The sequence below is a fragment of the Phodopus roborovskii genome, unplaced genomic scaffold, assembly GCF_943737965.1.
Source record: "Phodopus roborovskii unplaced genomic scaffold, PHOROB, whole genome shotgun sequence".
Taxonomy (NCBI): Eukaryota; Metazoa; Chordata; class Mammalia; order Rodentia; family Cricetidae; genus Phodopus; species Phodopus roborovskii.
In genome coordinates this window covers 21,369,041-21,441,129 of record NW_026126433.1, presented here as the reverse complement: position 1 = coordinate 21,441,129, position 72,089 = coordinate 21,369,041, and positions in this window count along the sequence as shown.

Genomic DNA, 72,089 nt, shown 5'->3' with positions numbered 1-72,089 from the left:
AAGACCACAGAAAGGTAATATATGAACTCTAGAAATGAGAGCAACACCTCACTACATTGTCAGTCACTCAAAGTTCTTCTGTAATGTTTCATCTTCAGCCTACAGGTCATGGTGTGTCTGGAATACTCCTCAGCAAAGCAGGAAACTTTAAAGTGTCCACCTGTATTGGCAGTTTGTCGGTCACTTCTTTCTGTTTCCTGCAGAATGTCTGTCAATCTCTTCCTTGAAGCAAGAACCCTACAGCAATGTCCATCTTGTTTCAGTAGTCACTTTTCTTTGGGTCTTGGATGTCTAGTTTAGACAGTATAAAGTCAGACAGTCCAGACAAGAGGAGTAACTTTCCCAAATGGCTATTCTTGCCATATTGGAAGTAAACACCATAGTTTTTTTGATGTCCATCTTCCTTTCTGATACAATTGGTGTTGCCAGGAGCAATTGTGTCTCACTGTCAAGAAAACACTTTAACCATTTTAAATGCCATATTCTGTAGGTCTTTGAAAGGTTTGAAGAATGCCTATCCATTTGAAATATAGCTCTGTGTATCTAGGAAACCTAACTAACTTAACTATAAGTTTTGTCTCCCTGCTCTCTCCAGACTCTCCATCTTGACTCCTCCTCACTACTTCTTCTAATCCTCTTTGTCTCCTCTCTCCTAGTTCCTCCTATATTCCTGTCCTATTGGCCAACAGTGCTTTATTCATTAACCAGTATGAGAAACATATATACAAAATGACATTTCCCATCAATAGGTAATTATCTATAAGCTGTACTAAATAATACATTACATTTTAAAATGAGCTATACAAACACAATACCTAAATAAGAGGATAACTCTATACTTACCACAAAATTGACTTTAAATTTGTATCAAATGAAAATCCATTTCAAAACAAACTATTCATTTCTATGCCACAGTCCATTTTACCTCCAAAAAAAGATTGCTTTGATTATTAACCATTTATAGCCAACCCCATTTAAATGAAGACAAACATTTATAAACAATACTTGGGATTTGGATGTCATTCTTTCCAAACTGATTCCTGCTTGTAGGGGGTGATATCATGGGGATCCTAAGAAGAAGCAGAAATCCTGGCAGTAGTGGTCTGCAAGGCTGCCTTGTCCCAGGTGTTTTGAATGTTGGATTACCTGGGACACTGCTTCAGGGTGTCTTGCTTGATCAAACAGTGTTAGTCTATAATGAATCCACAGCTTTTCATTTTCTGTGGAAACAAAAATAGAAATTCTTATATCCAGTAATCTGTCCTTAGACTTAAATTTTTGAGTCAAAGCAATTTAAAATATATAAATTAGATTAATTCAGAAACAGTTCATTTAACAGTTGTTGCTGTTTTCTTAGCAGTCAAACAATACAAAGACAACACAAAAACAGACAGTATCAAGACTCTCTGTGTGATTTCCATCTTCACTTAGCTTTTTTATTATTTTATTCCTTTTTTATTACTTTATTACTGGTGAGTACAAGCAGTTCCAATACTACAATGGCTCTCCTTTTCCAATGGGCATAGTTGGGATCAGGACACTGGCAGACTCCAGATGCACCAGTCAGTCAGTGTGGGCTCCTGGCAGGCAGTCCACAGTCCTTGCGAGGCTCCTCCAAGCAGTTGGAACTAGGATGTTGGCAGATTCCAGATGGGCCAGTCCTCTAGGACAGGTTCACTGGTATTCAGTCCCAAGTCCTCAGAAGGCTCCCCAAACAATAGTTTCTTAATGGGACTTGGTTAAATACCCAGATGATTGAATATCCAATGATGGTCTGCTTTTTTATTTATAGATGATTATTTCAGGAAATTTCATTTTAAGAACACTAAACTGAACCACAAATGAAGAATCCTTAGGATATTAACACAATAACACCACATTGAAATTTAGTATTTTGTAATAGGGATTTTAGAATGACCTGACAGTCCTTAGTATATTTCTAAATACATAGTGAGAGTGGACAAGGGATTCTTGTTTCGGTGGCTTTTGATATCTCTAACCCTGTTTGTTTTGTTTGCTTTATGTGTTTCTTTTGTTATTAGTTTTGCTTAATTTTAAACAGTATTTCCCAATAGACAGATGCTCACAGTAGTCTAAAACAGTAAACTCTTGATCAGAGCCTCCTTAATTCAAAGCACTGAGGAGAAGATGCTGTCCAGCTCTGTAAGATGCATGGATAAATAGTATCAGGGGTATTTTACTTTTAACTATGCCTGTCACCTTACCTCCACCTAGTCTCATAATCTCATAAGGTGCCTCTCTAAGGCCTGCATACACTAAAGACCTCATAGCTGCCTGGCCAGTCAATGATCTGCTGATGGTCACTGTCAAGGTAAGGCATAGCCAGAATGATCCTGTGGTTCGTGAAGTGGATTTCTGCTGTTTCTTATGCTAGGCTGAAGGTTGCAATGCCAGCCAGGTATCATCTTCATTGACATCTCCAAATAGCCCTCTAACTCCTAGCCATAGGAAGGGCCAGGAAGTTTAAAGCAGGACATTCCAGAAGCTTCTGCTTGCCAAGTCCAGGCACATGGTTTAGCAGCCCATAGGCAGGTCTTCTACTCCCAGCATCTAACTGATTGTTCTTTTCTGCCATGAGCCACCAATTACAAGCTATTTGTATTTTATTTTGCTACCAAGCTAAACATTAAAAAAACTATTCACCACTACATTATATTTTTATAGTTACATATTTATTAATACTTTTAAAAATCACTTTATGTGGAATCAGATACTCTCAAATGCACAAGAAACTAAAATTTCTATCATCCTTTTATAGCCAAAGTTACATGGGAAATGCATGGAAGACCTGAAAAATGGTTTTAAAAAGCATGTGTTTCCTATGATAATTTTGGTTCCTACAGTTGACCTGGCACTTTATTCTCAATAATCTGTCTAATGTTTGAGTGCATTAGTGTTAAGCCATTAAACTGAGAGAAAAATCACTAAGAATGATAACTCCCAAATCAGACTTGACCTACTACACCTCAATGAATTTGGTAACCTGCTCTTTCCTCATTCTGGTATAACCTCAGAATCCCTGCTTCATTTAATTTGTTAAAGCTTAATTAAAAGCAGTAGGAAAAGCCAATAATAATGAAGATTAAAATTCCTTTTATAGTCTATAATATAGTGAATACCCGCTTGAGAGAGCCTGGAAAATGTTGGCTCCAATGTGAATATGCCTCATGAAAATTTACTTACTCTCAGCTATCACTTTGCACAGGGAAAGCATGCTAATCTGTTGTTTAACTGTGCTGGAAATACCAGGATCAAATATTAGAAATATTGTGTACCAGACCCACAATATTCTTTTACCCACCTCACTCCCCTCCACAGCAGTGTTTAAGCTTGAGTAATTGATTATATTGGGCTGTCAGTTACATACTTATGCAATATGGCTTTCATAGAATAATGCAGGAATTTCAGTCATGTAGACAAGACAAGAGAACTTGACTGTCAGTGAATTGAAGGTAAGATTAACCTTGAAGAAAGTTATGATACAGATAAGGATATGGAACTCAGACTTGGCATGTATGAGGTCCTGGATTCCATCTCCATTACAGCCAAAACAAAACAACCAGCAGAATGGTTTATTTGTAAATTAACTGTAACGTGAGTTGAGAGGCAGAGATTTTCAAAAGCTGATACATAGCATGTAATATAGTATTCTATATATAGCATGCATTCAACAAACGTTTTTTTCTTAATCAGTAGCACAATGTTTGAGTAAATATGTGGGAAAAGCATTGTTGTGGGCAGAAAAATAAATTGAAACATTCTGAATAAGAATCCATAATTTCTATCATTTACATTGATAAATGTACTATGGCTTCATAATTTCTTTAGCTATTAATGTGTATATTGGAATATACCTATAACATATGTAATGATACATATTTGAGTAAATTAACTGATTTTTCTGAAAAGAAATACAGTTGTAAACTATCACTATTTGACTCACAGAACTAATTTAGGAGATTTGTTTTTGAGATAAGGTCTGATTAAGTATCCCTGACTAGACTAGTTGTACTTAGAACTCTGAGAGATTCATCTGATCTGAGTGTTAGAAATAATGGAACTTAACCATACACAGCCCACATAGGGGAAATGATTTAAGAATCAATGTGGTTCTGGAAGAAACCATTCTGAGTGAGGTAACCCGGTCACAGCAAGACAAGCATGTTATGTGCTCACTCTATATGGGTATTAGACATCGAGCAAACTAGTACCAGAATACAAAGCACACCACCAGAGAAAATAGGAAACAAAGAGGGCCCTAAGAGAGTAACACATGGTACCCCAAAAGAAGGGAAAGGGACAAGGACTTCTGAGCAAATTGGGAGCATAGGGGGTAGAGGGGAGGAATGTAGGAAAAAGAAAAGGGGAGAAGAGGAGGGGGTGAGGAGAACAAGAAGAATTAGGAAAACTTGAGTCAGGGGAGGAACAGAGGTGAGAAGGAAAAGAGATACCATAATTAGGTTTAAAGAGAAATCTGGCACTGTGAAACTGTTCAGAGATCCACATAAATAACCCCAACCAAGAATCTTGGCAGTAGTGTAGAGGCCAGGCCACCTTTGATGCTCTTCCCCTATAATGAGATTGATGACTACTTTAATTGCCATCACAGAGCCTTCATCCAGTAACTGATGGAAGCAGAATCAGGCACCTGCAGCTAAGCACTGAGCCATACTCCAGGAATCTAGTTGCAGGAGAGATGAGCAAAAGGGTAAAGACCATGCTGGAGAAACTTAAAGAAACAGCTGATCTGACCTAGTGACAGCACAGGGAACCCAGTCATAAAGCTGGGGAACCAGTATTGGGGCAAACCAAGCCCTCTGTATATGGGTGCCAGTTAGGAGTCCTGGGCAGTATATGGGACTTTTAGCAGTGGAACCAATATTTATTCCAAGTTCACAAATGGAATTTAGGAGTCCATTACCTATGGAGGGATATTACCTCAGCCCAGATACAGTCTAGGCCCTCCGGCAAATGATGTGACAGACTTTGAAGATACTCCAAGGAAGACCTCACTATTTTGGGGAGCAGGTAGGGGGTGGGATGGGGAGCTGATAGGGGGAAAGGGAGGATGGAGGAAGAGGGAACGGGGTTATTGATATGTAAAATGATTGTTCCAAAAAAGAAAAGAATCATGTGGATCTTGAAAGTTTTTAAATTGAAGACTTGGAGAATTAGAGACTTCTTATCATAGTACTCATCTCCCTCAAATTCAGATCAACCCCAGGAGCCTTGTCAGCCTGGAGACCACATACCTCTGTCTTCCCTGCAGATCACATATCCTCACACTGACACACAGGCCTCTCTATAGTCTATCAATTCCCATATGTAGATCCCAACTCTCTTAAATCCTACCCTTCTTTATGTCATATATCTCTTTTCATTTCTTCTTGTGTAGCGCTAGCACTATGATCTGCTTCACTAATCGGGCAAAGGCCTAGAGATTGAAATAAGAAACTAGATAGCAGGTCATTGGTTCAACAGCAATGTCAGAATGCTGAATCCCGTTTATTGAGGGGATGGAGTGGGCTTATATACTGAATCACAGTACAACAAAAGTGTTTTCAGGCTTAGCTCCTCCCAGCGGATGTGTATTAGCAAAACAGGATGAGTACCAATAATAATTACAGGGCTTGCTCAAGGTGCCTCAGGGCCCTATGCTATTGCATTTCTTCTTTCTCATGGTCTACTTTCTATTTTCTTGCCCTACAAGCACATGTACACACACACGCACACACACACACATTCATACAGACATACAAATGTTTAAATTGAGTTTATGATGTGTAAGTGACTAAACAATTCATCCTCATGAATAGGCTCTACAACAAGACTCATTAAGTGTCCCAATAGTTTCCACTTTTACCTCTATTTGGGCAATGAAGAGTGAGACACTGATGGATTAAGAGCTCTTATAAAATCCCAATGTATGTGATTTATGGAATTATGAATCTAAGCCCCTAGTTAAGTTCTAACACTCTTGAATATCTTATATTTTACAGACTTATTTTCCTGTATGCCAGGCTGGGTGCTATAATGATTCCTGTAGAATTAGCTATTAACAAATATTTTGGCTATTAGCAAGTTATCCCTCTCATGGGTTTATAAAGATTCCTTTAGAATTGGCTATTAACAAATATTTTCTGATGTTGACAATGAGATGCCAGAATATTCCACAGAGAGTTGTGGGTGAAAGAGAAAAAATAGTATCTTGAAGCAGCAGAAAAATAAATTAGTAGACAAATAAATAAATAAATATTTTGAAGGTCATCATCTTGCTAAGCATCTGATAAAAGTAAGCACAGTATTTACTGTCAACAAGCATGGTTTCTACTGTTAAAATAGTACTCACTTTTGTTTGGGAAACATCTAAAAGCAATATTACACAGGCACACAGACAGTCAGGGTGCCATGGGACAACTTAGTGAAGCCTGATGCATGGTCTATGGCAGAGGAAAAAAAAGACCTTCCTTAAGAACAGAGTAGTTAGATTCAGTTGAGGGAAATATCAAGCTTCCACATTAAAGTGGCTTAATGCAGAGTGAGCTTCCCAGGCAGAAATAAATAAATACTCTTTGTTTAGGAAGCCAGCACTTGTGAAATGTTGCTTCTGTGAAAAGTGTGAGTGGCAAAGAATCAAAAAGAAGTAATGGTTCCCACCCTCTGTTAAAAATTCCTTACTACCACAGGATTACAATTAGATTCAACCAAAAATCTTACATCCAATGGAAGGCCTGACTTCTGTTCAGTCACAGAATATCACAAGCAAGGTGAGCAAATATTAAGATTCAGAACCAGACATCGAGACTGAAGGGGATTGCATGAAGTACAATGAAAGATGTTGCAAAACATGATTAGTTGCCAGAAAATTTGGGTAGAAAACAACTAATAATATTTGCTGTGATTGTGAGCTATAAATCAGGTGTATGTTGATTTCCTGCAATGGAGGTCTCTTTCATGACAATAGCTTTCCGTTTGTAAGCTTTCTTGTCCATGGAACATTGTTTAGAGGTGATGAACCTAAACCAATACATAATTTTCACCTAAAGTCAACATCATTGTGTTGTCTTTCATGTAATAGTATGTTCTAAAAGTGCCAGTGCATATTTTCCTTTATTTTCAGAGCTTTCATTTGCATTAAGTAATAGTTCATGTCTAGATGTGCCACACATTATTTAACCACTCACATGTACATACCTTTTTTGATTCCAAGTTCTGACAATGATGAATAAATTACTATAAACAACTCTATGCAGATGTTTTAAAAAACAAGTTTTAAAATCCATGTGTTGGTTGAATCTAGAATGTTAAAAAAGTGCTAAAATATTTCTAAAGCGGCTGTACCATTGTGCAGACACCATTAACAAATTGAAATCTTATATCTATGTATTCATGGCCTGATTTTTCTTCACAACATTCTGAATTATGTAACCCACATGGATGTGTAATGGTATCTTAATATTTCAATACACCTTTCCTGATGGTATATGATGTAGAAGAGGTTTCCACATTTTCATTCATTTACAAAGTAGTGAGGAGTAAAATAACACCCCCCATAAATACACAGTTATACACACACACACACACACACACACACACACACACACACACACTTACTTCTGAATAAAATGAAAAGAAAATACAACAATATGGCTAAAATTATTCTTTCTAGCATATTATGCTGGACAGCTAAACACCCACTAAAGTGCATGCAAAACCCTGAATTTAGACACAAACATGGTTCTTTAAGAAAATGAACTCACACCAGATTACAGACTTAGATGTACTCAAAAGCACAAAACTCCTCTAAGATAACACAAGAATAATCTAAGCAACCTAGAGTTCAATCATAATATTTTAAACACATCATCACTGGCAAGAACAGTGAAAAATAATTGAAAAATAATTGAAATAATGATTTTCATCAAAATTATTTTTTTTCTGTGAAAAAGTCAATTTTAAAGACAAGTAACATAAGCAACAAAACCGAAGAAATATTTGCTAAATATAATGTCATGAAAGACATATAAAACATATGCAAAAAGCTGTTGAAATCCAAGAAATAACAGTACTTGTTTTGTTTTCTTTCCTGCTTTTCTTCATTTATTTATTTATTCATTGTGGTTGTTGAGATGAGATTACAGTATGCAGATTTACCTTTAGTAGGCAGAGTCTTACCAGATTGTTTAAACTCTACTCCTTGAGTATTGGCTTTGTGTGTGTGTGTGTGAGTGTGTGTGTGTGTGTGTGTGTGTGTGTGTGTGTGTATGTATGTATGTATATAACTATGACTAGCTAAAAATACAATTTCAAAAGAGTCAAAAGATATTTTACAAAATAAGCTTAGGTATAGACTCAGGCACACACAAGAGGACACATGTCACCTTCTTGTACTTCTATGGCCATTCCCATGCACAGCAGCTTTACAGCATGTCATTTCAAATAGGATGACATGGGCCTGTGCCTTATATATTATGATCACTAAGGCCCAGAGTTATCTGTGGGGCAAGTTTGTCCTCCATCCACAAAGACCACACTGTATAGGCTTCATTTCAAGTAGTTCTCTGTTCCTTCTGGCAAAATTGCTGGAGCTGGCCTTTTGTTTCTTGGGAGAAGGATTAGAGAGATGATCCTGTAACCCTGATTGTACATCCTGTTTTTGAAAGTGTAAAGATAACCATACTTACTCAAACAAGCTATTTGAGATGCTTCTTATTTCTGAATCTTCTACTTGAGTCAGGAAGCTGACTCAAGTTAGTCCACTAAAATTTACCAGTGCATCAGAGGTGAGGAAAAGCTGTTATGAGTAAGGATTTTCCTGCTGGCCTGTCTGGTCCCACTGCCACATCAGCCCCAAATAACACACTAAGACTCTGTATTTGATATAATTCTATTGGGAAGTTTCTAGTTTCTTATTGGCTAGGTCTGTCTTAAATATTAACCCATTTCTATTAATCTAAGTACTTCCACATGGTCTTACCTTACTGGAGAGAAGGACTGGCATTCTTCTCTCTGTCCTCCATCTTGGATCCCCTCCTATTCCTTCCTCTCTCTACCTAGTCTCCTAGTCCTGCCTATCTTGCTTTCCTATTGGCCAATAGTGCTTTATTCATTAACCAAAATGAGAAACATATTTACAGAATGATACCTCCCATCAAAAGGCTCATAACTGCCTGTGACACAGACCACAAAACATAAGAAAGATACTTCAGCTTCAGCAGGTGATAATCTTCCAATCACAGCCCTTGTGCTTCATCAAAAGGATGCTACAAAAAAAAAAAAAAAACTAATTGCCCTGATATTGATAAAGGAAAACCTCCATTTGTAACCTCAGCTGTAGTCAAACACTAGAAGTTTGTGTGAGCCAGATGGTGTCCATCATTCGGCAGGCTACTGCAGCCAAGATTGCTGTGGGTCAGACCATCAGTGCATACTCCAACATACAGACAACAGCCATGGACAATCACCACCAAACAGGTGAGAAGTTGTCATAGTGGCATAGGACAGAGTGTGCATTGAAGGAAAAAAGAAAGGCAGTGAATGGGTTGTGATGATGATGCCATTCTCAAACTAAGAGACAGAGAAGTTGAGGAGTGTAATTGCCCCAGACAGTATACTTCACAACATCAAATTTATTGTGGATAATGTTGTCAGAAAGATCCAGGCTGCCCTGTAGGAGGTTAAGGTACTCTCTCAGCATCATGAATTTGTGGTCAAGTAAGAGACAGCTTTAGAAAAAAAGCTGAACAACTTCACTTCAGGTGTCATAGAAGTTGTTAGAAGGAAATGCATGAGTATTCATGACCTTGTCAATAAGCTCTTAGATGACCTGACTGGTCTTGCCTAAGGTAGCATTAAACAGCTTTACGGGCAGCAGAAAGCCACAGAGAAACAGTACATTGAAATAGTTTTGGAAAGGCAAAAGCTAGAATTAAAATGGACCTTTGTTTCTTTAGAAGCAAAGACATTGGAGCAGCACAGAGATGAAACACAGGCTGAGCAGGACAGAAAGTAGAAGTCAGAGATGCCATGGAGAATAAAATATGGACATGCAGATGCCCGCACTGATCATTTCTGATATGTCCTCAAGGTGAAATAATAAAAGCTGAAGTGTGAATTTGAGCAGGATGTGTCTGAGAAACTCTCTGAACAGGAATAAAAGTTTCATTGTCACAGACAAGAATGAGTTGGCAACTTCAATCTGGACTGTTTATGCTGGGTTGAGGAGAGTCTGTTCAGATTCATGCAGTTGCTGATGAAACAGCCACTGTTTCTTCAATCAATCAACACTGATTGAAGGCATTAAAGTACAGTATGAAAATCTCATCTTCAGAAATACCTACTATCCCAAGGGCGATAGTTGAGGCAACTGTTCTGAAAATGAATTTGCCAGGCTTTAACTGCAACAGAGATCCTGACACTGGGTGTAGATATTAAGAAGACCCTAAAAGCCAATCTCTATGCTGCTCAAAAACTAGCCTGAAAAGTTACAATGGATAAAACCAGAAATAGCCTGTACCAATGCTTACTCTCCTACTGCACTCCCGACTTCAGTTCTCATCTAAGCAATTGAAACCACTGCAGAGCTCCACACTGAAGATTTCAGTTTCTCTCATATGTCTCTATGGCATTGAATATGCTGACCTGAAGTTGGCAGCTAAGTTTATCAGTCAGCTAAAGGAGGGGTCCAGAAGACAGAGACAGGGCTGAAAGAGGCCCAAAAGACCCTAGAAACAAAAGAGCTAGTTAATATCCGGGCTGCATATGCCAGTGCTGTGAGAATAGGAACCATTAAAGTGCAGCAAGAGTTAGGCCTGGGAAGAGTTCTGTGCTGTCACATGTCATATCAAAAGAAACAAGCATGAATATCTTCAGATTTGCAACAAGGGTCCCAGATTTGTTTTGAACTGAGCAGGCTTAAAGTACCATGTGAGATGTTAACACCTGTCACATTTACTTTGTTTACATCACTATAATGCCAGTGAACTCCAGGAGGCTTTATTTGCAATCTGGGTAACACTTCCTACTTTTCAGGTTTTACTGATTAGGATTCTGAGCCTCTCAGAATAATGTTTTGATCCCTACTATTGATTCTGCCCTTGGAACAAACTGAATAAAGCAACACAATGAAAATAAATTCCAAGTTTTGCACACACATATATATTTTAGGTTGAGCATATTGTTCTACCTCCTCCTGCTATTCTCCCTCCCTCACCATTCTCCTCTTTAGTCTTCCACATCCCTTAGTAGCTTTCCTTCTACTCCCATGGCTTCTACTTTTGATGTGACTTCATGTATCTGTAAATCTTGTGAACACAAATACAAGAAAACACAATGCTTGTCCTTCTGAGAGTAGCCTTATTTTCTTAATGGGAATTGAAAAGACCGACTTTAGTGTCCTTATTAAGGCAAGGCAGTGATGAGCTGATATGCACACAGAAAAGGTAATTAGAACCTGAGAGACTGAAAGGTACTGGATAAAAAAGAGTGGATTATTATAACCACAGTAAAGATGTTAGAGAGACCAGGAAAGATTCTCCTAGAGACCCCCTGTAGTAATCCTAGTATTGCTGACACATTCATTTTTTTTTTTTTTTTATTTTTTTTTACAATGATACTATCCTTCTGCTTTCGGCTTTCTGCAGTTCTCTTGTGAAATGTATTTATGTGTACAATTATTTATTTGTTTATTTAATGTGTGTATGGAGGTTATACCTGTGCTATAGGTATATATCAGAAGGTGAATTTTATAACTTGATTTTTCTCCTACTTTGTTTTGAGGCAGAATCACTTCTCTTTTATTACATAATTTTTAATTGATTCTTTGGGAATTTCACATCATGCACCCCCAACCCCCACTCATTTCCAAGTCCTTCAATATTTTTCCTCCATCCAAAAGGAGAAAAAAAGAAACCCACTTTGCTCCTCTGGTTTACTTGCCTCTCTATCATATATTCATACCCTTTTGACCAAATCGCTTTAGTTGTAAATGTTCATTACAATGAGTTGCTGCTCTGGTTCAAGGCCTATGGCTTCTGCTATACCATTAATACTGGACCTTCACCAGATCTCCTCTCAGATATCCTGCTGTTGTTCATAGAGATCCCGAGACATTGGATTCACAGCACCTGTCTCTTCACACACTGCAGCAGGACGTAGAGGACATTGTGGTGATCAAACTGAAAGCCCTGGATGTGGGTCAGGGTTGCAACTGAGTTAGACAGCTGGACCTCTGCACCGGTACGGGTCCTTCTCCTGGATATTGGACAACTTAGCAGAGTCCGTATACCTGATGAAAATTTACTCTTCCTCTTCTAGAAGTTATTATCTAGCAAACCGCCTCTTCCATGGTAGAACCAACTGTTCCTTGGTCTATGTTGAAATGTATAATAAGTTGATGTAATGCAAGCAACTAGTCACTGTGAGTTCATGTGTGTAGCACCCTTGCTTTGTCCCCGCAAAACTTGTTTTCAGCTGTCTTCCTAACTTCTAGTTCTTTTTTTTTTTTTTTTTTTTTTGTCTCATTCTTTGCAACCTCTGAGCCTTTGAGGTAGTGAATACGATACAGGTTTCCCCTTTAGTGCAGAATGTTTTAGTCACTTCTCTCCAATTTGATCGGTTGTATATCTTTGTATTAACCACTACCACCTCCTCCAAAACTAAATTTTTCTGACGAGAGGTCAAGGCACCACTAATTCATTGTTATGGAGACAAATAATTAGACAAAACTTTGATGCTATGTCCATTTAACAAAATAATGGAATTTGTTTAAGTTCTAAGACCTATTACCTCTCCCACCACTGGTTCTTGGCAGTCCACATATTTTAATCTATGGAGTATGTAAAACTCAGTCATAAAATGATTGATTACTTGGTAGCATCTATTCCATTGCACATATCTTCACAGGTCAGCCTTGTAGCATATAGGGTTTACAGGTGGTCAATACATTTCTCCAACAACAACTTTCATACCAGCTTGATATCTCCATGGCATGTTACTCAAGTAGGTGGTATTACTATCAAGTACATAGTCAAGATCAGTGACAGCTTTCTGCATTGTTTTGCAGACCAAGAACTGTAAGGGAGGTCTTGTGCGCCTGTCACTAGGCTTTATATTTGGTAACATCTATATAAGGCACTTTCTCCATTTCTCTCTCTGTGTGTCTCTCTATCGCTGTGTTTGTGTGTGTCTTTGTCTCCCTCCACCGTGTGTGTGTGTGTGTGTATATGTGTGTGTGTGTGTGTGTGTGTGTGTGTGTGTGTGTATGTGTGTCTGTGTATCTGGGTTTGTGTATGTTTGGGTATGTGTGTCCTCACTCCAACTCTCTTATTAATGCAAAAGTGCTGGGATTATACATACTTGCTATCATTTCTAGCTTTTAATGTGAGTTCCAGGGATCAAACTCAAGTCAATATCACTTTTATTCCTTGAGACATCTTCCCTTACTAGAGACTTTATTTATTGAATTTCTTTCAAGCCATCCAGTTTGTGGTCATTTTCTACAACACTCAGTGTAGAAAATAAATATACATAAGGGTTAAACACACTTTTCATGTTCTTCTTTTTCATTCATTCATCATGTAAATCTATTTTGACCTCCTCTACATATACAACAATACACAGTTGTTTAGGCAAATTTGTTGCAAGAGGCTGTAATAAAACAATTCATCTCTGTACACTATTCAATCTACAGTATCCCAAGAGAAAAGAAGAAAGAATAAAGCTAATGGAGAGCATGCTTTACTTGGGAAAAACACCCCATATAAAAACCAGTATGTATTTTTAGCAAATAAAACAGTTTTATTTTATTTTAAAGTTTGATTTTTCATGGGATGGAAATGATTTGTTACCATGATTTTATTCATCATGTCATAAATGTGTAACTTTCCCCAGAGGTGCTTGTATTTTTGGTCATATATTGTGACAGCTTGGAAGGCAGTTATGACAGGTCTGTGTGATAGGGTCCTGATATTTAACACATAGTTTTATTTCCCCAATGCACAGTGACTGGAATTCTTTTGGTTAAGTATATTCATGTAACCATTTCTGTTCAAAAAAGGGAACAGATGTAGAAAATGTCAAATCTTGCCTGAGTCAGGAATATTTCCAAGGGCCCTTCTCCTGACACTCACCCTTGCAATAACATCTTAGAGGCTAGAGGAGCAGATAGCACCCCTGCAGCATGGTACAGTGACAATGGGAGGCCTGTAATGTGAGACTGTCAAAACTATCAAGACTTCTGTGGAATGTATTGTCATGTATTTTAGCTTCTTATGGCAAGTGCATGGAATCACCTCTTATTCTTCTGTTTCTTCTGCATTCAAATAAAGTGCTTATTCTATTAAACTTAACTATGATATCTCAGTAATTTTCCACCAAAGAATTCAAACTTTACAATAGTCTACCCCATTAATCCTCTTTGGAATTGCTAGAAATAAAGAGAAATAATCGACCATTTAGATAAATGTACATAAGCTAGTAGAGTAACACATGACTGTAATCATGGCACTTGGGAAGCAGGGGCAGAAGGACTAAATGTTCAGGATTTTTCTCAGCTACCTAGTATATTCAAAGCCAACATTCATTATAGATCCTGCCTCCTAAAAACAACAATAAGGAAAGCTTTAAAATAGTAGTAGTGCATAGTAATATGCCATTTATGTCCTGCTTTCTTCTTCTCTGTAAATGTAGTTTTTTTCCTTTAAAATATATCTTTTTAATCCTAGAATTCCATACTATATATCCTTGATCATTTTCATTCATGCTATACCCCAAGTCCTGGCCTCTTTTTAATTTGTATATAAAGAGGTTAGTTGGGCAAAGCCAGGAATTTATTTTTTGTTTAATTATTTTCATTGAATTTTTTTTTCTAATGGCAATGGGATTACTTTATTTTCCCCCATCTTCCAAGCTTTCCTATGATGCAACTTCTCCCACTCCAATTCATGGCCTCTTTTGCTTTGCTTCCCCTTTTCATTTTGTTTCTCCTTTCCACATTAGCATGCTTATTGATGTTGACCTTACTGAGTTCTTACTTAGGCAGCTATATTGTTTGGGGATCATGGGTAGAAAATCACTGACATTTTTGGCACACATAATCACAGAAGTTTCACACTCCTCTTATTGTTCCCATCTTTCTGCTTCTCTTCTGTGGTGTTCTCTTGGTCTCAGTTACAGGAGTTGTGTTATTGATGTACTCATTAAAACTTGGCACCCTAAAGTCAGCTGTTCTCTTCATTTTGAAGAGTTACGATTTTTGTTACATTTATTAATCTGTTGCAGAGAGGAGCTTCTATAGCTCCATTCGGGAGCTATATTTAACTGTAGGTATAAAATTAAGTATTTAGAATCCAATTCTGAGTTATGCTTGTTTAGTAATGTGGTAGTAGGATCTTCTCTAAAATCCAATTCATTAGCCTGGTCAGTAGCCATGTTTCTAGTAGCAGGCAGGATTTCCCTCCTGTTGAGCAAATCTAAGTCCAAATAGACAGCTTTTCATTATCACCAAGATATGAGAGCCTTTATTACAACATTAAGTACATCTTGCCCTGCAGGTAATTGTTGTGGTTCATAGGTGTAACATCTGGGTAGAACTGCTGTTTACTTCTCTCTTTTGATAGTTTGCGCAGCATGTTGTTGGATGATATAAACTAGTCCTCAGAGAGAAGGATTTTGGATCAGATCCTACTTGGATCTTCCAATTCTTGTATCCTAAGTGTACAGGGTTTTCAGCAATTGGTGCTTACTTTTAACTTCTAGAAGACAACCAATGGCAATAACAATAAACTATATTGTTTTGAGAATCTCTCAGACTGTAGGGAGATGGCTCATATACTTATATATGTTATGTATACTTTTATCTGAATAAAAATGTAAGATGGTTTCTTAAGGCTTTTTTGAACTTCTCTGGTGTTGTGTTTTCAACCTTCCCAACCTTATGTATTGATCTCTGTCATAAGCATTGTTCTATTACTGTGAAGAGGCACCATAACCAAGACTACTCTGATAAAAAAAAAAAAAAGCATTTAATTAGAGTTTTGCTTACATTTTCAGAGACTTAGTCCATTGTCATCATTGTGGGAACATGGCATTGGAGCAGTAGCTGATGGCTTTGTTCTGATCTGCTGGCCAATAAACAGAGATTTCGTCTGCTGTGGGCTTTTAAAAGCTCAAAGCCCATCTCCAGTGACACAATTCTTCCAAAAATCCACTCCTTCTAATCCTTACACTAATTTGGATCAGTTCCACTCCCTGGTAACGAAGCATTCACATATATGAATCCATGAGGGTCATTCTTATTCAAAACAACACAAATGATTCCCCCAGTTAAAACCCCATCCACCCAGTTTTTCACATTTCTCCTTTCATGATTTTGTATCCTACTTCTCTTTTTCCCTACACTTTCTCAGCTGTCTTGGTTAATCTTTCTGTCCCCACTTCATCAATGATTCTGGAGCCTTAGGTATAGGGGTTGTGTTATGAATGTATTAACTGATGGCAGATTCCTTATGGGTGGCCAATCTCTTCATTTTGAGCAGTAGTGACTTTTTGCAATGATCTCAGGCAGCCACGAAAATCAAAGCTTCTTTGGTAAAGTGTGAGAGGTACAGTTGTCTTTGAATTTAAGGATAGACATTTATAATGTTTTTACAAGTTACCCTTGTCAAAGGAATGGACAATTAGAGGTTCTCAATTAGGTTCTGAGGATTCATCAGCCACATATAGTTGCCTACTGAGTAGACTTTTTAAATCCACAGTGATTTTTGGGAGGTCCTGTACTACAAGTGCACAGTTATATCACATATATTGTTATGCTGGCTTGTCATTGTCCCAGTAGCTCTCATAACTTGATTTAAACTGCTTCTGTTATTCTACATTTTACCTTGGATGTTTTTAGATTTATTTCATTATGTCCTACTATGTGTGTAGCTGGTTGACTGGCACTAAGTGTCTCCCTTTCTTTCTCCATCATTTTCTCTTCTCTCTTGAGCCTAGGTTCCTTCTACTTATTCCCTCTGTCTGCAAGGTCCACAAATACCTCCCCTTACTCGCCAGTGGCTACTTAGCTTTTCACTAGGCCAATCAGGAGTCTTAGGCAGTAGACAGACAAAGCAACACATCTTTACATCATCAAACTAATGCAATAAAATTGTACCACATCTTTGCATAGTTAAAGCACTATCCCTCAATGCCTCCATCTCAAGGTAACTCTTCCTCATAGATTTTTCACATTTCCTACATTAGAGCAACAGTCCTCCTTTTCTATAGCCCTGTTCCACCATGGTCTCTTTTTATTTTCCTGATATCTACAGTTACACAAGCTTATATACATGAATTTAAAGATTTGGAGCTTGAACACACTAATGGGATAAATTATGTTATATTTGTCCACTGGGTTCTTTGTTACTTCACTCGGTATAATATTTTCTTATTCTACGTATTTACCTGTGAATTTCATGACTGATAAATCTGTGGAAACTTTTAGAAATGCTTTCATGAAAAAAGTTTTTCTCAGTGTCATCATGACAAAATAGGATGATTTTAGTAAAGACACATGTATGGTTAATGTAATATATATTATGAAATATCTTTGCACAATATATTAAAATATATAATATTACTAAACTATTTGTTAAGATACCTTAGTTAAATCAATTGGTAATGTACTATTACTTAGCCGTATGTTGAAATTGACTTTTGTATAAAGATTGCTGTTCACTAACATGGCATGTCCTCTGAGAAATACATAATTTGTAATTTCTTGTTTCAAGAATTCCTTATAAGAGATGTTCTCATAGGAATTCTAAACCAGATGTGAAAAGTAATAGAATTCTCCAGAGATGCTTATCACAGTCACAGTACTGGGAAATTGTCATTATTCAAGTCTTTAATGATAAAAACAGAATGCACTTCATTGAAACAGAAAATAATAAGCTGTAATCCCTTAGAAACATGGACTATAGGGATCTTACAGAAAAGAAATTAATGATCCATGGATATGCAACAATAATTAAAATTACATGTACAGGAAGGTATTCATATAATTGTAATAGAGCTACTAAGAAGATACATCTATGGGGAAAGGTCAACTGTGCAAATAAGAAAGTTAAAATGTTATTTAGAAATCAAGAAGAACTTTTAGACTCTCTTATTTGAAAACCATATCTAAAAGTTATCCCTTTACAGCTTGACAGTAAAATTGAAAATGAGCTTTTTGGTGATATGTTTGCACCAATTTCCTATCTAGTTCCTTATGAAAAGTATATATAACAATAAATATTTCAAACATGATATTTATTTATTTCAAGGGCAAAACTGAAATATTGCAATGGATGTTAAAAAATATAATAGCTTATGCAAATGAAACAAATTGAGGTGAGAACAAGATAGCCCCTTGATTCCCTTCATATTTATTTAAAAGTAACAAATCTAAAGTCATTTAGTAAAACACATTTCTAGCTCAATAAAATTCATACATAATTTTTCACTTCCACATGACACTTCTTACATCCAGTCAGTTAAATTATCTACAACCCTTGAGTGACATTTTAAATTCTGTGCCCCACTGAAAAACTCTGTAAAATAAAGCTAAGTGTTACATTCATTAAAATGTCAGAAATATTTTTCAAGTCCAAACAGTAAGACATATTTTGATGCATAATAATAATAAAACAAGTATTAAGAGGGAATAATTAGCAATCATTTAAAGGAACAATTGTCTTAAATTATTCAAACTCTTTGTGCATAACATCTTAAGTAAAATATTTTATGTTCATTTATAGGGAATAAAAATATAACTAGATAGTAATGCAAGGAGCTTATTTCATGTTTTGCACATAACATAGCTGCAATTGTTTTGACAGGACACTTCAAATGTCATTAACATTGACAGAATATTATTACATAGAATTTCCAAATGCATGGCAGGCTGGTGTTGATTGTTCTACTTGGATCTTCACAATAGTTACAGGGAATACATAAGTGGAGAGCTTTATCTGGTAGCCCTACAAGATTTATCTATCTTAACATTTAGCCCAGTCCTCAAACTACATTTCTTCATCACCAGACTCTTCTCCAGTGTCCACATAGGAGTTTTAAGGATTATTCTCAGTAAGCATCAATGTTTGAGCCAAGTAGATGTCTAGTTCTCCTTGTCTGTAAGTTTGTGAGAAAAAGGAAACCACCAGTCTAAACACTGGTTCTAACAATGTGAACTTCATAGGGGATATTTGGGAGAGAACCTCACAGCAGTCTGAAATTCCAATGAATGGCCAAGTTTATTTGCCCATAAGCAGAATTTCTTTTATTTACACAAGGAAAATCAATCCAATTTTTAACATCTTCCTATTGAACAAATTATCCTGACACGTATTTAAGTTACCCTGTAAAATTAAAACCTTCTGGTTAAAGATTTTAATGACGTTTTCAAAGTTTCTTTACCACAGGATCTAAACTAATTATCCACTGAGTAACTGAGGACTAGACACAAGCCAAAAATGTAGATAAACACATTACAACTTTGAAGTTCCATGTCTTAAAGCAACCTGCCAACTGGCATGTTTGTTTGTTGTTCTTATTTATTCTGTTCATAACAAGGTAGCTAGAATGAGCCAAAGCAGTTTAACACTGCCCTGCTCAACCCCAGCAATGGCTCCCATTCCACTCTGAGGAAAAGTGAAAATTTTCACTATTGCACTTACAATCTGACTTAAAAAGGAAGTAAGGAGTAAAATAACAAACAGAGGATAAAGCAACAAGAAAGGAAGCTGAGCAGCTGAAGCAGCATTTTCATCTGAAACCAAGAAAGCCTCATAGTAGTGAAAGCCTATTTCTTAATAATCTTTGTCACTGACTGTTAAGATAGCAAAGTATACATTAAAGGAAAACTAAGATAAATCTCCAAAATAAATTATTTTTTATTATTAATTACATCCATTCATTTATTTTACATCCTAACCAAGTTTTCCTTTTCTCCTCTCCTCCTATTCCCTCATTAAACCCCTCCCTCCCTCTCTGCAACCTCTATTCTACTTCTCCTTTCAGAAAGAGGCAGGCCTGCCATGTCATCAATAAAGCATGGCATATCAATTTAAGAAAGGACCAAGCTCCTCGCCCTGTTCTAAGGCCGGGCAAGGAAAACCAGTATGAGCAAAAGGTTCTTGGAAACTAGCCAAAGCATTAAGAGCAGGTCCAGCTTCTACGACAAGGAGTTCCACACATCAATCAAGCAACACAACTGTCACACATATGAAGAGGGTCTACTGTCAGTTCAATGCAGGCTACCTCACTGTCAGGCCAAAGTCTGTGAGCTCCTATGAGCCCAGGTTAGTTGTTTCTGTGGGTTCGCATGAGATAATTTTGAGCCGCTGGCTCTTCCAATCCTTCCTTCCTCTGGTCATCAGGATTCCCTCAACTTCACCCAGTGCTTGGCTCTGGATCTGTACATCTGTTTCCATCAGTCATTGAATGAAGGTACTCTGATGAAAGTTCAGGCTGCTTATCCACTAACGCTAACAGTCTTAACTAAGTCCATCCTTGTATTTATGGGAGTGCCCCTTACATCAGGTTTCTACCTGACACCTAAATGTGCACCCCCATCAAAATGTCTCTTCCATTACTTTCCCCCTCCATTCTTCCCACAACCCAATCACTCATGTACCCAGTAGATCTCTTCTATTTCCTCTTCCCATGGAAATCCATGCATCCTTGTCTTACTTTCAGCCCTTCTTATTACCTAGCCTCTCTGGGGCTGTGGATTTTAGCATAGTTTTCTTTTCTTTACAGCTAATATCCCTTATGAGTGAGTATATTTTGTGTTTATCTTTCTGGGTCTGTGTTAACTCCCTCAGAATGATTTTTCTTTTCTAGTTCTACCCATTTGCCTTCAAATTTCATGATGTATTGTTTCTAAAAGATGAGTAATACTGCATTGTGCAAAAGTAACATTTTTTTTAATTTAGTCTTCTGTTGATACAAATTTAAGTTTATTTTTGTTATATTGTATAAATGTTTCTATTCTTGTTTTCAGTATTGTACCTATGCAGCTCATTTAAAAACTGTGTAAGGTTTAGTCTTTGAAAGTGATTTAGAATAATAAAGAAATACAGGCTAGTAGTTTCTCATCTATAACAATCAAACTTATAGACATGTTATGTATGTTTTCAAGGTCATACAAAGATATATTTTAGATAAATAGATGATTTTAAAACACTTCTGTAAGGAGTAGGTTTTTTGCCTGCTGCTGGTCTTGTCCCGCCACTGTGCCAGCCCCAATTAATACACTGAGACTCTGTATTAGATATAATGCTGTTGGCCAGTTACTTGTTTCTTATTGGCTAGCTCTGTCTTAAGTATCAACCTTTGTTAATCTAATACTTCCACGTAGTCTCACCTTACCAGGGAATGGGGCAAGCATCTCATCTCCCCATTGTCTCCATTTTGACTCCTTCTTCCTCCTTCCTCTTCCCTCCTTGTTTCCTAGTCCCTCCTATCCTCCTTTCCTATTGGCCAACAGAGCTTTATTCATTAACCAGTATGAGAAACATGTACAGAATGACATCTCCCATCACACTTCAAGGACATACAGAATATGGCATTTAAAACATCTTAATAACATAAGGCTTTTCATGACAGTGAGACAAGTCTGCTCCTGGCAGCACCTATCTACTTCAAAAAGGAATGGTTGGCGCCATAGAATCTCCATATGGAATTTCCTTTCTTTGTGGCAATAGCTAGCCATTTGGACAAGAAAATGCACTTGGCTTGGCTGCTGTCAGTATGCTGTCCAAATGAACAGGACAAGCAAGATACACACACACACACACACACACACACACACACACACACACACACACAGAGAGAGAGAGAGAGAGAGAGAGAGAGAGAGAGAGAGAGCAGTTGCCTAATTTACCAAAACAAGGCAGAATAATCCTTCAAAATTCATGTTTAACAGAAAATACTGATAGATATTATAGACCTCTAGGCCAAATATGGATGCCAAAACATTGCAGCAGTACCTTGGGTGTCTGTACCAGCAGCAGCCAGGTGTTTCAGTCATTTCTATCGTTTTGAGGTTTGTTTTTTTTCTGTGCTTCCTATTTACTCAGGTAATACTATATCCTTCTTGGGGCTCTGATGGAGTTGAAGACTAGATAGCTATAATTACTATTTTCTTTGTTACCAAATTCAGAAAACAAACTGATAAAAGAGGTGTAAAATGTATATGTTTGAGAGACATAAATGTTTAAAATTGTTTATCTAAGAAAATGTTTTAAGGTACAAAGAGAGAGTTTTGGTTTGGTAATAGAGGTTAGAGTACAAGTGAGTTAGTTAGAGTACAAGTGAGTTAGGTTGAAAACTTTGCACTCACCAAGATAGGATAGAAAATGGAATATTTTCTCTGAATTTGCCAAATGTAAATGGACTGAACCTCGTGAATATAATTTTTACCTGATAATTGTTCTTTCTTCCTTCCTTCCTACCTACCTTCCTTCCTTCCTTCCATTCTTTCTTTCTTTCTTTTTTTGTTTGGTTTTTCAAGACAGGGTTTCTCTGTATTGATTGCTTTGGAGCCTGTCCTGGAACTAGCTCTGTAGACCAGGTGAACTCACAGAGATCTGCCTGCTTTTGCATCCAGAGTGCTAGGATTAAAGGCACTTGACACCAACACCTGGCTTAATTGTTCTTATTGTATATAGTTTTACTGTATTAGAGTTAAACCCTTTATTTTTATTTAGACAAAATGAGAAATGTTGCAAGATATTTGCTTAGTCTATGTAAAAATATGCCACTGTGACTGATTTATTGAAGAGCTGAATGGCCAAAAGCTACATAGTATATATAACAGGGGCTTATGAGCAGAGAGAGCTTTCAGAAAGAGAAAGTAAAGAGTAGCTGGCCAGATGCAGAGGAAGCATGATAGACAGTACAGATTAAAGGTAACTGAGCCTCATAAAAGAACATGGAAGATATGGGTTAATGTAAGTTATAAGAACTAGTTAAGAACAAGCCTAAGCTAAGGAAATCTTTCATATTTAATAAGTCTCTGTTTTCTGTTTATTGTGAGATACTAACCTAAATAATCAATCTCAAAAAAGATAAGAAGGAAAGCAAGGAATTGAGGGAGAGAGGGTAAGTGAGAGAGAGAGAGAGAGAGAGAGAGAGAGAAGAGAGAGAGGAAGGAAGAAAGGGGACAAAGAGAACATAACACTAAAAGTAAGAATGATTGTCACAACAGATTACTGCACATTCTGCAGTCATGAAATCCTCAGTAAGAAAACAATAACAAGTTTTAGCCTCATAGACTTGATAATTTAAATAACATCAACGAATTTTTTGAGTGTCTCTATGAAAGCCTATAAAACATGACATTGACACTTGAAACATTCATGCTTATTTTCATGAAAACAGAATTTGAAAACAATGCTTTTCCAACAATGAAAACCCTAGCATTAATTAAGCATGTCTACTATACATGCAACAATAAACACAAAATTTACATAGATTCTTGCTGAAACTAGAACAGTTATTTTTTCATTTTATAAAAATTTGAAATCAGGAAAGTATACTGAAAAAAAAAAAAAACTACTAGCCAATATCCAGCATAAGCATGAAAATAGGAATTCTTAACAAATATTTACATGAAAAGTTATCAGTGATGACAACATATATGATTAAAAAACTAAAGTTTAAACATGATACAAATTTATTTAACAGTTAATATGTCATGAGATGATATTAATTATCAGAACAAGCTGAGAAGAAAAAGTACCTCAAACTCATTCTCTTAGTTACTTTTTAATTGCTGTGACAAATCACCAAGGAAAAGACAACTTATACAAGAAAGCATTTATTTGGGACTAACTATTTCAGAGGGTTACTGTCTATGATCTGCTTGGCAAAATATAAGCAGCTAAGTACTAAAGCAGTAGTTTACAGCCCAGTTCTTGAAACACAATTAAGAGGCAGTGGTATTTTGGATTTCCATGGGCTTTTGGAAACCTCAAAATCAGGTTCCAGGGACATGACTCCTTCAACAAGAATACACCTGCTGACCCTTCTCAAACCAAGTGGGGACCAGTTCTTCAAATACTTGATCCTGTGTTTGTCATTTTCTATAAATCAACACAATATACTAGCATGAAGATATTTGCACTAAACTACAATGAAAGAAAGAAGAAATAAAACTCAAACTAAATCAGACTTTCACAAAAAAGTAAAGATTAATACATTATTTGTCACATGCTGTTTAAAAGTGGTCATGTATACAAGTTGACAGTATACAAGTTGATGAGACACTTTAAAAAAACAAAAAAGTTCTATGCATGCCCAAATGCAACATTGAATGTTCATCCAGAATAGTTACAATGTATTAATATGCTTCCTGTGAGCTTACCATATAAGATAAATGGGCACTTAAAATAACACCAGGATCCACGAAATGCTGGGTACATTATTATTTAACAAAATAATATCTATGGGATAGGGGATAAAATAAAACAGTGACAAAATAAAATGAAACTAAATTAAACATATTTGTATTCATGGATTAGAAGAGCCAATATTATAATGATACCCTTTTCCCTGTAGAGATTCATTGTTTTCAGTTGCTGACATAAAGGAGAGTCGTGAAGGATACTTGCAACCAGTGTTAATACCTGGTTCTCAAATAAAAAACCCAAAACACTGATGGAGACTCAACTTCCACAAGATGTTCTCTGGCCACCACACATATACTGTGGCATTCTTACATGTGAGGTAACACACATACACATACACAAGCACATACAGGCACACACACACACACAGACACACACATACCTTGCTGAGTCTGATCAGTGTTGTATATTCATGATTTCAGGGCTGACCTCTTGATATTGGATTATCAGGCAAGGCCCTCCTCTACATGGGAAGACTACATCTCCCATTTTCAGAATGTTAAAGAGAAATGTATTGAAATAGAAGTCATAGATATCAGTTAATATTAAATTTATATTTTGTTAATACAATAATGAGTGACTCTTTTATAGGATTGCTATGTACATTAAAACTACTGTTTTTTTTCCAGTCTAATTATTTGGAGTCTATAATATAGTAAAATAAAACCTTCTTTTAAAAATCCTAACAGTTTTTACAGTTATTTGAAGTGAGTAATGCTACAATAAAATAAAATTTTTATTCAACTAATACCTTATTTCTTTCAGTAAAACTTAACATTAAAATCAAATGTTCATATGATTTACTTAAGGTTGGAATTCATACCAGTGTCTGCCAATGTGAGGATAAATTTAGTTGATATTACTTATTAAGATTTTGGTGAGGTCCCTTAGAGTGCTCAGGCCTTCTAGCAGAGACCCATGTTCAGGGGGTCTAAGTCAGTCCCATGTTGGATTCCTAGCTATCAGTCTGGGGGCCCATCAGCTCCTTTTTGTTCACGTCAGCTGTCTCTATGTGTTTCTTCAGCGTGGTCTCGTCCTCCCTCTGCATCTGGATTGTAGTCTGGCTCAGTGTATAGTTGTGGGTGTTTGCTTCTGTTTCCAACAGGTACTAGATGAGGGCTCAATGATTGTGGATAAGTTAGTCGTTGATCTCATTATCAGGAAAGGGCACTTATTGTAGCCTTTCCACTGTTGCTCAAATTGTTAGTTGGAGTCATTCTTGTAGGTATCTGGACATTTCTTTAGGTTCAGTTTTCTCTTCAATCCTATAATGTTTCCCCTTTCATGTGGAACCAGTATGTATTCCTGGTGCACAAAAGGACCTTGCAGGCACATACCCCATGGAGGGAAACTCCCTTAACATAGAGAAGTCCTAGTCCCTACTTCAAATTTAGATGACCCCTCCTGGATGGCATGACCCTACATGTGGAGTGGGATGGGATGGGAGATGAGGGTGGTTGGGATACATATGAGGGGGGGAGAGAGTGAAAGAGGGAGGAAGAGGGATCAATATGTAAAAAAATAAAAATAAATAAACTTTGTTAAAGTAAAAAAATAAATAAGATTCCAAAAAAAGAAAAAAAAAAAGATTTTTGTGAATTACTTGATAATTGAAAAGCATTTTTAGATAGAACAATTTCAATTATAGAATAGTATAGATCTAAAATAAAAAGTTGTGTAAAAGAAAAAGTTAAGGGATTCACAAATCTGTTAAGAAACCATATTGATAAATAATAAAGACATTATCATAGTGATAAAATTATGGACACATGAGCTGATAAGCAGATTAAGTCAAGATAGATCAGTAAACATAATATCAAATGATATTATCCAGTGTACTGATGAGAACATGAGCTTTCAACAAACAGAAGTGGAAGCATTGGACTTCAACATCCAAACAACTTGAATTTGACATGACAACCTGAAGAAAGAAGCATGAGAGGAATCATATAGATAAAACAACCATGCTAAAATATAAAAATAACTGGGAAACACTAGGGCAAAAGACTGTGTCCGAAGAAATATAGCACATCTTACAAAGATGTGAACCATAATCTAAAACAAAAATAATAAATTGGATTTCATGAAAATTATGTTTGTTTTTAAAAGTCATTCTTTCAAAAACAAAGTAAGGTCATAGAATAGAGAAATGGTAACATGTACCAGCATTTCAGATTTCAAGGTAATATTTTAAAAATTTTCATGTCCAGAAAAAATAATCTTTTATGCATTGCAGATAAGTAAAAAAAAAATCATAACCTCATTTAGAACCTATTTTTCCACACTCCTTTTTTACATAGCTGTCTTTTTATACTAATATCTAAAGATAAGGTTGAGTAGTTCAGTTAGCCAAAAGTGAGATTAAAATGTCAATATACCAATATTTTAAAATGAAAATATAAATATATCTAGCATTTTATATAATATATAATACATAATTTTATATAATAAAATTAAATTGAAGAGATTGAAGAGTAGGTTTAAGATTTTTCTTTCAAAAAGAGAACTGTCATCTAGAAAGACAAAAATTGAAGTAATTAAATTACAAAAGATACCAAACTCAATGTGTATGCCTGTGTGTCTCTGTTGAATACTTCCTAAATTCATCTATTATGAGTAATCTATTATTTCAACTTGATGGGCACAAGGGGTCTGAACATTTAGTCAAAAGTTCTTTTCATAAAATTTTGGTGGTTGTTCTGTTTAGATAAGATAGTGATTTAAATTAGTGAACTGATGAATTGTCCACATAAATTGTGTTATCCTCATCCAAACATCTGAAGATCTCTATAGACCTTTCTAAGGGTCTTCTAAGATTCCTTCATCAGCGTTTTCAAGTGAATTGTCAGGTCTCCTGAACATTATATTGTGACCTTTAACAGGGAGCTAAGCAGATTTTGTATTTGTCACACTACATGGCCATGTGGTGCTTACTCAATTCCTGATTGTAAATACATGTGCATGTACTTGTGTGTGGTGTGTGTGTGTGCGTGGTGTGTGTGTGTGTGTGTGTGTGTGTGTGTGTGTGTATACACACACATACTATTCTCTTGCTTTAAAAAATGAGAATGATTGACCATTTACATTCTTTTCTTTTTTTTAAAGATGGTAGTTTCTACATTTCCAAGTAGACATTCAATTCTCAGAAGAAAGTTTATTATATAAGAGAAATTCAAGATTGATTAAGGCTTTATTAAAGCACCAGCTTTAGAATGATGATTACATCAGCTCCTGGAGATGTCAACTTTTAGTTAAGAAATGGAATGAATAATTTAAGTAAAATGCATGTCATGCTCGGTAATACTGTCGTCAATCAACTTCTGTTCTTGCAGCCTCTGTTTCTATTTTCATTATTTTAATCTTGCAAATTGTTTTTTTTCCTTTTGTCTTTTTAATGAATGCTGATATAAAGATTTCCATTTTAATGCAATTTTAATAAGAAATCCATTTTATTTTCTGGTCAGCATGATAGTTAAAATGTTGACACTTTAAAGTATGATGATTCTGAGTTATGTAAATCAGCTACCAAACTATGTACATGAAATCCCTTCTTACTTATGTCCTGTGGATGAATACATGGGCCAATTAACTTACTTCAGTATGCTTAGACTCATTCTGCTCAAGTTAGTTTTTTACAATACTAGAAGAGGGGATTTTACAAAAGTCTATGGTGATATAAAACTCTCATCAGCAATTACCTATATACATAGGCTGAACTTGAACTCATAATTCTTTCACTTCATTCTCTCCAAGTGCTAGTATTATTGGCTTCACATTCTGTTTTCTGTACACGAGCTGGAAATGTGTTTATAGTTCTAATTGTTTTCTTTAAATATTTTATTTTTTCCAGATCTTTATTCTGACCTACAGTCAGACTCAGTTGCTAGAGCTTGCTTTGGATTTCTGATCACCCTACCTTATCCTCTTAAATATCTGGGTTACATGTGTTAAACACTGAGATAGCCAAAAAATTTCTATATTTTTTCAATTACTTATTTTTTAAAACAGTATTTTAGTGAAATTGTGACTGAAAAGACCCTATTACCACCATTTTATTTGACCAGCATCACTCCTACCTACATTGTAAAATCCAGCATTATATCCTCAGATATGTGCAACTCATATAAATGAAGCTTCTTCTCACTGTAAATGGATACCATTATTGAAATTCATCTAGACATAACATGGACTTCATGGGACCATATGGATGTATGGACTGTGCCCCAATACCTTCCTCTACAACACAACTCCTGCACCTAAGGCTCAGGGATGGAAATGCTATAAGATTTCAGGAAGTAGAGGGGAGGGAGTAAGGTTTCAAGAGGCAAAGGACCAGGAAGTCAGCTGACAGACCTTGTCTTCTAAGAATGGCTGCCTAAACAAGACCTAAACAATGTCAATGCGAGTAGTAGATTTTCTAATACTGAATGCAAGATTCGCAGATTCTCTCCCCTAGAAAAAAAATTACTTTTCACTAATGACTATTGAGACAGTGAAAAATTTAGCATTTTCCAGCGATGAGCTCCCTGACTGGTTACCCAATACAAAGTGTTCAGCTCTGAAATCATATATATATATATATATATGAGCAACCAAAAGACCTCAGCAGAATATAATTTACATATTTGTACATATGTGTGTATAATAATAATAATAATCAAAGAAAAAGAGGCTCTCAAACTGGGTGGTGGTGGCACATGCTTTTAACCCCAGCAATCAGGAGACAGACGCAGGCAGAACTCTGTGAGTTTGAGGCCAGCCTGTTCCTCAGAGGGAGTTCCATGACAGGCTCCAAAACAATGCAGAGAAAACCTGTCTCAGAAAAAAAAAGCCCTCAATATGAGAGGGAATAAGGATGGAATTTAGAAAGGGTTAAACATGCAGGCTAGAAGGAGGAAAGAAAAAGAGGGGAGGTATAATTTTATTTTAATTAAAATATATTAAAATACATCTAAATATTTTCCAAATATGTAGCTTCTTTCACATATCTTTCTTCTTTAAGAAGCAGGCATTACTTTTTATCAAGTAATTAGCACCAGGAAAAATATACATACATATGCACACATATATACACATATAATTTTATATATTTTTGACAATGTTCATATTTCTCATTCAGCTATCAACTTTTCTGAAATAATCTCGTCATATTATACATGATGCCTATATTTTGTGTGTCTCATAACATGTTGAGGGATTTTCTATCACTCAATAGTAATTTGTGCACTACTTCATTCTTTAAGGTACCATACCATGTCTATGCATTTCTAGCAATATCTAGCTTCTTGTCTTACAAAATAAAAATTCTATTCTAATTACAGTCCACATATCCTGATGGGAAAATGCTCAATTTCTTCTGCCCCATATTTAGGAACCCAGTTGCGAGGCAGAGAGTACTTAATTTTAGTGACATATGAATTTTGTCCTGCAGGGTATCATTTTCAATATGTAGACACAATATGCAGTTGATACAACTATGTAGTGGATTGCAAAAAATATTAATGGCCTTTAGTTGGTGGATTGCAGAGATGATGCAAAGCATTCCCCTGTAATGTCAGCTTTCCACAATAATGTTTTATGCATCCCAAATTTTCAGTGATGGTATATTTAGAATAAAAGTATAAAGAATATTCAAATTCAGACTTACTATTCTAGGGATTTATGAGAAGCTCAAATTTATAAGACATTATTTTAACCTACTGCCTGCCAGTATATTAGTAGATTTTTAATTTTGGCAATCCTCTTCATTTTTTAAATCTTCACAAATCTGCTTGTTACTCTTGACCTGATAACCTTTAGTCTAGGCATTGTATAGGCTTTGTAATTTTATACGCATACATGGTCCACATTTACAAGGGTGGTCCTCCATTGATCATAATCATCTGATGGAACCTCTATGACATAGAATTTAGGGAAGTTTTCAATAATTGAGGGATATCACCCTATTTTGTAACCTTTGGCAGGTATGTAGAAAGGGATGATAAGAAATGGTGAACCTTGATGCACCCAGTGTTTCTTTTAATTTCTATCTGTCTATATGATGCTCACATTATATGAGCTCCTGTCATTAGAAATCAGATTGGTAGCATGGTTCAAATGGCATGGGGCCTTATTACAGGCCATTTCATGTCTATTGTATTTTAAATAGCAAAAGCATAAGCATAATAAATCCCTTTTCTTTAAATTACTCCCACTAAGGCATTTTGTTGTAGTAATGCAAAAAGAGACTAAATAGACATTGCATTATAAGACAGCATGCCATCCTACCAAGGTCTCAGAAAATAAGGTTCCACCCTAACTGATGGGACTGGCCACTATCTTCCATATTTGTTCTCTGCTTCAGATTTATACTTTCTTCCCCCAATCTCCTTTTCCTATTAATATACTCCCTTGTATATTTTAAACATATCTATTTTCAGTTAGATAGTGATTTCCCTTGGGTTGAAATATTGCATCAGAGAGAAGGACATTAAGACTCAGGGAATTATTGGTCACACACTCTCTGAGGAGTGGATGGGAGTGGGATGGGGAGATGGTGGGAGGAATAGGAAAGCAGAAAAGAGAAGGAACTGAAATTGGTATGGAAAACAAGATTGTAATTTAAATTAAAAAATAATAAAAAGAAAATACTCAGGAAATTCTTAATGGAGATTGTTGTAGGAAAGAAGACCCATAGGTCAGGAATTCTCTGAAAGTGTGCGATGTACATGGTCACTTCCTTCCCAAGGTTAAGAAGTAAGGATTTCTGAGGAATGAGAACTCTCTTACATGGTATAGAATCCTCTGCAAGTTATGCAAAGAGTTTCAGCATTTTTTGAGTCCAATCACTCATGCAGGTGTGGGCTTTCAGAGACATGATGCCTTTTGAGTCCTTAATGCTTTTGTGTCACTCATTAGCAATACTGCTTTAGGTAACGCCAAAGACTTCATCCTATACATAATTTTGTCTGTCATTGCTTACCAAAGTCAGGTAAGTTGGTGTTTATTCATGTATTTCTTACAGGGAAAAAAGGTACATAAAATTATTTTGATAATTTTACCCAAATGGTTTTTTGCTCTCCTCTATTCTTTCCCTGACTCAATCTTCCTGCTCCATCATGTCTTTCTGTCACCTTTTTTCCCCTTCTCTTTATCCTAACTTCCCATGCCCTCAATTTGTTCAGGAGATCTTGTCCCTTTCCCCTTCTCCCCTGCTCTGTGGGACCATGTATGTCTCAGAGTCCTTCTTGCTTCCTAGCTTCTCTGATGGTATGTATTATAGGCTAGTAATTGTTTGCTCTATGTCTAACATTCATATATGAGTGAGTAAATACCATGTTTGTCCTTTTTTGACTAAACTTTCAGGGATCATTTCTATAGTTTATTTTTTTGACTAAGCATATTTCACAAGATATTGTCATATATAATAATTCAAACCTAAGCCAGGGGTTATATTTTAAGATTATAATTTAATTTTGTAAAATTTAAAGTGATATGTAATTTTTTATATTTTTCAAAACCACTTTCCTCAATTTTCTGGCATTCAGAAGAAAGTTACATATTTCAGTCCTTAATTACCTAGTTATAAATAGTGTTCAAAATTATATATAGTTGCTGTAAGTCAACCAAATTTCTCTTACCATCTATACCTAGACTACTACAGACAATTGAATGTATTTTCATGTGATAAGTCACTATCTTTTCCCTATACTTTTACCTAAAATTCTGTTATTTTGGCCTTCACCATCTTTTTAATTTAGTGTGTTTGTATTGGGTGGAGGACAGAGAGAAAGAGAGAGGGTGGATGGCAGATGTCATTCTGTAAATATGTTTCTCTTATTGGCTAATGAATAAAGCATTGTTGGCCTATAGGAAAACAAGACAGGTGGGACTAGGAGACAAGGAATTCTGGGAGATATAATAAAGAAGAATCAAGATAGATGTAGGCTGTGAGAGGAATAAGAGATCTGGACTCTCTCCCTGGTAAGACCACTTGGAAACAGATTGATAGAAATGAGTTAATAACTAAGACAGAGCTAGCCAATAAGAAGCTCTAGCCTTTGGCCAACAGCTTTATAACGAATATAATGTAGCTCTTGAACCAGGCTTGTGGGAAAGTGCTTGTAACACACACACACACACTCACACACACACACACACACACACACACACACACAGAGAGAGAGAGAGAGAGAGAGAGAGAGAGAGAGAGAGAGAGAGAGAGAGAGAGAAGAAAGGAGATTGGTACATATGAAGGTAAGATATTGTTTTAGTTAGGTTTTCTCTTGCTTTTATTAGACACTAAGGTCTTGATTAGGGCTTGATTACAGTTTCAGAGTGTTAGTTCATTATCAATATGGCAGCATGCAAGCAGGCTGGAGCAGTTAAATGAGAACTTTGCATTCTTATCCACATGCTACAGGCAGAGTGTGAGAGACACTGGGCATGCTGGGGACTTTTGAAACCACAAAGGCCACCCTAAGCAATACACCTCATCCAAAAGGACCATTTGTAACTCCCAATTCTCCCCAATTGTCTACCAACTGGGAACCTGTTTAACTACATAAACTTCTGCAGATTGTCCACAAAAAACAACAATCAGGATTCTGTTCTCTCCTTATACAGTAGAATCAAATAACCAAATTAAGGATCTCACTTACTGAGCCATCTAGACATCCCATAATGTAATCTGATGTTCCATGAGGCCGATTTTCCATCTTCTCCTACTAGGGTTTGTACATGTTGTGTTTATCAGAGTCAGACTCTTAAAATATATCAGTTATCCATAAGATATAGCTTTATTGAGTCTATTGGATGCCAACTAAAATGTCTTTGTTTCATTATCTGACCATGGTAATTTTAGCTCTTTTCCTTCTTTAGCAGGAACCATGTAGCTGCTTAAAGCAAAGTTGATGTTCCCTGAACATGCTAAGATTTGGAAGATATACTGATATAAATCACAGCTTCTTTAATATAAAATAAGAATTATCAAGCTGAAATTTTATGAAGTATAAATGAGAGGATAGAGAGTTGGCTCAGCAGTTAAAAACACTGGCTACTCTTCTAAAGGACCCAGAAGCACATGGTATTGACAAACATTTGTTACTCCAGGCACTGGGAATCAATGTCCTTTTCTGACCTCTGTGATGCCCAGTTGTTGCAGACATACATGCAGAAAACAGGTAAAATAAATAATACTTTTTTAATTAAACGAATGTGTAAGTGACTGAATATATATTGTACATTACATCAACCTAAAATTTCATCTTCCTTAGGTTTTTCTGGAAATCATTAGTTTTCCCTGTATACTGATCTGAAGTTGACCTTGACCTGTTTTGTACAGCCTTCCTCTAATCTGATGGCAATGAAGTGACTCTCTGAATTAGGTCCAGTAACATTTTGATGCTTTGGCCAATAACTCTGAAGTAGAATTTATCTCTTGGTACCATGTTGGTATTTAGAGGGCTAATAAATCTCTGTCTCTCCCTACAACAACTCTAAAGGCCAGTATTCACTGAAGGACCACAGGGGTCAGAAAATGAGAATCAATGTGTCAGCCATGCTGCCAGTAGCTAGACTGGGCTAAATGGCCTTTGGGTTTAGATAGCACAATAAAATTTACTGCTGACCATGGTGCCATGAAGAGAATCAGCCAGGGCATATCCTTTCAGCCAGGTGACCAGCTTTCAGAGATGGAGAAGGGACACTGAGACATTTATCTTCTGTGTTAAACTCACCACTAGTACAGACAGAGGCTGAAGGAAAACAAGAGCACAGTTCCACTGAAACACACAACATGAAGAAAACATGATTATTCTTTATTTTCTTACTAATACTATATTTATTACTTAAAGAGCACTGATCAAAATGTAGCATGGTTATGCATACCAGGAACACAGCAATCACAATACCAAGGCACAAAGATCCTGGGTTTGATGCCAGCATGTGCTACATAGTGAGAACCTGCCAGAAAAAGAGAGAGAAGAATAGTGAGAGATAGACAAAGTATGAGAAAGAGAGAGAATATGAAATGTAAAAAAAAAAAATAAGCTGCATTTTCATCTCTATATCTTCTATACTAATTATTCATTCAGTACCTTGCTAAGACATCAGGTTGAAAGTCCTTTTGTGTTTAATATAAAATTGATTACATAAGATTTTTATAACATCTAAATGAATGAATATGAAGACTGCATTTATTGAATGCTACATAATGTACTTTAGTTAATAGAAGCATTCTATAGCTAATGTATAAGAATTTGGCTTCTGTCAGCATCCTTTTCTCTTCCCGAAAGTTTAAATTATTTGAAGTATTTTCTTTTTCAGGTTGTCATGTGTGAAAGCAATTAGTGAGTATAAAAATAAGAAACTGAAAATTAGAAATAATACAAACTGAAAAGACTGAAAAAATCAGGAAATAGTCCAATACAAGCATGGAAAGGATTATAAACTCTTCATTTTTCTGGCATTGAGAAATGAGATGTACACCTTAAGTAAATTTCCAAAATGCCTGGAGCTAAACAAACACCCTTCAGACCTATTGAGGTGCTTCTCAAGCCTGCAGGATGCACTCCTTTGACCCTTCACAAAATCACTGAATACATCTGTGCAGTTGAACCATAGCCAAAGCAATTGCTGACAGTTAATTGAAATTCAAATTTCTTTATAGTTGGTTTTTGTTCTTCAGCAATTTATGCCATTAATTTAAAATACCACTCATATCACAATAGCACCTTAAGGAAGGCAGTCATTTACTTGTGATGTGTGAACATTGTTTTTGTAAGTTTTAGACAGGGCAGTCTTCCAGCCAGAGAACCAGGTAGGGTAGATGCAGATCTTTACTTATTCAACCTCTCCTCCAAATTGAATTCCCTATTCTTGTCCCCAGTTCTGTAACAGACTACATTTGTGGCCTCTCCTCACTCTCTACCTCCATTCCTAGCAGAGCAAGCAGATCCTCGTAGAACATCTTCCTGTGGATCACCCAGGTCCCCTGTTTTTTTTTTTTGTTTTTTTTTTTTGTTTTTTTTTTTTAGCTCATTCACATTTCCAAGTGTCAGCTCTCAATTTCTATAAATTCATTGCACATGAAAAACCTAGTAGACATATTTGGTAGGATCCATGAAGCATTTCTTACCACTTAACACAGCTACCAACTCTCCAGTAAACAAGAACATGCAGCAGAAACCAAACAAAACACCCACCCAACAAAAATACAACGAGATAACAGCACCTATAAGTATAATCATCCCAAGTGCAAATGCCTACATGCCAAGGTGAAAACACAATCAAAAACAGGCAGAACAAATTGTCTCCACTAGGTCCCAGAAACACTATGACAGCAGGCCCCAATAAATGTTGTACAGCTGTAACCCAAGATAAGGACCTCAAATAGCAGTTCTGAATGTATTAGAGAGCCTTAAAAAAAGAAATGAATAAATTCCTTAAAGAAACCTATGAAAACACAAACAAATAGTGGAAGGAAATGAAAAACAAACAAACAAAAACAGTTCAAGAAACGAAAGTGCAACAAAGAAGACCCATATAAAAAGAAATCTAGAAATGAAAAATGTAGGAACTTGAGCAGGAACCTGAGAGGCAAAACTTAGCAACAGACAACAAGAGATGGAAAAGAAAACCTCAGTCATTGAAGATAAAATCGAATAAATGAATGCATCAGTCAAGAAAAAGTTAAATCTGAAAAACAAACAAACAAATAAAAAACCTCCAGGTACAAAACACCAAGGAATTCTGGGGACACAATAAAAAGTCTAAATCTATGAATAATAGGAATACAAGAAGGGGTAGAAACCCAAGTCAAAGGCACAAAAAATATTTTTAGTTTGTATAATGTTACTTGTATTTATGTTTTCCAGGATGACCATTTGATATTGAAAACCAAAGAGAAGGAGAAGGGTCTCTACATTTAGAAAGAACATAGGGGTGTATGCCATATCATCAGGCTGTAATAAAAAAAATAATTTTGGGAAAGACTTATATAAATTAACTGGATATCTTGGAGTTCTGTTGGTTGAATGATTTCGCTTTATCATTAACCTTGCATTTCCATAAAAGTGATTATATTACATACTGAGTAAGTGTCAAGGATGGATCCAGGGAGGAACCTGATTTGATTGTTCTTTTTATATGAGTTAATAATTTTTTACCAGATATGAAGGACAAGAAAGAGATATGAAACAAAGAGACTCTGCAATGAACTGGAGTGGGTATCCTACTGTTCTAACATGTTGTTTATCCCAGCTAATGCTTAACAGGCAGCCTCCCTGAAAAAGTGAGTGTAACCCAAACTTCTCTGTGTTAAGGTAAGTAAGGTTAACTCACAATTTGACAATCATAACAGTAAAATTTCTTATGAATTTAATTTCAGGACATATCAATGAAACTACCTTTTCTTAAGCAAATGTTTAAGTTAATATTGAATGCATTAAAACTACATTTTAAGTTACAATTCAAATTTCATAGCATGTGTAATTCCTTACATTTAAATATTAATATCCTATCAATTATAGTCAAAACTGGTACTAAAGTATTGTCTTAAATCAAAAAGTTGCTGCAATTATTTCAGATTTAATCATATTTCAAAATGAAGAACTCATTTGCCTCCACATTTCTGTAGCCGTGGGTTTTAAATGATAGAAAGAGCACGGAAAATATCCAGATGGAAATTCAGTGATCTTGTAAGAAAATTAAATCTTCTTTTGTATGTGTAAAATATGAGTGAGGAGGGCATTGTTTGGCAGCATTAGTTTCAAGTTTTAATTTAGATGGCAGGACTAGAAAGCACTCATTGTCATCAGAAGAAGATGACCTGAAGGAGTTGGGCAAAGGGCAATGTGACTAAGAGAGAGAAAGGCAATTACATTAATTTTAATGGCATAAGAGAAGTTTTCAATAAGCTTTATGACAGTAGAAAGATAGAGGATTTTTGTACTTTATGCTAAACCTGCAGTATCCCAAACTATATCTTACCAGAAATCTAATACCTATAATTTATCATATCCCATTTTCTCAATGTTAAAAGAGGAAAAAAAGTAGAATTCTAAGAGCTTAAACTATAAAAGACTATAGATTCATTGCTGTATCACACATGGAATCCTAAATTTTTCCGTTTAACTTTAAAATGCACTTAGCAAAAATAAAAAAGCACAGGGATTTCTATAGAATGATATCAGAACCCTGTGTTCAATATGTTATATAAGAAATATTTTGAGTTTCATAAATCTGAAAGAAGAACTGAAGGGCCTCAATATTAAACTGAGGACATGCTATGCTTAAAAAAAATAAACTCTCCAGACTTTTAGAGATGTTTTACTGAGTTGTCAATGTACAGGGACCACATTTTCCTTAGGCAAACTCCCCAGTCTTAGGGAAGACCATGCCACTCATGTTCAATACCATGAAAATGACTGTGCATTTAAAGGACATGAGGTTATCATTTCAAGCACCAAGAGACATCATTTACCAAATGATACCCTAGAGTCTGGAAGAGTTAATTTTCCTCACATGGATGAACAATTCTCTTACAGGGAGTAGTTTCCCTTTTCAGAAATGTGATGGTATTTGAATAAATGACAGAGTAAAATAAATGGACAGAAGTCATCTGTCTTCGGTGTATTGATTATAATTAATATTAATCTCCTTGATTGCCACTGATGAAGACAGATTTATCCCAGCTAAAATGGTGGAGTCTTTACTTCCAGAGTTAACTACTTATTTTCTTTTTTACATATTTATTAGTCTTTCACAAAGTACCCGATTAATCTTCAGAGTCAAATTAGCAAACCCCTCAAACATTTGTCTCATCAAGTGCAGGCACTGACAATTCTACAATACAGCAATGCTTAACCAAATTTATTCTTGAATCAAAATCATCATTTGTGTCAACTCAGTTTAACCTAGTATGTTTTACATTTGATTGATATATATCATTTTCATGGTGCATACTTTGTGGAAATAATTTTAAGAGTTCATAACTCAGAGAATACCTACAAGAATATCCCCATTGGTCTCCCAATAAAACTACAGAATGCATCCTGTGTTTTATGGTGATGTTAGTAGCAAGGGTTGTTAATGAAAATTATCCTGAATTCCTCAAAGGTAAAATCATTATAAGCTGAAGAAAACTCATATGCCAGAAGAGGATGTCTGGTGCTGTGGCAATAGGAAATAAAATGGGATTAACTTTCCTGAGGCTGCCTCTATATCTATTACAACTTCAGGATCTCCTGAAACCCAAAGGAACTTGGGAAGTTGTTGGGTGTTTAGGGAGGATATCCAACCTTTTCTTGGTATTCCACTCATAAACTAATTCATTCATTTGAGCCAAATGTCCTAGGTTGGGCTTTTGAGGAGATGATTATGGGCTTGCTGCAGTTGGTTATAATTATAAAATACCATTTACTCAACAGTCAGGCCTCAATCTGGTCTTGCAGAAGACATAGAGAAGCCTGCACTAAGGAGGAATGTCACTATGGATTCTGGAAACAGAACTTTTGCCTCTTTTAATAGACATCAAACCTCTAAAATTGTCACCTGCCTACAGTGTGCTCAAATTCACGTGTGTTGTCCGCATTTGTATAGAAAAGCATGCTTCACTTCAGACAGCACTAAAACAGGTTTGCACACATACCACCAAGGAATAGTAAAAAATAAACCTTTTATTCACCACAAAATTGCACTCAATTAAATGTGAAATCATACTCACTACTTCTTCCATGATTCAGTTCACCCTGTTCATGCAGACATGCCTTTATTGCTGGAAGCCTCCACAATCTTATGCCTTAAGCTACTCTTTGGCAAAAGGTTCATATTAGAATCATAGCAGCAACTTTGTTTGCTTCAGCAAGAAAATATCCAAGATTAGCAATTGATAGAAGATTTGCAAAAGGATTGCTACAGTCATATTGCTGAATATTTATAACATTTCCCCAAGAATTCTCTCTGCTTCTTCACAATGCCACAGAAAGCTGAAAAATAGTCCACTTGGTATTTCAAATGTAAGTGAAATTGACTTAAGTAATGTGATAGAAAGTTTTCTTATAACAGTAACATAGTAGAAAGCAAAAGCTATAATCACATGGTGTTTTCCAAATAAAAAACTTTAAAGCAATTAAGGAAGTTAAAAGGACAAAGAAAAAGAATTCATCATGAGATTAAAGATGCCAAGTAAAATATGTGACATGGAGAAACTCTTAGAGTGGACGCAGTACATGCACTTGAAAATAGTTTTATGTTCATGAAGCACAGTTTGACATTTTTCAAGATATACATCTCAATTTTATGTATGGATAGCAAATATGTATGTTCAAGGAACAACCATGAAAATATGGCAATGTTATCCATGAAGTTGTTATCTTATGTCTGATTCCATGTAACCCCCAATGACAGTGACCTATCAGAATGTTGACCTGATGCCAAGTTGAAATATTTACTACTTAGTTTATTGCTGGTTGCAAATTCAAGTTTCTTTCAAGTTATGAAGATCACTTGACTTACTGTGAGCAGTATTGTTGAATACAATGGAATATTGGAAAAAATTATTTTCTAAAAGTACAATTAGATCACAAAAGAGGACCAATTGTTTATAATATGAAATAATATGATAATAAAGACATCAACCTTACCAAGTTAGTGTTGTCTTTGTCACATGGCATAGATATTACAAATCACACACAGTGGCTTTCACTTATAAAGAATCAGAACTCTATGATTCAAACAAGGAGAATCATTGTACTACAACAGTCATTTCCTTTTTTGCCTGAATCATTTTTTATCTTCCTTCAATTTCAACACTATCAATTCACACATCTTAGTTATGTTTAATCTTGGTTAATTTAAATTTATACCCACAGAGTACAATGGGAAATTTTGTATGAAATTTTCTTATGTATGCAAAGAATTTATAAACAATTATTATTGGTGCTTAGAGAAGTACTGATAACAGGAAGAGTCCTGCACCATACACAATTTTTAAAGTTTGGAGTATTGTACTCTAACTGTCTAACACAGGCATGAATTTTAGTGTTATTCAATATCAGAGTTCCTACCATTGTTTACATGTGGTTCACTGTGGAAACACATTTTGACAGAGAATATTGTATGCTGAGTTTGGGTTTATTATTCACAGGCATATAACAATGGTAAATATGAGTATTAGGTGAGATGACAGTGTAATAAGCAGTAACATGTATCTTCATGTGATCCCCAGCTTGGCTCCACATATTACAAGAAAATTCAGGCATCACAAAATAACAAATTAGTTAATCATTATTGAAGTACTTGGGATTTGCGAGTTCCCAGCTATTCCTCCTGTAAAGCCTGCCTCCTGAATTCTGGATTCCCTGTCATGATGGACTCTTGTCACTCTGAAACTATAAGCACAAATAAATTCTTTCATGTGTAAGATACCTTGGTGATGGTGGTTTATCACTGCAGTAGAAGAGTAACTGATGGATGGACTTAGAAATACAATTGTAGTATTGTTAAAAAAATAACTGAAGTCATTCTTCAATCTTATACAACATCAAAGCTCCCTATCTATTTTATTTATATTCAAACTAGCGAGCATTAGAAACCGAGTCCACATATTTCATTTCAAAGTGATGCCTCAGAATTTCTGAGAGCTAATGAAAACCACCAAATTCTTACTCTGATCCTCTATTTATTTTTTCTCAATATTGTATAGAGCAAGATACCTTATGGAAAATGTCATAGTGTGATGTTTCCATTTGTTTTCTTAAGGTGTCCTGATACTTGGCTCTCATCACCTATCATTCTTATTTATGTCCTCTAACTACAAATAGATATTATTTCCAGATTCCTTATTTGCGGTAAGAGTACTTCACAAACAGTCCTCCAGAATTTCCTATGTCACATCAAGTACAAACATTTTTTCTAGTTTCTGTTGGTCTGCAATGATTTTTCTTCTGGAAACATACCTTTCTAAATTCCCCCTCAAAATTCCACCTGGTGGTCTCCTCACTTCATGATTCTTAATGATTTGGTTATCTAACTATAAAAAACAGTTATTTCCTAGTATTTTCAGTTTCTCAAAATTTAGTTAGATTCCACCTGCAAAGACAGTTTCACAGCTAGAAGTATTTGTGTTCATTGAAGACCACCTGGTAGGATAAGAATGCTATACTTATTTCCAATGTTCTCCAGTGAATTTTACTCCTCTGTCACTTGGGATTCACTCACTAATAAAATATTCATAATGAAGTTATAGAGGCTTACAATTTAATATGTTTAGTCATTTGCAGTTATTATAATTTTGATGCCAAATAAAGCCATACTTAGTAAGTGTGAGCTCTTTCAACTTGCTCCTTCCACTCTCTTAACAAAAGCTATCATTTCCTTCTCCTGAGCATTGACAGCTACAATGAGAAAACTTTTTGCAATTATGGTATGTGTTCCTGATTGCTTTTTACAAAACATGACTGAAATGATTTCTAACTTATTGACTAAATAACATCTAAAGCATCCCTTTTGCTAGATCACATGGAATGAAACAAATATTACATGAAGAAATCTCATATGATTTAGAAACTGATATGCTCTAAGACATTGGGAAACTCTCTTCTGGAGGAGCAATCAGGAGATCTGAAGTTTGTGTGTTAGGAAAAACAAGGATGAAGCAATTGAGAATCCAGTCCTTTCTAGGTGCCCTTTGATGATATGACACTAAAGAGGTGAGGTGATGCATACTGGGCACTTGGTAGATGGCTTCATAATGGATGAGAAAAGAGAATTTGGAAAAGAAGTCATATTTGTATGAATGACTGCTGTGTGGACACATGCAGTTTGATGTATGCAATGAGCTCCAAGGAGAGTTCTGTATTGGTTAAAGGTGAAGTTCAATTCATAAAATGTTCAATGAACTGAAAGAAGACAGCTTAGGATGGAGGATACAGTAGAGATCCCACCTAGCATTATAAAGCCTCTGGTTTCAAATCTTAGAACTGGAAACAAAAAAAAAACAGCACTCATTAAATGAGGACTACAAATAAAGTCATATATGTAAGGCAATTGTAACTGCCAAAATATTTTAAGCAAGACATTAAAATATTCATTGTTTTATTTTGCTTTCTTTTCTTAGAGTTTGGGAGCATGAAATTGGAAATATATGAATAGAAAAATGGTGAAGAATCAATGAGGCTCTTGATTCAATTAAAAGAAAAGAAATGGGCTACTGAATTGAACTAATTTTAGTGGAAGAGGGAGGACCTGTGGGAACATGTGAAGTTAGTGATATCAATATGATTTACTGATCAGTAATAAACTGGCCTATGTCAAGTTGCAACAGTCATGTTTCTACTTGAAGGAAGAGGGGTGACATAGCACACAATATGGAAACGAGGACTGAGAAATGATGTGCTTATGAAAGTCAACAAGAGATAATATGATGCATAAAGAAGATTTAGGTGACTTTAGAATATGCAGGAGAGAATGAGTTGTCTCTGGAAGAGTGACCTTATGTAATGAGAAGAACATGGTAGTGAGAAAAAGGAGAACTCTTTAGAATGCGTACCCTAGAAATCACAGGAAGAGGATCCAGGAACCATGTGTACATTTTGACAGTGAGATGGGAGGGAACTGTCAGTGCAGGTGTGAGAAGAAAATGGCAATCGATACTGACAAACACAACAGATGGTTCCACAGATGGGTCCCAAAGTGGCACTTATGTTATATTTTGTGTTATTTATATTTTATTCTGAATTATCATGTTTTTTTCTATTTGTCTGCTTATCCAGTGAACATATTATGTAATCCAAGGGGATTATTCCCCCCCCTCTGGTGAAAGTGCCCAGGCAGATGGGCTGAGAAGAGGAGTTGGAACTGACATACAGACACATAAATCCTATGTAGATATCCAACATTGACAATGCCCTTTGTTCACAATGAAAGGCCATTGAGTATAGAATATAGTCTATATTAGGAACAGTATGAAATACAACACATACTACCAACAACTTTATATTATTGATATATTCAAATAAGTATTTTAAATGTACTTGATGATATACATTAGAGTATTAATTTTGATTTTTCTTCTATTTTTTTAAAGTAGTCACAAAATATAAAATTATTTATATTACTCGATTTATGATTATCATTATATTTTTCTTAGATCATAGTAATCTAAGCCTTGGGTAGTTATCTCCATTTGTGTGTTTTATAGTATGTGGAACATTCTTTTTCATGCTGTGAAGCCTCCATACCCTCTGAAGCCCATTCAAATTCTACAATCTTCTTTGACACCTTCAATAGCTCAAATTCACAGTAACCCTTCATTTGTCCAAGTACTCATGGCCACTTGTTTACAATTCGAGTATGATTATGTGTGCATAAATTTGTTTCTGAATGGTCACTCTTGAAATCTATTTCTTATAATACTGTTGCCTTGCTTGGACTGCTTTGATTTGTCACATTAAAGCTTCACTTTTATAAAAAATGCAAACACACATATATAAAACACATTAATGTCAAGATCATTCTGGGGAAACCCACAGAAATAGCTGACCTGAGCAAGTGTGCCCTAGTCTGACAGCTGGGAAACCAGCATAGAACCAAACCAGGCTCCCTGAATATGGATATCAGTTAAGAAGCCAAGGCAGTCTATGGGGCCTCTGGCAGTAGAACCAGTATTTATCCCTAGTGCACTGACTTTGAGAGCCCATTCCCTAAAGAGGGATTCTGGGATACTCTCTCAGCCTAGATACACAGGGTAGTGCCTAGGCCCAGCCCCAAATTATGTGTCAGACTTTGATGAACCTCCATGGGGGGGCCTCACTCTCTCTTGGTAGTGGACAGAGGGATGGGAGGTTGGTGGTGGCATGGGAGGATGGGAAGAAGAGGGAACTGAGATTCATATGTAAAATAAGGTTATTTTTAATTTAAATAAAAACCACATTAATTATGAAGACCTTGGTGAACTCATCCGATGAAAAGAACTTATTTCTGCTCAGAAAATAAAATTAGATCACAACTTTTCCAGTAAGCTATGTTAATGTATTTATTTCCTGACTAGTGGTATTATATAAATTGAATCAGAATAGTGACAAAGTATGACTTGAACATATTTTATGCTATACAATATTTAATAGCATTAACTACATTGGAATATAGATAAGTTTATCCTGTTAGTTTTATATGACTTGGTCATATATAAAATCAATACAGAAATATATTTTTTCCATAATACAGTGGAAATATTCCTATCTTTACCTTTGCAATACAATATAATAGCTCTATAAAAATATCATATTCTCAACAGGGTAATGGTGGTGCATGCTTTTAATCCCAGCACTTGGAAGGCAGAAGCAGGCAGATCTCTGTAAATTTGAGACCAGCCTGGTCTACACAGCTAGTTCCATGATAGCCTGGGCTATATACAGAGAAACCCTATCTCAAAAAACCAAACCAAAGGAGTTCCTGCCGGCAAGATCCTTGACCCCCAAATCAGGGCCTCTGCTAAAGAAAGAGGCCTCAGCTGGAGAGTCCCAGTTTCCAGTGAGACCCCACTATCCTGTAAAACCTTCCCAGGTTTCAGCTCAGCCTTTGTCCTCTTCTGCCAGCTATTGGCCAGAGGTGAGTCTGGGCCCAATCCGGGTTGTGTCTCCCCTACAACCTCTCCCCTCCCCAAACTCCCTGATCCTGTTGCTCCTGTATCCTGTCCCAATTGAGAGCACCCTTGGTGCTCTGATACACCCCCACCCATCCCCACCGCGAGCCTGCCCCCCTACCCTGTGCCCTACCTTGCAACATTTAGAAGACCAGAAAAGTGTGATCAAAATACAATATACAAAAATATTGTTTCTCAATTAAAATAAGAACAGATCAGGAAGTAATAGGTTGATAAATTATTCTGTCACGGTAATATTGATTTTCTTATTCATGTAAAATTATAAAAGCCAGCAATATTCACAATTACTTTTTGCTTCTATGTGTGTCTCTGTATAGAACTTTAATTAATAGAAATCATACAATATAAGTATTATATCTAATTGATTTAAAGTGTTCACTGAAAACAATATTAAAGCAAGTGTAATAATCCCCATTGCTAGAATAAGTTCAATATATTATGTTCTACTAACTGTGAAATAGAAGCTACCTTCAGTTAGTGGACAGGCTTATCTAATATTTTACTTACTAGCAATACAAGTATTTCAAACAATTTTTCCTTAAAACATAATGCTGAAAATATATTAGGAAATAAAAGTCTAACTTATTTATTTGTCTTGTAGTTGGATTATTTGAAATATTATGAGAGAACAAAGAAAACATTAGCCAAATGTGAAAAACAAAACAAGAAAATCCCGTTGTATCAACTGAAGCAGAAGGTTTTAAGTCACTGGAACTTATTTATTATATGCTTGAGAGACTTTTGAGCTGTGCACAGCTGGGTATTAATTCATGGGCAAGCACAAGATGGACCAGGCCAATGGTGCATTAACCAAAATATCATTCGAATTGGAGAGCATCTGGGTGGCTTGGGAAAGCCATTCTGGCACATAATTTATGCAAAGACCAAAATAAATACTACATTACAAATATTAAAGAGAAAAAGCTAAGCTCCATTGTAAGACCTGGCTAAAATCAAATTATATCCTCATAAAAACAGAACAGTCAATCATAATATGTGAGAATTAGGGCTTTCCCCAGGCAATAAACTCTAAATTCTCAAAGTCAATCAAAATCTAAATCACCTAGCCATCATTTTAATACTAATAGATCTTCATTTACATAAAAATATAGTTAGCCAGTGCAAAGTCCATCTAAATCATAATGCAGAATATTACGATTAATTCACAAATCACCTCTAAATTGTCACCTGACAAGAAAATTAAGACCTTCATAGTTGTAACAGTGGTAGACTGTATGGTGTAAAGCACTAAGGTTGTCAGGCAATAAGACAAGGAGATCTCAACATTACTTCTCACTCATGAAACTGTCTGGGGAAGTCTATTTTTCTTGATTCTATGACCAACTCTACTCTGCTTTCATTTCTAGTACTATCCTTAGACACTCTTGCCAAAATCACTAATAGCCTCCAGAATATTAAATGTGGTGGTCAGGTCTTCAACATTTTCTCATTCATCAACAATAATTCACAAAGTGAAATACATTTAACTTGATTTTGTAGGGTATCAATGTCTACTGGTGGATCATCTACTACATTGAGGATTCATTTGGTTTGGTATGGTTATTTACCTATTTTTATATAAAATATTCTGAATAATCTTCTATTTGAATGTTGGGGTACATGTTTCTTCTATCTTTTGAAAAACTCAAATTGTCTGAGATTCTATCCTATCTAAGAGTATCTGGATAGCTGTTTTCAATGTTGTCATAAGATAGGAAAAACCAGTTTGGTATCATACCAATGGCACCAGCTATTCAACACCATTGTTTAGTTACCCAAGCAATGCCATGTGATGACTGTTGACTGTTCTGTAAAATAGGTGTAGTACATTATGAAAGAAATACCAATTTATGAAAGCACCCATGTTTATATATGTGGTTCTTCTTCTTCTCCTTCTTCTTCTTCTTCTTCTTCTTCTCCTTCTTCTTCTTCTTCTTCTTCTTCTTCTTCTTCTTCTTCTTCTTCTTCTTCTTCTTCTTCTTCTTCTTCTTCTTCTTCTTCTTCTTCTACTACTACTTCTTTTTCCAAACACAGACACTGAGGTTATCCTTGTAGGTCTCCGGATATTTCTCTACAGTCAGTTTTCTCTTCAAACTTATAATGTCTACTTCTATTATGCTATCATTTTTTTGTTCTTGTCTATTTGTCCCCTGACTAAAACTTCCTGGTGCTACATGCTTTCCTCTCCTCCCCTTCTCTACCTCCTAACTCACTCTACACTCACTCTCTACCCCCTACTCCCAATATGCCTAGGACATCTTGTTCCTTACAGCTTCTGTGTGGGACTTTGCATGACTCTTTTAGGGTCCTCATTGTATTACAGTTTATCTGGTGATCCTTTGTTTTATATCTAAAATCCACATATGAGTGAGTACATACCATTTTCGTCCTTTTCTGACTGGTTTACCTCACTCAGGACAATTTCTTCAAATTCCATCCATTTATCTTTGAATTTCAAGAGTCTATTGTTTGTTTGTTTGTTTGTTTTTCTGCTGAGTAGTATTCCATTGTGTAAATAATATACCACATCTTCTTTATTCATTCTTCAATTGAGGGGATTCTAGGTTGCACCCAGGTTCTTGCTATTACAAATAATGCTACTATGAACATAGTTGAACAGATGTCTTTGTTGCTTGGATGTGGGTAATTTGGGTATATGCTTAAGGGTGGAATAGCCGGGTTCTGTGGTAGACTGTTCCCCATTTTCCTGAAGAAACCTCATACTGATCTCTAAGAGGTTGTACACGTTTGCACTCCCACCAGCAGTGGAGGAGTGTTCCCCTCTCTCCACCTCCTCTCCAGCATAAATTGTCTTTGGATTTCTGACTTTAGTCATTCTGACAAGAGTAAGATGGTATCTCAGAGTTGCCTTGATTTGAATTTCCCTGACATCTAAGGAGGTTGAGCACTTTCTTAAGTGTCTTTCAGCCATTTTGGGACTCCTCTAATAAGAATTCTCTATTCAGTTTTGAACCCCACTTTTTAATTGGATTATTTGGTATTTTGGAGACTAGTTTCTTGAGTTCTTTGTATACTTTCTATCTGTCCCATAAGTTTGGGTGTGTTGTGTTTAATTCTCATTGAAGTTTAGGAAGTCTTTAATTCCTTTATTTCTTCCTTGTCCCAGGGATGGTACAATTACAAATTGTTCAGTTTCCATGACTTTGTAGGTGTTTTGCTATTTATGTTGTTGAATTCCAACTTTAAAGCATGGTGGTATAATAAGATACAGGGAGCTATTCCAATTTTTTTTTGTACCTGTTGAGGTTTGCTATTTTGTATGTGGTTGATTTTAGAGAAGGTTCTATTTGGAACCAAAAAGGCATATTCTTTTGTGTTTTGATGGACTGGTCTATAGATTTCTGTTAAACCCAACTGGGACATAACTTCTGTTAGTTCTTTTCTTTCTTTATTAAGTTTCTGCCTTGTGGTCCTGCCTGGTGAGAGTGGAGTGTTGAAGTCTCCCACTATGAGTGTGTGAGGCTTTATGTGAACTTTGAGTTTTAGTAATGTTTCTTTTACGAATGTGGGTGTCTTTGTATTTGGGGCATAAATGTTCAGAATTGAGACTTTGTACTGATTGATTTCTCCTGTGATGAATATGAAATGACTTCCTTCATCACTTTTGATTGTTTTTGGTTTGAAGTCTAACTTGTTAGATATTAGGAGAGCTACCTCTGCTTCCTACTTGGTTCCATTTGATTGGAAGAATATTTCCCAAACTTTTACCCTTAGGTAGTGTCTGTCTTTTAAGCTTAGATGTGCTTCTTGGATGCAGCCGAAGGATGGATTCTGTCTTCATATCCATTCTGTTAGCCTTTGCCTTTTTTATTTTTTTTATTTTTTTGAGAAAAATATCATTAACTTTATTGGTTGACCATCTCCTACAGGGTATGGGGCCTACTCATAAGTGTGGATAATATATCCAATGAGACTGCATTGGAGAAACCTAATTTTTCCTTAGCAGTTAGTTGTCAAATGGAGAATCCTTCTTGGTTAAGGATGATAGCCTGTGTCTTTTTATAGGTGAGTTAAGAACATTAATATTGAAAGAAGGTACAGACCATTGATTGTTAATTCTTTTTTATTTTAGATTTGTTGGTGGTTGTGGTATTGTGAATATATTTGCTCTGCTTTATCTTTTGGGTTCTGGTAAAATAATTTTTAATTATTGCCTATGTCTTTGTAATTGTAGTACCTTCCTTATGTTGGAGTTTTCCTTCCAGAACTTTCTGTAAGGCCTGATTTATGGATATATATTGTGAAAATTTGTTTGTTTTTTTTGTTTTTCATGGAATATCTTGTTTTCTCCATTTATAGTGATTGGGAGTTTTGCTGGGTATAGTAGCATCTGTTGCCATCCTTGGGCTTTTACCTCCTGGCCTTGAGTGTTTCGATGGAGAAGTCAGGTGTTATTTTCATAGGTGTGCCTTTATATGTTACCTGGCCCATTTCCTTTGCTGTTCTTAATAGTCTTTATTTATTCTGTATATTAGGTGTTGCAAGGAATTTTTTTTTTATTTTCTTGGTGTCCCCTGTGCTTCTTGTACTATCCTTCCAATTGGGAAAGTTTTCTTCAATTATTTTGTTGAATATATTTTCTGCAACTTTGAGTTGGGCTTCACCTTCTTCTGTGCCTATTATATTTAGGTTTGAAAAATTCATGGTGTCCAACATTTCTTATGTTAAAGATTTGTTGAATTTAAGATTTTCTTTGGTCAATGAATCTATTTCTTCTAGTTTATCTTCAGCTCCCTAGATTCTGTCTTCAATCACTTATATTCTGTTGACTATGCTTGCATCTGTAATTCCTAATTGTTTACCCAGTTTTTCTATTTCTAGCATTACCTCAGTTTATGTTTTCTTTATTGTCTCCATTTCAGAACAATTTTTAATGTATAAAAATAAAGAAAATTTGCTTTTTCATTCAACTTTTTTTAAAATTTCTGCTTATACTGTATGACGTTGACACAAAATACTGAATATATGTGAACAGTACCTATGGCCTCTTATTTCAAAGAAGTGGTTAGACTTTATCTGTTAGATACTATGATCTCCAACCATACTTTTTTCTCTTCCTCCCAGTGTTTCAAAATGGATAAGAATGGTCTGAAGTAAGTCTCTTTCTTCCTATTAATTATTTACACCTTGGAGAAATCTTTAAGTTAATTCACTGTGTATTTTCACCTCTGTTTAAGTGGAACAATCATGCCATGATCTCTATGAATTATCACCTCTTAAATAAAGATTCAAACCTAAATTCTACATAGTTTCAGATTTTAATATATTGTTAACCTTAAAATAATATCTAGTTGATGCTTTGTATACCACCCTTTAAATATCAAGATAGTGTCTACCTCATACTTGAAAACATTTTGTATAAAACTATTTTTATTTTTCATAGTTCCATCAACTGTCCATGAAGACAGATTTTTCAGAACTTCACTCTGAGTGATTCATTCCATACAGACTCATCCTGACGTCCTCTGTCCAAAACAAGGGTGGTTCCCCATTTCAATCCATGTAAAATCAACGTGCTTATGACAGTCACAAACTAAACAAGTTGGAACCTTACCTTCAATAGCTGTATCTTTGATTTCCTCTCCTGAAGTTTCACCTCTGTTCTTTGTGCTCCACAGTGGCCTCTCACTGTATCTGAAAACACAGATAATCCTCCACACTCATAGCTTGACATTGTTCTGCCCTTTCCCACACTGGGCTTTGTTGAAATGGAGATAGAGCTTATTCTCTCAGTTCCCTCAGATCTCTGCTCATATTTCCCTGTTACAGTGTCCCCAACCAGACATCTTTAGTTAAAGCAGTGCAACTAAGAAACCCTAATTTCTATATTACTAATTTCATCTATTCCTTGAAATATGTGTTATATATTTTTGTTTTAATTTTTTTATTTTTTATTTTTATTTTACATATCTATCCCAGTTCCCTCTCTGTCCCTCTTTCTTCCACCCTCCCATGCCTCCTGAACACCCTCTGCTACCACCCCCCCACTCCACATGTAGGGTGATGCTATATTCTTTAATACTGATCATCACATCTTAGGAAAAAAAAAGAATGCATTTTACCAACTTCCTTTTAAATATTTAGTAAATAGATGAGGATTTGGAAGAATTTCTTAATTGTTAATAAAAACAAAAATATGCAAAGAGTGATTTATTATATTTAACCCTTCTTTAAATATTTAACTAAAATAACACAGCCTTTGATAAAAAATACAAAGGTACTCTTCAAAGAACACCACTTGTCAGGAGACACAAGTGTTCTTAAGTATTAATGTTTGATATAGGGCAGGCAACCCAGTCAAAGATGGTGCTGAGGGATTGTCAAGAGGGTGATTCTGAGTTGTTTAAAAAAAAAAAAAAAAGATGATTGGTTGCCTAGATCAAACCAGATGAGGTCATTGCATGAACAGCTCATGATGACTAGGTAAAGCATAAGGGCTCCTAGGTGCATGATTGATTTACCATTAAAGGTATTTTTGAGACTAATGTAATAGAAAGACAAGAGAAAAGTTCATTCCCTTTTTCATCTTTTGTTTACTTCATGGTGCCAAAAAAGTTTTATATAAGATACTTGTATAAAATGTATAGTTCTATGTGAATATACTTCTTAAACTCTACCAACTTGAATTTTTATATTGTTTGCAAATAGCAACATTGTGTGCTTACTGTCAGCCTCATGAAGAAAATAATGCAGAGAAAATGAGGAAAATGTTGTTTTTTAAAATTAATTCTCCAATTTGCATTGCTAAAATTATCTATTACATCATTATATTACACAGAGACTAGACAATATATTTCTTAAGTTTCTAGATTTCAGCTTTTTTCTTAGCATGTATATATGTATAAATGTTTCTTTTATAAAAGAAACACAAATAGGCAAACACACACACACACAGTATGTGTATATATGTATACATATACACATCAAAGGAATATCACATTTATGCACATGAAAATGTTTGTAATGTGGAGTTATGTGCATGGTGTTTATAACTCCCTAAAATTTCTAAAATCACCAAATCCTTTGGTGATGCTTATAGGTTAGTTTCTTTACATTACCTGTCATGGTTTGTTTGCTTTCAGTTACTAAGATACTTTACAGTTCCCTGTTTAAACCCCATTAATGCAATAAATGCTATTTACTGAAAAAGCTTCAAAGTCTGGTCTTTTAATAAATGCATCCCTAAATTAACTTTCTCTTATTTTGTTTTAATACATGTTTATCCCCTAGAGATATAAAATTGTGTCATAGAGAAATTGCCTTCATCAGAGAATAAAGGATGCACAAGAGATATTCATTTAAGATATTCTAATAATTTGGCTCATGTTACCCTTATAAAGAGTGAAAATGTTTTTCTTCTCAAGTTTCAGTATTATGTGGCAGGTGCAACACCTGAAGTCACCCTCAGGAAACAAGTTTTCACTCTATATAATTGCAATGCAGCATGCAAGAGTCAAGCAATTAATTATGTTAGCACACAGAAACAGGAGAGAAGAAAGTGTTCAAAGATTTCCTTTCATTTATCTCTATAAGAAAATAGGTGTTCACTCTTCAATGAGGCTGCAGATGAATTGGACCTTGCAAGAGACAAATGAAGATGTGTATGCCTGGGCAAGCCTGGTGTTGCCTTCTGGCTACTCATTCCAAGGAGGCTACAAATTTAACAATTTGAATTTGAACATAAAAGTATCATTATCTTGGATTTTCTTGAAGTACTTTTAACAATCAGCATTCTTATTACAAGGTCAGTGTTGATAAAATCTATATAGGATTGACACTATATTTAGTTAGAATCTAATAATAAGCAGTCTTGTGATTATTACAGAATATGTAATTATACATTACTGTGAAAGAAAGTTCATCTGTAATTCCATCTTTATTATTGAGGATGGGGCAGTGGCTGATATAGCCTCATGTGGTATTGTACATCTGTTGTACTTTGAGCAAAAAAAGAAATGTGATAACTAAATTAAATCATATTATTACATTTGCAAATAAAATCGAATTTAATCTTTATATGTGAGTTGTAAGTCAAAAGGAGAAAGACTATCTTAACCACTCTCTTGTCCTAAAAGGACTGTTTTAGGTTTTTATATGTACATCATCTACTTACTATCTATTCTGCTACATTCTGATCATTCAGTTTATCTCTCATCATTACTGACTTTTGAGATGCCTTTAGGCTTACAAAAGGATGATACTCATCATTCTACTTAAATAAAATTGCCCTTTTAAGCAAATGAAATTGCCGTTCAAACCTAAATGGAATTCAGTTAAGTGTTATGTCCTCTCAGTAGCCTGTCCACTCTATTTGAAGCTTCCTGTTTGTCCTGGTTGGTGGATCAGCTTGGTTTGCATCATTTGGGAATAGAGATCTTTAAACACATATGTGCATATATCAGGGAGGAATACCTAGAAGTTCATGCATGGTTATTTTTAGAGGTTGGGCTCCTCAAATTACTATCAGTCAAGCAATTGGCATGTGGCATCTATACAGATGGATCACAGCAGCCTATACCAGCTGAGAATGGCAGATTCTTAAGCAAGCCTGACACTTGGGAGACAGATGGTGAAAAAGATGATTATAAATACATTCTGGATTTTTAAAGCTTTCATAAAACAGCCTATGTTGTCAGTAAAGATGAGCTTATCTTTCTTGTCATTCATCCTGTCTTTTTATGTGTAACATGCATGCACATACGCACAGCTAATATTGCTGTGTTAATTTACTGGTCACACTTTAGGCTGCTTTAAAATCCAGCTTGTTATAATCCAACTATATTATTATCATACATATCATACATGCGTTCTGACAATCTCAACTAGGGTAGGCTGTGTGACACTGACAAACTGATAGATTTTTATGCTGCCACTATAAACAAAGTATACACACATACACACACAAATTAGAATGAATTTTGTATCAGGAAAAGTCAAATTCACACTGAAGTTCAGCCACTACCAAGTTATAGTATGACAAGCATGAAATATATGCATATACATATACATATACATATATATATATATATTCTTATTTTACATATCTCTCCCAGTTCCATCTCCCTCCCTCCTATGCCCCCCAAATACACTCCATCCAATTTCCCCCACTCCACAGGGAGGGTAATGCCTTCCAGGAGGGATCATGAAAATCTGTCAAGTCATTTGGAGTAGGAACTAGGCCCTCCCTCCTGCCTCTAGGGTAAGGGAGTATCCCTCCATGGGGATGTGCTCCCAAAGTCTTTTGTGCACCAGGGATACATCCTGGTTCCAATGTCAGAGTTCCCTTAGACTGCTCCGGCCTTCTATCTGAGACCCATGTTCAGGGGGTCTGAGTCAGTCCAATGCTGGTTTCCCAGCTGTCAGTGTGGGGGTCCATTAATTTGATACCAACAGGTATCAAATTACCTGTTGTGCTTCCCTTCTCTCCATGCCTCTGTCTGCCACAGATCACACAGCCATACTTCCCACTATTCTTTCTGTTAGCATCCAGCATAAATAGGCAATCACTGGAAACCTTACAACAATGCTGCCAGGGAAGCAAGTAGGCCAGCAAAGTAGGTATGGCAGGTTCGAATCTTCACTCTCCCTTTCTCCTCCAAATCTAATCCCCCAGGCTCATCCCCATCTCTGTAGCAGACACCTACTATGACCTCTCTGCACTCTCTGACTCCATTCCCTACTTTCTTACCTGCTGTGAACTCTTTATCCAAATTCCCACTTCTAGTCCATGGTTATTCCTAACTATATACTTCCAATATTTTACCTGGAAGCCTTTTAGCCTTATATTGCGGGATCTCAGAAGCATTCAATACCAGAAAACATAGAGCAATCACTTTCTCCAAAAAAATCAGAGAGGGTAAAGGCAATCAGCAACAAAACAACTACCCAACAAAGACCAGACCAGACCAGATATCAGCACCTAGAATCACACAATCTCAAACCCAGATGTCTATATGCTGAACTAAAAACAAAATAAATCATAGACAGGACAACACTTCCTCTGATAAAACCAAACACTTCTACAAAGTAGGTCCTGAAAATGCAAAATAAATTACATTAAAATAGAATTTAAGTGTATGATAGAGATCCTTAAAGCAAAATTAAAAAAGGAAAATTAGTAAAACTTTCAACACCTGAAAGTAGAAAAAGAATCAATAAAGAGAATCCAAACTGAGGGAATTTTGTAAATGAAAAATTTAGGAATTAAAATAGAAAACTCTGAGTCAGATTTTAACAAAAGAATAAAAGTGATAGAAAAGATAATCTCTGACATTGAAGACACTATACAGGATATTACTACTTTGTTCAAAGAAAATGTTAAATCAAAGAGGAAGCCATTATAGGTTAGACGAGAAAACTGATATTAGAAAACTATCCAGAGACCTACAAGACTGACCCCAACTAACAATTTGAGCATCAGTGGAAAGGCTACCTTAAATGCCCTTCCCTGATAATGAGATTGATGATTAACTTATCCACCATCACGGAGCCCTTATCTAGTAGCCTATGGAAACATAGCAAACACCCAAAACTAAACACTGGGCCAAACAGGATTCCAGATGCAGAGAGGGAGGACAAGACCAGGCTTTAGTAACACATAGAGACTGCTGATCTGAATAAGGAGGAGTTAATGGGCCCCCAGACTGATAGCTGGGAAACCAGCATTGGACAGGCTCAGACTCAGACCCTCTGAACATGGGTCTCAATTAGAAGACCTGGGCGGTCTAAAGGACTTCTGACAGTGGAACCAGAATGTATTCCTGGTGTATGAAAGGATAGTCCCCATGATGCACAGTCCCCATGGAGGGATACTCCCTTAGTCTAAAGGCAGGAGGGAGGGCCTAGACCCTACTCCAAAGGAATTGAAAGATTTTGTTGACCACTCCTGGAAGGCATCACCCTCCTTGTGGAGTGTGTGTGTGGGGGGAATGGGATAGGAGGGTGGTCAGAGGGGAGAATATAGGTGGGAGGAAGTGAAGAAGGGAGGAAGGGATGGAGAAGGATCTGGAATCGATTTGTAAAATAAGAAAAAATAAATAAATAAAAAATTCTATCACAAACAACCAGGAAATCTGTGGCAATATGCAAAGACAAAAATCTACAAAATGATATTTTTGGAGAAATGATTTCTTAGTGGAGATTCCAATATCAGGAAGAGTCTGGACAAATATTCTGTAAACACTAAGAGGCTACAGATGCCAGCATAGATTACTGTACCTAGGAAGACTTTTAATCACAAGAGATGGACAGAAAAATATATTCCAATGTAAACAAATACAAGGCATATATATATATATGTATATAGTCTTACAGCATGCTCTAGAAGGAAAAGTTTCTCATGAAGATGATAACCCCTTCTAGAGAACACTTAATCCCAGGCCAGCAAATCAGAAGAATAAGAGGACAAGGTGGAGGAAGAAGAAAAAGGAAAAAACAAAAACCAAAAACAAAGATTAAAATAATAGGAATCAACAAACATAGCTTATAGATAATCATCAATATCAGAGGTTTCAATTTCCTAATAAAAATACACAGACTGACATAATGAATGCAAAAGCTGTATTCCTCCTTCTGCTGCATTTAAGAAACACATCATCAAGTATAAGCATTACATCAGGATAAAAGAATGGAACAAGATACTCTAAACAAATGAACCTAAGAAGTAAGTAAGCAAGTGTATCCATTTTAAAGGGAGTATCATTGGGCAACAAAAACTTTTAAGGCAATGCTGCTTGCCCAGCAATATATGGCCAACACAAAATGAAATCAAAGGAATCCTTAGAGGTTCCTTTTCTCATATTGACATAACGAGGCTCTTTGTTTCTTCTTTCTTTTTTTTATTTTATATAACTAACTCCATTTAAATGAAAACAAACATTTATAGGCAATATTTGGGAATTTGGGCATTGTTCTGTCCAAACTACTTCCTGCTGGTAAGGGGCGCTGTCATGGGGAATTCGAGGAAGACTCAGAAATCCTGGCTGTAGTCTGTAAGGCTGCTTTGTCCAGCTGTTTTGAATGTAGGATCACCTGGTACTCTGTTTCAGGTGGTCTGGCTTGATCAAACCACATTAGTCTGGAAGGAATCCACATCTTTTCATTTTCTGTGGAAACAAAAATAGAAATCCTTTTCCCCAGTAACTTGTCCTTGAACTTAAATTTTGGAGTCAAAGCATTTTTTTTTTTAATTTAATTTATTATTTTACATGTACATCCCAGTTTACTCTCCCTCCCTCCCTCCCAAACTCCCTCACTTCCTCCCTTCCTCCCTCCTTCCCTCCCTTTTACCCTCTCTGCCCTCTCACCTGCACTCTAACCATGCTCCCATCCCCCCACCACAATTGCATATGTAGGGGAATGTCATTCAGTAGGGGTCATGTAGATGTGACAGGTCATGTGAAGTAGGGACTAGGGCTTGTCTACTGTCTCTAGATTAAGGCAGTTATCCCTCCATGGGGGATGTGTTTGCAACATCCTTTTGTGCTCCAGGGATACATCCTGGCTCCACTGTCTGAGGTCCCTTAGACTGATCAGTCCATCTGGCTGAGACCCATATTCAGGGGGGCCTGAGTCAGTTCCATGCTGGCTTCCCAAATATCAGTCTGGTGGCCTGTTAGCTCCTCCTTGTTCAGGTAAGCTGTCTCTATGTGATTCTGCCACCTGGTCTTGTCCTCTCCCTCTGCATCTGGGTTCTACTTCAACTCAGTGTTTATGTATGGGTGTTTGCTCCTGTTTCCAACAGACATTAGTTGAGGGCTCCACGGATAAGTTATCTGTTGATCTGACTCTCCAAAAGGGCATTTATGACAGCCTTTTCATGGAAGCTCAAATTGTTACTTGGCAGCAGTCTTGTACTTCTCTAGACCTTTCTTTGTGTTCAATTTTGTCTTTAAACCAATGTTGGCTCCCTATTTTCTGTTCTCTCTCTCTCTCTGTCTCTCTCTCTCTTTCCTATCTTCTATTCCTAACCAGACTAAATCTTCCTGGTTGCACATGTTTTTCTTTCCTCCCCCTCATTTTCAACTATTTCTCTCTCCATTTGCTGCCCCCCCCTACTTCCCCTGAGCTCTGGGAGGACTTGTCCCTTCCGAGTTCTGTGAGGGACTTTATATGAATCTCTTAGAATACACCTTGTATCCTAGTTCCTCTGGTGATGTGAATTATAGGCTGGCGATCCTTTGATCTAGGTCTAAAATCCATATATGAGTGAGTACATACTGTGTTCCTCTTTTTGTGACTGGGTTACCTCATTCAGGATGGTTTCTTCAAGTGCCATCCACTTGCCTGCGAATTTCGGGATATCATTATTTTTTTCTGCAGAGTAGTATTCCATTGTGTACATGTACCACATATTCATTAACCATTCATCAATTGAGGGGCATCTAGGTTGCTTCCAGGTTCTTGCTATTACAAATAGTGCTGCTATGAACATAGTTGAACGGATGCCTTTGTTGCATGGATGTGAATCCTTTGGGTATATGCCTAAGAGGGGGATTGCCAGGTCCTGTGGTAAACTAATTCCCGTTTTCCTGAGGAACCGCCATACTGATCTCCAAAATGGCTGTATGAGTTTGCACTCCCACCAGCATTGGAGGAGTGTTCCCATTTCTCCACATCCTCTCCAACATGAGTCATCATTGGTGTTTCTAATTTTAGCCATTCTAGCTGGAGTAAGATGGTATCTCAAAGTTGTTTTGATTTGCATTTCTCTGATAGCTAGGGTTTTGGAGCATTTTCTTAAATGTCTTTCAGCCTTTTTATTTCCTCTATTAAGAATTCTTTCTTCAGTTCTGTACCTCATTTTTTAATAGGGTTATTTGGTGTTGTGTTGACTAGTTTCTGGAGTTCTTTGTATATTTTGGAGATCAGCCCTTTGTCGGACATAGGATTGGTGAAAATCTTTTCCCAGTCTGTGGGTTGCTGTTTGGTCTTGTCCACTGTGTACTTTGCCTTACAGAAGCTTCTAAGTTTGAAGAGGTACCATTTATTAATTGTTTCTCTCAGTGTCTGTGCCCCTGGAGTCCACCATGACCAAGTTGGCTTCATCCCTGGAATGCAGGGTTGGTTTAACATACGAAAATCTATCAATGTGATCCACCATATAAACAAACAGATAAAGAAAAACCATATGATTATCTCCCTAGATGCAGAAAAAGCCTTCGACAAAATTCAACTCCCTTTCGTGATAAAGGTCTTGGAGAGGTTAGGGTAACAGGAACATACCTAAACATAATAAGAGCAATATACAGCAAACCAACTGCCAACATCAAACTGAATGGAGAGAAGCTTAAGCCAATAACTCTAAAATCACGAACAAGACAAGGCTGCCCTCTCTCTCCATATCCCTTCAATATTGTACTAGAAGTTCTAGCTAATGCTATAAGATAACTAAAAGAGATCAAGGGGATCCAAATTGGAAAGGAAGAAGTCAAACTGTCTCTATTTGCAGATGATATGATAGTTTACATAAGCGACCCAATAAACTCTACCAGGGAACTCCTACAGCTGATAAACACCTTCAGCAAACTAGCAGGATACAAGATAAACTGAAAAAAATCAGTAGCCCAACTTTTTTCAGAGGACAAAAAGACAGGGAAAGAAATCAGAGAAACATCACTCTTTACAATAGCCACAAGCAACATAAAGTATCTTGGTGTAACGCTTACCAAACAACAAAAAGACCTATATAATAAGAACTTTGTGGCTGTAAAGAAAGAAATTAAAGAAGATACCAGAAAATGGAAAGACCTCCCATGCTCTTGGATAGGTAGGATAAACATAATAAAAATGGCAGTCTTGCCAAAAGCAATCTACAGATTCAATGCAATCCCCATTAAAATCCCACCACAATTCTTCACCGACCTTGAAAGGATAATAATCAACTTTATATGGCAAAACAAAAGACCCAGGATAGCCAAAACAACCCTATACTATAAAAGAACTTAAGGAGGCCTCACCATTCCTAACTTTAAACTCTACTATAGAGCTATAGTTCTGGAAACAGCCTGGTGTTGGCATAAAAATAGACAAGTAGACAAATGGAATCAAATTGAAAATCCTGATATTAACTCACACACCTATGAACACCTGATTTTCAACAAAAAGCTAAAATTATACAATGGGGCGAGGACAGCATCTTCAACAAATGGTGCTGGCACAATTGGATGAGAGTGTGTAGAAGACTGCAGATAGACCCATGTCTGTGGCCATGCACAAAACTCAAGTCCAAATGGATCAAAGACCTCAACATCAATCCAGCCACATTGAACCTCTTAGAAGAGAAAGTAGGAGGTACCCTTGAACAAATTGATATAGGAGACTGCTTCCTTAACATAACAGGGTTCTTTGTAACTCTTTTCTTTCATTAAAAATAGGTTTTTTTCTTACATAATATTTTGTAATTACAGTTTCTTCTCCTTTAACCCCTCAGTGTTTTCTTATGTCCTGCCCCTCAAAATTCATTTTTTAGATCTCTTATTATAAAACAAATAGGCTCCTAAGGGATAATAATAAAATATAACAAAATAAAATATAATAAGATAACAAATTTCTCAGATTGAAACTGGACAAAAGAAACACACAAATAAAAGAGCCCAAGAATTAGCACAAACAAACAACAAAAAAATCCAAAGACACACACAGGAATTCCATTATATAAGGGAACCATAATATATGCCAAGTACCTGGTGTGGGCCCTTGCAGGCCCTGTGCATTCAGTATCTGTGAATGTATATAAGTTTTGATTATGCTGATTGAGAGGGTTTTGTGTTCTTTCTGCCTCTTTCCCCTATTGGTCCTCCAAGCCCAGAGGGAGGTTTTTGGGCTGATCAGTGTATCTCTCACTCCCTGCATAATTTCTGGCTCCATGTCTATGTGTTTGTCTCTATTACAGGAGGAAGCTACTCTGATGATGGGTGAACAAGGTACTGATGTAAGAATAAAAGGATATCATTAGAAGTCATTTTATTGCTCTATTATCATCATTATTATTATTATTGGCTAAATATTGTTTAATTTTTCCATAGGTCTTGGCTTTAGTTTCTGGTTTTGATCAATTAAGAAGTGTTGGGTATGGGTCCAATTTTCTTGTGAATTGTGCTGTAAGTCATAACAGATATCAGTTGATTACTCTTTGAAACTTTGTGCCAGCATTGCCTTAGCATATCTTGCAGGCAGGGCACCATTGTAAAATAAAATGTTTATGATTGGCGTGGTATGTACATTTCTCTTGTGGTAGTGTGTGGAGTTCCTTCTTATACCGAAGTTACTATAAAGTAGGAATTAAGCCATCCGTAGTCATTGGCTCCACTCTTCCATGCCAGTGAGTTATGTAGGTGTTGTCTTCTGCAATGGGTCTTTGCTGACAGTTTGTAGAGAGCAACCCATAGTCTTGGCAACAGTCTGGATTGTTTGCAGATTCCTGTTGGACACCTTTGGTCGACAACATAATTAGATGTAACACAATCCTGGTCCTGAAAGCTTCATTTGGTTACACAAGAAGTCCATTTGGGGCTCCATCTTCTCCATTACTTGGTGATTTCATTTAAATTGCTTTCTTACATGTATATATTTTAGGACAATCCTACTGTATTATGTTTCCATAATACCTTTCAAATGGTCATTAATATTAGCTATTTCTATTCATATTCCCAGCCTCAACTCCTTGTTTCATTTCCCATTCCCTTTTGATCCTCCCATGCAAGTACCCATCAAGACACCCATAACTATTTTATTTCCTGTTGTAAGGAAATATATATGTAATACCTAGTCCATTATTCTGTAGTTAACCTCTGTATTTCTATGGATTGTAGCCTGTTTAACATTGACTTAACAGCTAATATCCCAAGTGAATACATACCATATTTGTTTCCCTTGCTCTGGGTTATCTCACCCAGAATGATATTTTTTTCTACTTCCTTCCATTTATCTGAAAATTTCTATTTTGTTGATAATCTAATCAGAAATGAACATTAAAATTTGAAATTCTACTTTCTGTATTCATTGAAATGATTATATTGATTTTAATTTTGTTTTGGCAGTATACTGTATATTGAATTTTATTTTCTTCCCAGGGACAGATCCATTTTGGGCATTATGTTTTATCAATTAAATATGCTGTCCAATTATTCTCCCATATGTGTTCATAATTTTTGGGATACTCACATTATTTTTCACAAATTATTTGAACTGCTTTTTGTATCAGATTGACACATGTTTTACAAAACTAATTTTTCACTTTGTGAGTTTTCATTTGAATTTTAAAACCAATATTTCTATTTTTCCTTGAGCATCAGCAGAATGGGACCAGTGAATTCTTTTTCTTGAACATTAAAAATAACTCACTCATTTGTTATAGCCCACTATCAATTGGGGGTGGTTCTAAAATATCCAATATGAAGCTATAGTACTGGTCTTTCCAGTTTTCTTTAGCCTAGCCTTGGAATAAACAGAGTAATTAGATTTAAGAAAATAAGTAAACATCCACAGTTAAATAAAAGTGAATTATCTTTCTGAAGGCATCCTGACCATGAATGAAAAAAAAAAAGAAAAGAAAAAAGAAATAAATAGAAAAGAGAAAAAGGAAAAAAAATTAAAAACAATGGGGAAAATAGAACTAAGCTGGGGGAAGTGACACATTCCTTTCCTTTAGTCTCAACACTTGGGAGGCAGAGGCAAGTGGAGCTTTGTGAGTTTGAGGCCAGCTTGGTCTACAAAATGAGTTTCAGAACAGGTAGGCTTGCTAAACAGTGAAACTCTGTCTCAAACAAAACAAAGAAGCAAACAAAAATGTTAAATTAAACACACTGAGTTAAGTTACATAATACAAAAATCAACATGCATATTTCTTAGCTTTTCATTGAGTATTGTACTGAAAGGAAATTAAGAAAATTTCACTGTAGCAACCAAAAAGAAGTGTTTATTGAAAGCTTGAATCACTAAAAATATAATCTTTTTCTTAAAATTTGGAAACTTTAATGTAGAACAGTAGAAATGGCAAGACTAATGAGAGCACATATATTGTTCACAGATTAGAAAAATTAACACTCTGTTCCACTACAATGACTTATAGATTAAGTGTCAGACCAATTAAAAGGTCTATGACATATTCCCAGAAATAGAAAAGTGAGCATATATTCTATGGTTATAATTTTACACATCATAGTAAATAATAACTACAACTCACAAAATGGTCTTTTCTCTGTAGAGGAATAACAAAGTGGCATACTTATATAAAACAGAGAACTATGTTTGCAAATCACATATATAATATGGAGTTAACATACAATATATACCAGATACCAAAGGCATAACAAACAACAAACAAAAATCAAGTTAAAAATTAGGCTATGTCTCATATAGACATTTCTCAAATGAAGACATACAAATACATTAGAAGCTTAGTTCCCTAATCACCAGGACAGATAAAATAAAAGTACAATGTGATGATGTTTTTCATGTGATAAATTGAGTCTGAAAAGAGAGTAAAGGAATATATGAAGGAAAGAAAATCTCATTTATTATTGCTGTAATTTTCATAGTCATAGAGAAAATTCTTGATATTTCTTGAAACATTAATGATGGAGCTGTCTTATCAGCAAGCAACTTCAATGTCCAGCATAGGTGAAAACAAAAACAAAACAAAACAAAACAAACAATGATAGAACCTCTGAGACATAGAGAATTTGTTGTCTCAGATTGTTATGCCAGATGAAATAAATGAAATAGAAAAGGACAAATACTGTATCACCTCCCTGGCATGTGGGCTCAAACAAGTTAAACCTAAAAGCATAGAATAAGATGGTACCAATAAGAAGGAAATGTACAGATACTGTCTAAGTGGTACAAAGCTTCACTTATACAAAGCAATGACTTCCAAGATCTGATGGAAAGCCTATGGCTCTAGTCCAGACTGTGGTACTTGTATTTGCTGACAGAGTAGCTCTTTTGTGTGAATTAGATTTTGGTGATTGTCCCTTATTTATCTGTATCTAAAAAATCATCAAGCTGCATACTTTAACTATATGTAACTTTAAATTATCTCAGTAAAGATGAATAAGTCTCATAAGGAACTAAGTATGACTAAGTAGGCATTTTCTTTGGTTAATTTAATTTAATGTTTATCACAAAATCAAGAGTTACTTAGCCAAAATCTCTAGCATGACATTGCCATAAAGTCTGGATACTCTCTTAGCTTTGAGCTACAAACAGAAATCTTTATAATAAGATAGAACTAGGAATGATTATTAAGTATCTTAGAACATACACTATTCAATTTTAAGATATGGTGAAATACCTTTGAACATGAGCATTTTATGTTTCTATAAGTTTTTTAAAATTCCTTTTACAAATGCTACTTTCAATTTCTCATTTTTTTTCAGATGTCATGAGACCCTAGATTTAAACTTAGCTGCCCTATCAACCAAAACTTAATTGCAGAAACATAAAATATATGATCTGATTATTCCATTCCGTATTAGAAGTTACCCTGTTTAAAATTTTATGAATCATTATGTAGTTTTGTTGTCAAGTTAACATATATGTTCTGATAGAACCTAAATGTTTGTAACATAACCATTAAACACTAAATTTTCAATTTTTTCTACACATGGAAACAGCTTTGTCATTTAATATCCAGGAGTTTTGTCTAAAAATCTCCATAAAGATCATATTGATATGCCTTTGAATATGCCCTGTGACTTATGCCATAACAATATTTCATTATTAAATAATATACATTTATTCAAAATGATTATAATTTGATAACTGCTATATTTTCCTACCACATTTTACTTAAGTTCCTTTTTATGCCACTGAAGCTGCTCAAAAATGAAGATGGAAACTGTGAACCAACAAAAATGTTAAAACATGCTGAGTCTGTAATCTATGTAATTGACTATTTTTTTTTAAGTTCAAACCATTACTCTTCGTATTTTTATTTTACTTAGACACTAAAGTTCATTTGTTTACCTATAAGTATTTCTGGTTATAAAAATTACAAATGCTTTTTATGTCTGAACTATATAAAAAGACATTTTTGTGTATTCTCTTGTTCTTTTTTTTTTTTTCATTTTTATCATTACTGTTGCTATCTTAGATCTGTAGATCTGTGTTGCTGTTTTCCTTTATGTAACAAATTCTCTGACCATGTCAGCAGATGAAGATATTAAGGATGCTATTTCACCTGTTCTCTGGGATTAGAATCAGGGGAATTTTGGCTGGACATAGAGGATTCAGGTTCTTCTAAAAGTTGTGGAATCACAGGAAGAACCAAGTATCTTTCAAGTCTCAGTTCTTTCTGGCTATTTATAGACTTATGTTGCTCACACTTTTTCTTAAGATTTATGATATGAGTTGGGACTGACTCAAAGGAGCAGATCTATGTAAAAGCAAGGAATCTCAAGAATAAGACCTACGATGTTTGCTTTAACTAATTTTTAAAATAATTTTATAAATAATATAACCATTTTGTTACAGTCATCATTTTAGAATCTATCACTAACTTAATTATGTATTCATGAATGAGAAAATAATCTCTGTATTTCAACATGCAGTCATTGTTAATGAATAGTTTGAGAGATTCCTAGGGGATTAGTGAGGCAAAGGCCTGGTTGTGTATCTGCTGGAATTTCCAGATATGATTAGATCTTGAGAATTTAATAATGAATCCATAAATCTGTGAGTGGTTTTGTAAATTTATATATTCAGGATATGGTAAAGGTGGAAGGTAAAGAGTACTTGGAGGAAGTAAGTTGCTGGCATGGTGTTATTAGGGGCTGTAAGCTGTGCTGGAGTTTTTGTTTATCCCTTATGTTTGCTTTGTTTTTTTATGAAGTAGGCCTATTTCTCTGTGCCTTGCCCACCATCAAGAATTGAATACTCTGAATCTTTTCTGTTTCTGTGATATATTTCCTTATAATAATGAGAAAAAAATAGCCATTATATGAGGCATGTAAAATATTTAAAGACACATTTTCAAAATTAATATATCTATTTTGTATGTAATAGAATCAATAACCAATTTAAATCCCATAGTTTGATCATTGCAAACATGCTCATTTTTATTGTATTAAGTACTTCTGACATTCAGTCTATACATTGATAAGCTATAATTCATTCAACTAAAAGACTGAAAACATTCAGATTTATATCAAGTATATGAGGAAAAACAATTAATATTATTTAGTGTTGTATGCTCATAAGAAATATTAAGCAAGTTATTCAGAAAAAATTTCAAAATTTATTTATATTTTTGAACTTATTCATAATGACAATTTACATTTAAGCTTAGTTTCTAATCCTCACTGTGCTATCTTTTATGTCAATCAAATTATTTGCAAGCTACAACTATTAGGTTCTTGGTAAAGGTAGCTTTAAATATCAATTTAATACTACATAGGGTCACCTAACAAGTAGGCCTTCCTTGAGAAATTACCTAGGTCAGATGCAAGTGTAGGCATGTCTGTTGAGGACCATCTTAATTATTAATTTCTGTAAGAACGTCATAGCTTTCCCTGGGCAGCTGATCCTGGGCTGTGTAAGAAACATAGCTAAGCACAAGCTAGGATGAGAAGCTAGTAGGCAGTATTCCCTCATAGTTTTAATTCAGCTCACTGCTTGAGTTTCTTCTGTGAATTTCTGTTTTAGTTACTGCTGTCAAGAGACTCCATGAGCAAGGCTTATTAGGAAGAAAACGTTAATCAAGGGCTTCCTTATAGTGTCAGAGGTTTAGTCTATCATTACCAGGGCTGGGGCCATGGCAACAGGTAAGGATGGTACTGGACCAATAGCTAAGACCAGGGAGAAGCTGAAAAAGAGCGAGACTGGACATGTCATGGGCCTTTAAAAGCTCAAAGCTCTTACTCAGGACAGACCTCCTTCTACAAGGCCACACATCTCAATCCTTCCAAAACAATCCAATAACTGGGAAAGAATCATTCTAGTATGTAAGACTATTGGAGCAATTCTGATTCAAACAAGCACTTCCCTCAAAATCATGAACCATGACCGGGATGTACAAGCCAAGTAAACAGTTTCCTTCCCAAATTTGGTTTTGGACAGAGTGTTTTGCTAACAGAATGATCCCTTGATTTGGGTGCCCTCAGTCCATGGGGTGAGTTGTTAAACCACATGAAGGAGAAAGGTGGCTGAATAGCAGCCATCATCACTCTTCCTGACTGTCGATGTAATGTGGTCATTGGTCTTTTGCTCCCACTACTCTTGCTTCTCTGCAATGTGGACTGTATCCCTGAATTTTACGCCAAAATGACTTTTTCCTGTTTTAAAAAATGATCTATTTATTTTATATTTCAGCCATAGCCTCACCCTATATACTCTCCACAAATTTCCCCCTTCTCTTCTGTCTTCATCCATAAAAGGGCATGTCTCCTTTGACTATCAATAAAACATTGCATTTCAAATTACTCTAAGCCTGAGTAACTTTCCATGTATTAAGGGTGGGCAATGAGACCCAGTATGAGAAGCAGAGTCTTGAAAGCTATAGGAGATTGCCCTTGTTCCTGCTGTTAGGAGTCCCATAAGGGGAACAAGCTACACAACTGTAACATATATATGCAGGGTAATAGGTCAGACTCATAAAGGCTACATGGTTGTCTGTTCAGTGTTATGAGTCCAGGTTGGTTGATTGTTTGAACATTCTTTTGATGTCCTTGACCCCACTGGATCCTACTCTCCTTTCTTTTCCTCTTCTGAAGGATTCCATAACTCTGTTTAATGTGGGTCTCTACACCTTCCTCAATCATTTGCTAGATGATTCCTCCATGTTGACAATTGGGATAGGTATCAATCTGTTCACATGAGATGGCCAGTTCAGGTTACTTATCCACTATTGCTATGAAAGTCAGTGTGATGGCTCCTTAGAAAACAGGGAAGCAACCTACAATAAGATCTAGCTATATATCTTTTGGGAATGTACCCAAAGGATGCTCGACCATACCCCATGGACACTTGCTCAGCTATATTCATAGAAGCTTTATTTGTAATAGCCAAACCCTGAAAAAAATCTAGACATTCCTCTGCCAAGGAAAGGATAAAGAAAATGTGGTACATTTATACAATGGAGTATTACACAGCTGTTAAAAAGACGAACAGGAGGAAATTTGAAGGCAAAAGAATGGAACTAGAAAAAAAATCATCCTTAATGAGAAAACCCAGACACAGAAAGACCAATATGATAGATATTCACTCTTAAGTGGATATTAGCTATAAACTAAGAGATAACTATGCTACAATCTAAGACCTATTGGTCTGTTCCTTTTTTAAGTGGCTTTTCCAGGTATCTTTTCTCAACGATCAGCAAACTAATTAATTCAATATATAGTAAATCTGATCATTTAGCTTTTGGAGAAGAATCTATACTGTCTTCTGTATTGGTAAATGGTTATATTAGTTTATATTTCTACCAATGGTATAAGTGAATTATCTTTTCCTTCATACTTTTGAACACTCACTCTTTGGATTTTACCATTACCTCTTATGTATTTATACCTGAAATAAGATAATGTTTAGTTTTAATCTTGCACATACTGATATTCATTCTCCCATTCCCACTTACTAAAACATCGATTCTTTTTGTTGAAAATTTTCAAGTAAAGTATTATTTTAGCACCATAATTTCTTTTTGGAAATTAAAAATGGTAAGAAAAATATACATTGCATTTCAGATAAAAAAGTAGAATATATAAATAAACAATTATCCCTAGAAATAACAAACAAACAACAAATAAACTAGAGAAATCTGTGTAAAGTCCAGGGAGAATATTCTCTTTTTGAAACAATTGTTAGTTTAACAATAGGATTTTAGCCATTTCTGAGTGAAAGTGTAGATATCAACAAAAAAAAAAAAATGAATCCAGAAAGCATGTAAATTAGTAAATGATCCAGCCTTTCCTTATTTATATGAGTGTTCATTTCATATCACTCTATATTCTTTGATGTTGGAAATACATATTCATGTATCATAATCTGATATTGAGACATTTACTAAGTGGCTTGCTCCAAACTTATTTTACAAAGATGTAGCAGAGTCAGGAATTAAAAACATATCTAACTTCAAAGACTCTGTTGTTTACTGTATCAAACAAGTTTTACTGTATCAAAAATTGAGTCAAAAAGATTGAGTCTCTATTGATTTAACCTGTAGATTCAAATCATCTACATACTAAGACTTACAATTGTTTATTTATTCACTATTCCTTCATAGAGTATAGTGAAGGTTGGTATTAGCATTTTTAAAAATTATCAAATCATAATTGTTACATGATTCTTATTCAAATTCTACTTAATTTGCTACAACAAGCTACTTCCTCACTTGTTTCTGTTGCTTCTGTCTTATTCTCTTCTCCCACTTCCTTACCCAAATCAGATCTCTACTGTATTTTTTTCATCTTAGAAAAGATAAAGTCTGACCTAAATATAACTTGTCACTTTCTTTTTATTTAATTTATACTTACTACTATTTATAAAATGTTGTGTATTAACTTTGGTAGTATCATACATTCATATACCGCACTTTAATCATAATTTAGTCTACTCCGGTATTTGGCTGTACTTTGTTCCCTACAATTCAGCTTTATTTATATTGCTGTGATAAATGCAAACCAAAAACCCAGAGATGCTAAGTAAGAAGGAGGGCTCAAGTGTGTGTGTGCGCGTGCGTGTGCATGTGTGTGTGTGTGTGTGTGTGTGTGTGTGTGTGTGTGTGTACGAGGTAGGTGATATATGAAACTCACCTTGAAGGGGAAATAGAATAGACACTGCCATTGGATGGGGGGAGGGTCGTTGAAGGGTTAATGGGAATGGGAGAGTTCAGGTGCAAGGAAGATGAAGTCAGAGAATACTGGAATAGACAAACTTGAGGCATCTCTGGGGTGAGCCAGAAACCCAGAGCAATGGAAAATCCCAGGAATATATGAGGTTGACCCTAGCAAAGACTCCTAGCAATAGGAGAAATGGGGCCTGAACTGGCCATCTCCTACAACCAGGCAAGACTTCATGTAGAGAGTCTAGGACATTGGTTCAGCCACAAACCCTTGAATCTACAATTTTTCCAACCTACAAATGTGTTAGTGTTGAGATGACACAGAAATTATTGGATGAGTCAACTAATGATTGGCTCAGCTAGAGGCCCATACCCTGGTAGGAATGTCCCTTCTGAAGGCCAGGACTCAGAGGTAGGATATCCAAGAGACCTAGAATAGAACCAAACACAAATGGCAAATAAGAATATTTCTTATAATATTTTGCTATACTTACCAATTAGTGTGTAGCTTAACTGTCATCAGGGAGGCTTCATCCAACAACTGACAATAACAGATGCAGAGACCCACAGCCAAATATTAAGCAGAACTCAGGGAATCCTGCAATAGAGGCGCAGGTAGGCTTGTAGGACCCAGCGCTGTCAAGGGAACCACAAGAACCACAAAACTAATGAACATGAGCTTACAGACTGAACCAGTAACTAGGGTGCTTGCATGGGACTGATGTAGCTATAAGTTACGGTTGTGTAACTTGGTCTTCATGACACTGATAAAGTGTTCCATAATCTGAAAATACATAGTTCATGGGTCTAGAGAAAAATATAATACTATTATTCTGCTAAATAAACATAGCAATAAAATGACTCTTAATGTCATATCCCTGTAGTCATAAATTTTGTTTTCTGAGACAGAGTCTCTCACTGACTTTTAAGATACTTAGATGGTCAATAAGCTCTAAGAATCCTCCTGGTTTCTCCTCATCAGTGCTGGGCATTCATACACATGGGTTTAGGTATTTTAGGCATGTGTGATTACACCTAGCTGTTTGTCAAGCTATGGATTTGAACTCAGGTCCATGATTGCACAAGAAAAAACACTACCCCAACTGAAAATTTACACTTCTCCTGATAAGGCATTATTAAAGGCTGTATAACACTTCTGTGTAAACACACATACAAACAGACTTTATCTGTACGTCTGTTGAAATGTTTGCTGATTTTACAACTATTGTCAAACTGTCACAATAAACAATGATAAACAGATATCTCTATTACATATCAACTTTTATATACCCAGGGGTAGAATAACTGTTCATATTCCACTTCCATTCATTTGATTGTTCTTTAATTTTATAGAATTATTGTCCTGATGCATATATTGATTGGACTAATTGGTATTCCACCCAAAATGTGTAAATTCTTTTCTGCTTTGTTTCGCTAGAATTTATCATTTGTGTGCTCCTAATGCTAGCCATTTTAACAAGTAGAGCAGAATCACAATTTAAACTCCCCAGGCACTAAAGGAGGTAGTACCATGAATTTCTTATAATCTTGCTAGCATATCAAAAGAAGTCAATTGGAGGAAGACTTAAAATTTGGCCACAAACAATCAAAAGAAGAATGAAGAGTCTGTATTAACATTCATTTCTAGTTTTCACTGGTGAACAAAATAATTTGATCAGTTTGAGTTTATCTTAAATATATGTTTAAAAGACATATACTCTAATGCAAGTAAAGAGGATTAAAGTTATATGACTATTTTGGTTAAGAGCTGCATTATTCAGGGTTCTCCAGAGAAGCCAAACTAAGAGGATGGATATATATATATATTAGAGGGGATGTATTAGATTGGTATGGACAATTGCACAATATGACTAGGTAGTTTATTGTCTACATGCAGGCAGGAGAGGTTGGGGATTTGATAGTTGCTCAGTGTCTTGAAGCTGTGTATTTTACCCAAAATTCCATTCTGTCACTTAAGGCCTGGAGGATTCTTAGAAAGTTATTGATCTTCACTACAGGTTGGTTTTTGGAGTCAGTGAAGGATAACAGCAGAAGTGGCAACAACAGAGTGCATGCACTCCCATCAGGAATCAGAGGACAGGAGACAAAAGCATCACTGCTTTTCCTACTCTGCTTTAGATCTGGGCAATCATCAGAAGGTATAGGTCAGTCTAAGGTGGGGTCTTCCCCT